We start from the raw sequence: 72,089 nt of genomic DNA, 5'->3' as shown, positions 1-72,089 counted from the left end.
TATGTAAAGCGGAAATGTGGATCGATTTCTTTGGATGAAAGGGTGGAAGTTGAACATTTGGGATATCACTATCGTAAACATTTTTGAAGAATTTTTGTATGCTTTAGTAATATAATAATATTGTTAAACTGACCTGCTGACAAACTGCTTTGGCAGTTTAGCGGGTATTACATTTCAGACTTAAAATGAGATATTGAATGGAGAGGAGGTAATTTTATATAAGGCTTGATAGAAGAGAGGATATTTTTTTAGAGAGGGACAATCTAAAAATATGTGATCTCATGTTCCCACTTCTAGACAGAATATACAATGTTTACTGTAGATCCACTTACACACACGGACATATTCGCTTTTCTCTAAAATTAAAATTAAAACTTGTTTTTACGAGTTGATTTTTTTCTACTATTCCAGCTGACCTTGGAAATACAAAAATTGTAAAGAAAGTATTTGGATTTAACATCACCAACCTTTATAAGGTTCTTAGGTTAGGTTCGGCAGGTGATGTTTGACCTAGGCATCGAAATCATGCTTATTCAGGAGCAATACGCGTGGCAAGGTAAAACCCCTGATATAAATAGCCCAGGTGCGATGCTTGAGGTGGGTTCCTAGCCGGGTGTGGGTGTCCTGGTCAACATTTCCTTGATCGGACCCTTTCTCCTCGGGGGGCTCTCAGACTAGTACCAAACCTAGGTATCGATTGAATTCACGAAAATCATCATGATCTGTGTTTATTTTAAATACTGTAATTCTGTTGAAATGCATATTTTGAGACTAACGCGAGCGTTTCACAAATTAAGTGGTTAAAACATAATTATCATTGGAAACTTTAACAAACGATCGCCTATCTGGTTTGACTATAACGGAATTCGGACGGAAAGATCCTTTGTTGTCGAAAACCTTATTGTGGCGCACAGTCTGTTCATCCTCAATGAACCTGGCACGTTCTATACTTTCTCAGAAGGCGAAATCAATTGATCTCACTCTATAGTCAGGATCTGTTGCATCCAAAATATCTCAGTGAACGGTTTACGAGTAGATACGCCTTATTTTCTGACCATAGACTCATAACCCATTGTGTGGGCATTCCAAAAGACAGAAGCTCCATGGTTTACGTGGAACTTCAGAGCGGTTTGGAATAAATTCAGGGACGCGCTACGACATTAAGGGGTTTTCATGACGTAGCAGTTAGGGAACCGGACAATTTGGGGAGTTTTTATATCTTGTATGTGTATCGAGAACTAAAAAGGTCATCGGACGCCGTGATGGACTAAAGAGCTGACTTTGCTGAAGGGGGGGCTACAAGAGGGCCTATAGGGGCCTGGTGGTGGTTATGCGGAGTGTATGCTCGCCTAAAGAAGTTTGGATCCGAACAGGGCAGCGGGATTTGACAGATTGAACGGCATAATAATGAATAATGTTTGAATCCACTCTAAAGAGGAGTTTTAACAAGTGTTGGAAACGTGCTTGCGTAGAGGGGTTTTCCTTACAAAATGGAAGAAAGGCGTGCTCCGGATTGTACCAAAGGGGAACAACAAGCCGAGAACAGATATTGGGGACTACAGACCCATCACTATACTTCCAATCTTAGGCAAAATACTGGAAAAAATCATCAGACGTAGGCTCCGCATCACCTTGTCTCCGCCTTGCGACTGCAAATCGGCTTCGCCCCCATAAGTACACTGAGCACGTCATTAAGTACGCGCGTGAACGGGTGAGGGCTTGTACCAAGAATTATGTGATTGGTAACTTTTCGGACATCTCGGGTGCCTTCGATCATGCGTGGTGGTCGATGATTTCAACTAATTTGAAAAGTCGTAAATGCTATCCTCTACTGTTCAAAAGTGTTAGTGATTATTTGCTTAATAGAAAGCAAATAATCAAAAAAATAGTATGGTGATGTTTTCATCACACGTGACGTTGACATGGGCTGTCCACAAGTTTCAGTCCTCGTACCTGACCTATGAAACATACTTTTTGATGACTCCTCTAGATTACCCTTGCTTGAAGGATGCATATCGGTCGACTACGCAGAAGTTGTTTTTGGTCTCAAGAGACAGCAGAAAAGAAGTGGAGAGTAAAGCAGAAAAAGGTGTCCGTGAAATTCTTGTATGGGGTGAGAGAAAGGCTAAACTTCGCTCCCCGTGAGATCGTGGAACTCTTGATTAATTCTTAAACCCTACCTGGGGTACTGGAGTACCCCGCTGGTGTTTAAAATATCAAAAATTTTGACAAAATTGCACTGTTGCAAAAATCGCTTTAGCTAATCTACTCTCGATAATTGACGCGTAAGTACGTCAGTAAGCCGTGACCGCCCGGCAAGTGCAGTCGCGTCCACAGGTGTTCTGGGGTACCCCAGTATCCCGTTGTAGGAATAGTGCTAGTTCTTCCTTCCAGTTATACTTGAATTACTGAAATTGTTTTGTCTCTTTTCATCTCTCTGGTAAGTTTACACATTATTTATGATTATTTTATAAGCGATAATTATTAGCCTGAAACACTCATTTATCTTTTATCAGGAGATTTTTCGATGTGGATGAGTGTTTCAGGCTAATAATTATCGCTTATAAAATAATTGTTACCCTTTGTGCTATGCATAAAAAATCTTGTCTTAAACATTAGTTTACCAAAAAATAATAACATTATTTATGATTTACTTTACTTTGTGATAATGGTTAGGGTACAGTGTTGATAGGGAGGGCCTGCGCCCAATAACGATACATTCATGGACTAATAATGTGTTATGAATGTAATGACAGTGTATGCAGTGTAATGAGGTGTCTGTATTGTTTTTAGATATGGCATCCCAGACTCAAAGTCTGGGGGGGGGGGTGAAATTGTAGCTGCTTTGTTGGTTTCTGACGACAAAGAGCTAAACCTAGGAGAAGATTCAGAAGATGAGCCCGACGGTGTTATCGAGGATTTCCAGGACCATTCTGAAGTCGCATCTCATGAAGACGGTGATCAAGATAGTGTGGAAGGAGATGAATAGTATTTGGTGCCTGACAATGATGGGGCTGGTATAGATGAAGAAGGTAGGCGTAGGTTGTTTCGTGTGCTAGATTCTCCATTAGTTATGTATAGAAAAGGTCATAATAATTTCATGGAACTGACTGCTCCTGTACAAAGTCTTAACAGAAACCTGACATGTAACAATTGGTTCACGTCTATAACCACGGCCAAGAAGTTACTGAAAAAAGGGATAACATTAGTTGGAACTGTAAAGAAGAATAAACGAGAAATTCCTCCTGTTTTCTTGGACACTAAAAATCGAGAGAGATGCACATTGCACATCAATGTTTGCCTACGACGGACCTCTCACACTTTTGTCGTATTGTCTTCTGAAGTCAGCTAAGAAGAAACATTTAATCATGTTGTCCACCGTGCATGACAGCCCTGACAAGGATAACGACGTGTACCTTCCAGAAACAATACATTTCTATAATAAAACCAAATGCGGGGTGGATGTGTTCGACCAACATTGTAAGAAGTACTCGAAGTCCAGGAAGACAAAAAGGTGGCCCATGTGTCTCTTCTAAGGGGTTGCTAAATGCCGTTGGTGTCAACTCTTGGGTCTTATTCAAGCTGTCAACTAACATTGATAAAGATAACTCATAAAGCCTCATATGAGAGCAAAATTACAATGGCCAAGTTTACCCCGGGATATCAGAGAAACTATACGTGCAGTCTTGAATATTCATAGTGAAGATCATAGGCCGGTCCGCGCACAAAATACAGAAAATCTCGATCTGTCTGTAACACTTGTCGCCGCCATATTTGTGCTGACCATCAATACAAAATCTGTCCTTCATATGACGACAAAAATTTCTATTAGTTTTTATTAATAAATTTTATTGTCTTTTCTTTACTTTGCCATAGTAAAAATAATATTTTTTTAAATATCAAATACTTTTATTTTATTAATTTTTTTCTGCGCGGGGTACTTCAGTACTAGAGAATGTAATTATTCCTACCACGGGGTACTTCAGTACCCCGTGATAGGAATAATTACATTCCCAGAGTGGTAGAGTTTATGAGTTAAGGGTATGCTCAGTCATGCCAGAAACCCTTCTATCAGAATGGGAGGATCCACAATTCGTTTTGTTGAAAGCATCAGGTATTTAGGCGTCACTTTAGATACATCCTCTTTATTTCTAGCTCACTTCAAGAGCGTTTCTAGCATTTTCCAGGCTCTATTCTTGAAATTGAGAAAGATATCAACGGCTGAATGGAAATTGTAGACTCCGGCAATTTCTCCTCCCATATAGGGGTGTGTATGTGGCGAATGTCTCCTATGCCACCTCTGTGTGAGAGCACAGGCTGGATAATACATTGATCCACTTGGCCCTCGAGCGGGGCCAACGGACTCTCCTGTTGGCGCTTTCTGCTGGTTCTGGCCGGTACACTGCCGATCAACATGGATATTGGAGAAGCTTTGAGAAAAAAGGCGTTGACAAGAGGTGGGGCCTGGTAGTCGAACTGACTCAAAAAGATAAAAACAAACAAAACAACAAAACAAAAACAAAACAAAAAAAAACAAAAAAAACAAAAAAAACTTCGGTAAACCACAATTGGTAGACAACGTTATCTCACTTTACATATAAAACTTGGAATTGAGATGATTCTAAGAAAATTAAATCATCAAGGTTCTCAGATCCTCGAGTAAGAATCAAGAAATTCTACAGTCTCCAAAGGCAAGTTTATTATGAATTTATGAAACAGGTGGACTTTAAACTCGCTTGTTCAGACAGTGACAGAATCAGAAGAGAGATTGATCCCGATAGATTTTTGGTTGTCCCTCTCTAAACAAATACACTCTCTTATTTAAAATTGCCTCCGCTCCATTCAACATCTCATATCTTCTAAGTCTGAATTCGTCTCCAATCTTCCATATAATTTTGAAATTTACCGATTAATTTAAACTAAAATTAGTATATAAATTCACCTTCCCACTCTCCGTGATTTTAAATGATGTCCTAGAACACCACTAAAGTCAGAAACATTTGAAAAAAAGTATTATGCTTAATTTTTTAACAAGCTTTTTTTAGAATCAACATTCATGCACAATTATTTACTTTCATGAATAGCGTCCTTGAGGTGATGTTCTCAGGAAAACGGTGCTATACAAATAATCCAATTATTATTATGATTACATAATCAGAATTTAGAAATATCGTCAATACAGAACATCACCTGGTGGCATGTTATCAATATGTGTTTTATTTTGTCAACGAGATAAGATGAAATCCGTGCAATTAAATTGATAAATCACGATTGATTTGTTGTACAATTAAGGTGGTTATGATCTTTCTTGGTTAATTAAAATATTTTAATCTTTTGATTGGAGTTTGGAAAGATAAATAAATGTGATTATTTTGCTGTTTTTTTGATAAAGCATAGAGTTAGTTGTGACTTCTGGCCTTTGCCTCACTAAAAAAATGTTACGATTTGTGCTACTAGTCTCTTGGTTGGCCCTGGTTTACGGTAGGTTACCTGTAATCATCCTTACTGTTTTAAATTATCTCTTCTCTTGAAACTCAAATGTCCTATTTTTATGCCTTTGTTGACAACCAAACCACTCCCCGAAGGCTTATAATTTTTTTCTTCTAGCGTTACTCTCGATGCTTTACAGATATGTCATTCCATTGATTATACAAGGTGTCATTTTTCCGAATGTTTACCTAATTGTTTGTTTTGCTAATATTATTACACACACCTTAAATGAGCTACCATTATAAAAATTGTTTTATTTTTCCAATATTTCAGGGTCGGCAATTGAACCCAACCGTGGAATTCCTCAGTCTCCCATCGTAGGAGGTGAAGATATTGTGATTACAGATGCTCCATGGCAAGTTGCTCTAGAGTATGACTATAATGGAATAGGATTCTATACCCTTCGGTGCGGAGGCACCATCATCGGCCGCACTTTTATCCTGACAGCAGCACATTGCACCTATGGGTAAGATTACATAATGGATCAAAAAATGGATGATCCGTTTATCAAGAGACAATACTAATTAATATATTACTTCACGATGACCATATTGAACTTCATCCGTCTTGTTGAGCTTCGGTACGTAGTATCGAACAATCTCGCAGTTCTTGCTGTCCAACCCTACAGTAAAGATGTCATAAGGAATAATGACCCAACCTTGCAGTGCATATGTCATAGGGAATGATGGACAGGCTCTTCAAAACTTTGGTTGGAAATGCAGGAAGAAGGACAACATGACTTGTTTATCATAGTCCAGCAAAATAAATCTTGGTGTGTGAACAAATACAGGGTGTCAGAGGGTAAGGAGCTTGTCCAATGCTTGTTTTCTCCTACAAAAATATTTTTCCACAGAATAATATTTATTTTACCATACAAACAATTCATCTTTTTTTACCTAAAAACTACCTTAAAACGTTGAATTTCGAGAAAATTTATATTTCTTTTTAAATTGTACTACCATGTAGATTCACCTTCCGAAGTTAGTGGACATTACCTCTAGACACGCTGTATATGATAGCATTTCGCCGAAGCTATGGCATAATTTATACAATAAAGTTTTTCTATTATTCATATTTTGTACCTCTTATACATGTAATAAGCTAAAATATGGCTGACATATTTATTTTTTTATTTTTGTGCTCTATTGTTTAGAGTGTATTTTTTGATCTTGTTCGAGCATGTGACAACGACTGGACATGTATCTCAGACTCTGCAACTTCAGAGTGCACAATTTTCCATGTGGAGCAAGGCCGTGGGGAGTAGTGGTTTATCGGGGCAATTTAGTTTGGGTAAACAATCATCATCAATGAGGGAACGTATAAAGAAAAAGAATATTTCAATGCGTTTTAATTAACACAAATCACATATTTATTTTTCAGATCAACTGAATCTGAATGGAGGGTCCGTGCTGGTACAAACTCGCACGCTACTGGAGGCACAACTTACATCGTCATAAAGATCGTAAACCACGAACATTACTCGAAGGCAAACTATGACTACGACATCTCTATCATGAAGCTCTATGATGCCATTCAGGTTGATGATGTTTTCACTCAAGTCGTCAATCTTCCACTACAGGACCAAGCTGTGGAACCCCTGTCATTAGCAGCTGTTACTGGATGGGGAAGCGTTTTTGTAAGATAAATCAATATTGGTATTTGTGTTAATGAAGGTGGTGAATTCCATCTAGTGGCATTTTTTTAATTACCCCAAAGGGATAAATAAAACGGAAATTACGCTTGAAAGTATACATTTTATACACACTGTCAGAAGTTTCTGCTTGTCGGACTTTTTTTTCATTGATGGAAAATATGGAAAGAAATGTTTTTACAATAAAAACGTAGTTTTAAAATATATTTCAAACAACTTGCGTTTCTAGGTCACCGAGGCAAAATATAGCTATAGTATTAGCTTAATTTAAAAAGCATATTTGTTATAAGCAATAACTTTGTGGCGAGCCATAATTAAGAATAAAAATATATACATTTGTTTTAGACCACTTTAATTTTAATTACTCTCTACCGGTTTCGAAAGCACCTTTCTTTCGTCAGGAAAATATTAAAACTAACCTATAATACAAAATATTGATAATATAATGTACAATTTTTTTTAGGTATTAGAGTGGGAGGTTAACAGAGTGGGAGGGGTTATTACTTTTAATAAGAACACAGGAGTTAGAAAAATCCCTAAATAATAAGGCTAGTATAATAACCAAATTAATTTATATTTCATAAATTAATGTATAAAACTGTCAATATTTTGTAACATAGGTTAGTTTTAATATTCTCCTGACAAATAAAGGGTGCTTCCGAAGCCGGTAGAGTGTAATTAAAATTAAAGTGGTCTAAAACAAATTTAAACATTTTTATTGTAAATTTAAAAAGGCTTAAGTGTTTGCTAAATTAAAATCTAAGCTGACTTCATCAACTACCGATCCATATAATATTATGTATTTCCTGACTCCCGTAAAATTATTTTCTAAATTATTAACATATATCTACCTAAAAAGATTTATATCATATGCCAGATGAAGGTGAACAGAAACCAGCATCATTCTGTTTCCAAAAATTTCAGTAAAGCATATGACAATGATTAAAAATCATTATAATAAATAAATTACCGACTCCAATAGTTAATAACACTTTGTTTAGTTGGCTGACCGACAACTCAATGCATCTTTCAGTCAAATTAAACTTAAGAAAGTCGTACAAATCTGTACTGACAAGCTGAGTACCACAAGGATCCACTTTAAGCCCTTTTTAAAATTTGTATTGACTAATAAAGTAAATTATCGTATTTAGTGAAGTAAACGTATTGTTATTTGCTATGATTTGAAATTCATCAACGCCATCGATGTTATATGATATTATTGTACACCATTTTGAAAAATTATAAATTTTATATTATTTTAAATAGTGCTCCATCAATAATGAGTCTATTTTTTACTTCATTAAAAGGGGTAAGTGAAAAGTGAGTTCCGAGGTATTTGCTGTTACACATTTAATTTGGCAGATACACATATAAAATCAATTAAATTTACACTTACTATTTCTATATATCAATATTTTTTGTTTTACTAACAAAAAACCATAAAATTTTAAAAATAAAAATTACAGACATATTACCAAATTTTAAAATTCCGAAAGAAAACTTTATAACCATAATAATGACAAATTTTACCATTGGCCTTGTTCTCTCTCTTGTGGTAGAGATTTTAAAAAGATTTTTGCAGAGAACGTAGATGGGATGTACGACGAATAATTTGCGCTTAAGGGCTCGATTTTTAAATATCTTCACGAACGTGGCCTCTGAGATCAGAGCCAAGGACTTCCGTTCTTTGCCATTTAATGTTTCATTCAACACGCGAAAGTGAAATCAATCACGACTGTGGAATGACATATTTCTTCAAATGGTTTATTTCCAATATTCAGAAAATTATTTTATTTGTAGTCTGGAGGAGAGATCTCTACTACTCTGCGCAGAGTAACGATTCCAGTGGTGGACCAGGGAACGTGCGCGGAGCTATACTCGGGGTATAACACCGTCACCCACAGGATGATCTGCGGCGGGTTGTTGGGAGATGGCGGTAAGGGGGCTTGTCAAGGAGACGCGGGGGGTCCTTTCATCATCTTAGGACAACTCATCGGAATTACTTCCTGGGGAAGAAGCTGCGGCCTCGGTGATGCTCCTGGAGTGTATACCAGAGTACCCGTCTTCGTTAACTGGATAAATGAACAAAAATTGATTATGTAAATATGAAATTTTATCTGGTCTTGTAAAAAAATCTTTATTTTTGGTTTGCAAGCTTGTATTAAATTTATATTAAAAAAAATATGATGTATCTCAATTAATTTATTTTATTTATTACAAAAAAAAATCATGAAGACTTTACAAAGGATTCAAAAGCCCCGGTGGGCCCCTTTAAATCTTAAACAATTGATATACAACCATTAATGTATGGAAACGGGTGTTGATGAGTTGTGTAAAATTTTAAAAACCGTTTATTAGTGAGGGAGAAGATGGATAACAACTTATAGCTGCCTACTAGATCCAACGTCATTGTTTAAGATCTCCCTTATATGTCCATATAGAATACGTTGACGATATGTAATGAAAATAAATTAACCGTTGTTTTTACTTCAATTTACGATAGTGCACATGTCATATGACTAAAATAAAATCAATAAATAAAAATAAAATAAATGCGACTAAAGTTTAATATATTAGAACTTACTAACCATAGGCAAACAGTTGTAGAAAGAGAGAATGGAATCTAACACAAATTTAGCTTACTCTCCTTACATCCTTGAAATAGACGTGAGACCAGTAATTTAAATTACACATTACCCAAGTCTTCCCTGGACATTGTTTAATCTCCTTACATCCTTGAAATAGACGTGAGACCAGTAATTTAAATTACACATTACCCAAGTCTTCCCTGGACATTGTTTAATCTCCTTACATCCTTGAAATAGACGTGAGACCAGTAATTTAAATTACACATTACCCAAGTCTTCCCTGGACATTGTTTAATCTCCTTACATCCTTGAAATAGACGTGAGACCAGTAATTTAAATTACACATTACCCAAGTCTTCCCTGGACATTGTTTAATCTCCTTACATCCTTGAAATAGACGTGAGACCAGTAATTTAAATTACACATTACCCAAGTCTTCCCTGGACATTGTTTAATCTCCTTACATCCTTGAAATAGACGTGAGACCAGTAATTTAAATTACACATTACCCAAGTCTTCCCTGGACATTGTTTAATCTCCTTACATCCTTGAAATAGACGTGAGACCAGTAATTTAAATTACACATTACCCAAGTCTTCCCTGGACATTGTTTAATCTCCTTACATCCTTGAAATAGACGTGAGACCAGTAATTTAAATTACACATTACCCAAGTCTTCCCTGGACATTGTTTAATCTCCTTACATCCTTGAAATAGACGTGAGACCAGTAATTTAAATTACACATTACCCAAGTCTTCCCTGGACATTGTTTAATCTCCTTACATCCTTGAAATAGACGTGAGACCAGTAATTTAAATTACACATTACCCAAGTCTTCTCTGGACATTGTTTGCATTTACTTAGCATCCTAGATTCTTCTGATACCGCAACGTTTCAAGGTGTACTTGTGTATTGAAAATGAGAACCTTTGTTAGAGTTTCTATTTAAACGACAATTGAAGAGACCTAGAAGGAACCAAATCCCTATCTTTTTACACCAACTAATATTAACTACTTTTATTGTTATTGAAATTGAAGTACAATTTACAACACTACGCTTAACGTATAATATTATATACATATATAATATAGATTATACTTATAATAGGAGTATATCTCCCATCATTGCAATATTGCGCCTGTCATAAATGTTTTGGTTGAAATGCGATCAAACAACAAGCAAAATAATACACGAAAAATGCTTAAACCGATAGTTTTCCCCTATTTGCTGTTGATTGTGGATGGGACACCGGTGTCATCCATACTAAAATCGATGACAAAGCAATTTTAACCCATTTTTTCAATGGAGCTAAATGAAAAATAAGTTTAGAATCGGTTGCGCTAAATATTGCTTTAGAAAATAGTTTTTTATTTTTTATTTTTTTTCTCACCAAGCACAAGAACTTCTTGAAAGTTTCTTCATTGGTGAGATTGCGAACATAACTATATTTTGTAATGTAAATATATTTTTTATGTACTCATATTATATCCTGTACCCACTTATATATATATATATTAAATAAAAAAATAAAAATTAAATTTGATGTATGCAGCTTCTCGGACAGCTTTCGAATAAATTATCTACGATTTAAGTTCACGGACATTATCACAGTCAACAGCAGTTAATGCAAGAATTCGAAAGTCCAACGAAAGAAAAAATGGAAGCCTTCAAAAAGGTTTTTGCTAATAATACTGAAACAAAACAAATAAAAATTCCTTTTCCACATGGGTATTTAATTTTTTTATTGTTGTAAAAATATCAATATCCAAATGGGATACGGTGAGAAACTAAATTAATGTAATATGATGTAAATTCTAGCGCAGACACGTGAAAAATCATGGGATTTTATTATATGCTTGAATGAATTCGTCGGCCTCATGGGTCACCGGGTCACTGGAGCCAGGATGCGGCTGATGGCCGCAGACTACCAGAATCAAGCGTCACTACTGTCGTAAATAAGCGCGAGCCCAGTGCTTTTAGGACCACGCTCGAAATAATTGTTACTTTATTTCATTCCATTTTTTTTCTTAAACGTTATTATTGTCTATTTCGTATAACTATACGGGACGTGTGGGAATGCACTTACTTCCCTATATCCTGGAAAAAAAAGTTATATTATTATTATACAAAAGTAGGATTTGTGAAGCTAAAATAATTCAAAATCTTAAAGAAAGATAGCCAACTATCCAATGGCATTACAAAAACAGATACATTATGTTCATAAAAATCGAAAAAAAATTGCACCGCTTATGAAAAGGATAGCCATTCAAAGATTTAGTACTTGTAGGGGCAGTACTGCCTAAAAACATACACGAGTGTGTTACGCTAATTCTCTTTCTGAACTCTAAAAAAGAAAAACTCTCCTAAAATACGCGAACGGACCGCTAAACTATGTGTACTGTGGACCTGGATCGGTGAAAGTCTCATTTGTGATAAGATCATTGAGTAATACCAGGTAACGTGTGTAGATGTCAGGATTCAGGCAAGAATTAATGGAGGTTCGAAAAGCGTTGTTAATTAGCTAATTTGGGGCTGCATTTGTTGGCAATTAAGGGTGTGGAAGAGTGCAGTATGAATATGAAAATAGTTTCACAATTGGTTCACAAATGGTTAAAAAAGTGACATGCGAACGAAGCAAGTCGCGTCTCCAAGAGGACTGGACTGAATATTAATAATTAGCAATATACTGAATACCTTACCTTATCAGTATAATTTTTTCGTGAAAATAATAAAATCCATCGATCACAGTGGTTTAAATATAGAAAAAAGATAAGTACAAAAGATGAGGTGTTACCTAATTCAAAGATAATGTATCTACAGATTTAATCCTATAAATTAAGGTAATCGTTATAAAGAAATAGTATAAATACTCTCACCTGGGCAATCAAGTGCATCATTACCAAGATGTTCTCATTCGTGGTACTTGCTACTCTCCTGGCTGTTGCCTCCGGTAAGTTATCTTAGTAAGGTTTCAAATACCTTTAATATTATAATAGTTAATAATTTTCATGAAACTAATTAACACAATTTATCTACAGCTGGCACCGTTATCGGTCCCATCCGTGGAATCGGTTCCTCTCCCATTGTTGGAGGAACTGAGGCTTCCATCCAGGATGCCCCATGGCAAGTGGCTCTCCAGTACAATGGAGGACTTCGTTGCGGAGGATCCATCATCAGAGCCACCGTCATCCTGACTGCTGCTCATTGCACCCAGGGGTAAGCAAATAAATAAAATCTGAAATAAAATTTCGATTCCTTTTTTATTTCTTTTACCGATAGTGGGTTCGGCAGTAGAAACTGAAGTAATAGTGATTGTATCGTTCAATGATGATTTCATTGTTTTTTTAATTTATTTAGAAACAATCATAACATTATTCGTTTCTTCCAGAACATCCGCCGGAGCATGGAACGTCCGTGCCGGATCTAGCCAGCACGCATCTGGTGGCACTTCCTACAAGGTATCCACGGTGGTTACCAGCACCTCGTACAACTCCAACACCCTCGACTACGACATCGCTGTCCTCAAGCTGTCTTCTGCCATCTCCATTGACAACCTGAACACCAGGATCATTCCTCTGCCAGTCAAGGACTTGGCCGTCGCCACTGGAGCCAGCGCTCTCGTCACCGGATGGGGAACTACAACCGTAAGTTACTTTCTTTGTAACACAATGTAAAACCAATATATCAAAGAATTACTATTCGACGGTTTACAAGACTCTTAAATATATATTGTCATTTTTCGGCATAACTTTCTACTTACGCAGCGTGTGAATGAACTATGGTTATTATAATCAACTTTTTTTTCCACAGTCCGGGGGCTCTATTCCAGCCACCCTCCGCAAAGTGACCCTCCCCGTTGTTGCCCAGTCCACCTGCGTATCTGCCTACAGCGGATTCAACACCGTCACCGCCAGGATGATCTGTGGAGGACGCGTGGGAGTCGGTGGCGTTGATGCTTGCCAGGGAGATTCTGGTGGTCCATTCGTTGTCAACGGAGTTATCGTCGGAGTCACTTCCTGGGGAAATGGCTGCGCTCTCGCTGCTTACCCCGGAGTATGGGCTAGAGTACCAGCACTGGTCGATTGGATCAATGCACAGCTGTAAATGCTACCAAATATTTTCAAAAACTCTATCTGACTTCAAACTAAGTAATATTTTATTTCGTTCATCAATAACAATCCTTCTCAACAAATCTTAACTTATGCCAATAAACAAATCTTTCTGTAAAAATACTTTTATTTCTTCTTCATTAAGCCAACATACCAGTACTTTCGTAATAATATTCTTGAGGATGGTAATCATCGACTATCATCAGGTTATTAGTTGATTAAGAAGATTGTCAATAATTATAGCCCATTTCGAAGAAGGCACTATAATTTTTTCTCTACTTCTTCATTGGAAATAATATTCCTCCAAGAGAAGTTTTCCTATTCGAAAAAAATGCTTCTAGGCTTAGTATTAAAAATACATTACTCATTAATTGAATTGTTTTCTCAACAACGTCACAAAAAATAATGCTATTTGACCGGATCACTCAAATCCGAATATATTATGAAAAATGTAAATTTCAACATTCCGGCATAATACAATACATAATTGTATAATTGTCTTAAAGCAAAATAATAAAGAAGAACAAGAAAGAATACAAGTTAAAAATTGGTATTTGTTATCGTTAGGAATACCATAATTAATTGTCAATTTAATACTTTGATAGTTTGCGAAACCTTCACCAATAAAAACATATTCGAATAGATGATATGAAAATAAATACAACGATTTCACCATTTTTGTGATATATTTTTAGTTAGTAGTTTCAAACTCACGCAGAATAATATACTGGCAAATCATTGATTTAAAACAGAGTTTCCAAACCTTAAGGAGGACATTTTTAAATGTATTGGTGCACACCGATAGCATCAAAAGTTTTCAATTTTTTTGGGTCCGTAGTGACTTTTATCAATTCCGTTTAAATTTCGACTTTTTGACAGTGAAATGATTCAATTTGATAATGTTTCAGCCATGCATGTTATACCTCCTTTACATTATAAACGTTTAAATTTTTACAGAAGTGAAAAACAATCTTTCACTTTTTTATACGTACGTGAAGCATACGAGTATACTTCACAACAATCCTCGATTACACATCTGCACTGTTAATGCTAAAGGAGATAACGCAATACGGCATAATACCCCAAAAATAAATTACGAAAACCCTCTACAATAAGTAAATGATTGTTTATCAGTTGTTGTAGAAGATTGATAAAATCTTTGAAATTACAGAAAAAAGCTTTGTAAACTTACAAACACACTTAACATCATTAACAAAATGCAGTCACTTCATTTGAAACCATATTTATATTGTTACAATGTTACCACGTCCTATATTTTCATACACTGTGTGTAATAAATCTTTGTAGGTAATCTACACATTAAAAAAATATACGTTTTATTTTTTATGTCCTCGTGACTTAGACATGTTTTTCTATGCCCAAAACTAAATACGTCTTTTGCACAACATCATTATACTTACCAGGGAAGAACCTTTTTCAATCGTCTACCAGAAGAAATCAGAAGCATTAATGATAAAACCCAAATACTGCTCTCTGTCAAGAGACACTTCAAAAATATTCTGAAAAAAAACTACTCTCACAATTAATCTCACAAATATCCTTAGTTTTCCATAACTTTCTTTCTTTTTTTAAATTTATTATATTAATATATTATCCTTCACTACTATAAAAAAAAATACTACAGCAAACATACATTTATGTACAATGAATTATTTAAGTACTAACAGAATGTACACTCCCCTTCCATACACAAGCAAATGCTTTCAATGGAAGAGTAGTAAAAAGACCCAAGATGTAAAATGAATTATGTACCATGTAAACATATTATTAAAAATAAAAAATAATTATTAAAAAAAAAAAAAAATACATAAATTGTGCAAGAGACAATTCAATTTTGATTTTTTTCAATTATTTTAAACTTTTGAATGTTCGTATATTTCTAAATCACGATTAGATGTCGTAGAACTCTCTTTCATAACCTGACTACTTCATGGTTCGTTTGCTGTAAGTTTTACAAAAAAAAAAGCTTTCATCATAGTGATTAATTTTTGGGGTATTATGCCGTATTGTGCTCCTCCTTCTTTAGCCAACGTTGCTGACAGCATTACAGAGTCCATCATCAAATTTTAATTAAAGTACTATATTAAGAGTGATTAAACGGAGCAACAATTATATTGAACGGAATCTAGTTTCTCGAATGTCCGCGTACAGCAAGATTTGGTAGCTGAAGATGAATTGTTATTTGTAAAAATATTATCAATACTGAAAAATAAAGGTATGCCGTGATTAATGATAACTGCAAATTATCATAAATTATAGTTTATTATAAATATAGTTTATTTTGCGAGATATAGTACAAATGTATAATACAGTAAAGTGGGTGTTAAATAAAATTTTACTAACGTAACGGCAGGTAGTGCAGGGTCGAGGTTCTTGTCACCCCCTGATAGTGGAGGTTATGGCACAAAATAAATCAGCTAAGTAAGATGAAGTACTTAATACAGAATTTGCAGAAGCCTAGAACCTAGAAAAAAACAAAATAAAAAGTCAAAAGGGACCAAAAATGCTTAAGCCGAAAATTTTTTAGCGATGAACCCAATATTTTATTGAAAATTGGTATTTGGATTCCAGAAGATTAGAAGCCAGTCCATTCAACTAAAAAAATATCTTCCGTAAACAAATATCTTTATCATGTAACTACGGAATTTCAGTCTTATTTTACTATGCGAGTATTCAATAAACACCGATTAGTGAAATGGGATAACTCGTGACTTTTCCGACTGTTTGATTTCTTTGGCTTGATTCTAGAATATTATATAGCTGAACTTCATTATGATGGTTGTACTCTACCGGACATGATTAGTAGGTATTCCTATACAAAATTGTGTCTTTCAGAATTTTGTGTCGAGCTCACTAAGGATTTAAACCTCTCTTGGCACAATAAAAGACCTCCATAATTTTATCATAATATTTAAGAGTGTGTAATAGTTAATTGTCATTCCTGTGAGGCCGCTTATCTTCTATATTATTTATGATTATTAAATGGTATAAATAGGTGAATGTCGATGAAATCTTTTTATAGTTTTATCAGTGACAAGATGTTAAGATTTTCGGTTTTATGTTTACTGCTGGTTGTGGCATGTGGTGAGTAAAATTATGATTTAAGGTATCGTATCGAGAATTGTAATCTGCACACTGCCTCGTTATTTTTAACTGTTTTCATTAAAAGCAATACGTATTCCAGTTTCAATTCCAGCATTGAAAATTGGTCCAGTTCCTGGAATTGGGCAATCTCCAATCATCGGAGGTGATCAGGCTTCCATCCAGGATGCTCCATGGCAGGTGGCTCTTCTCTATGGTGGCAGTATTAGATGTGGAGGTTCCATCATCAGCTCAACAGTCATTTTGACTGCCGCACATTGCACCTACGGGTAAATCAATAATCTAATAATCATACGTCTTATAATCATAACTTTAATGTATACAATTCCACATTGAAATGAAATTAAATCCAAATGAAATCGAAATTAAATCTGATAATTAAATAATCATGATTTTAATGTAAAATATACAAGTCCACTGCGAAATTAAATGTAGTGTACTGCTAAAGGTTTCTAATTCTATAAAGACAAAAGATAACATTGACGGGTTTAACTTTCATATTAGATATAGCAATATACCTCTCAACATTGGCGTCGTCACCCTATATGTATTTGAATATGGTTGTTTGAATTTTTTTCAGAACTTTGGTAGTAAGTAACCAATTTAGCATTTTGCTGCTTTTAGCACGAAGGCACAGATACATTTTTCTGCACCTTTATAATAAATCATAAATCTGCCCTTCGGTGGAATCCCATCTGCTAGTTCCTATCTCAAAGAGTCTTAGAATCAACTACAATTTTACATAAGATTATGTTCTATTTTAGACCAATACTTTCAGGACAAGTTCTGGGTTATGGAACGTTCGTGTTGGGTCTAGCAACCACGCTTCTGGAGGTAGAGTTTTGGGAATTGCCAAGGTAGTGACCAACCCTCAATACGACGTAACTAGCTATGACTATGACATTGCAGTCATCACCCTCGCTTCCGCTATCTCCATCGATAACATCAATACCAAAATCATTTCTCTAGCATCCAAAGGTCAACTTGTTCCAGCTGGATCTCTTGCTTTTGTCACCGGATGGGGTAGCACTTTTGTAAGCATGTTTTTAAAATAACTAATACTTGACTTCCAAATTATTTTAAGCCAAAAATTACACATTGTGTTTTAGAATCTTGGCATGGCTAAAGGTTTTCACGAGAGCTCAGCATCTTATGACAGTTGTCCGGTTTACCGCATATCTACACTATGATTAAACATTAATATTTAATCAAGATAAATTTCTAAGGGCCATGTTTTATCAACAGGTTGGAGGTGCTCTGCCTTCCGTCCTTCGGAAGGTGACCATCCCCGTCGTCGATCAACTGAAATGCACGCAAGCCTATGAAGGTTTCAACACCATCACTGACAGGATGCTCTGTGGTGGTCTGCTAGGGGTCGGTGGCGCCGACGCCTGCCAGGGAGACTCTGGCGGTCCGTTCGTTGTCGACGGTGTTCTAGTCGGAGTCACCTCCTGGGGCAGAAGCTGCGCCCTTGCTGACTATCCCGGAGTCTGGGCTAGAGTTCCAGTGCTGCTTGACTGGATCCTTGGTCAAATGTAATAAATTTGATTTGAAATCCAATCAATATTATGGTACCTACCTGCTCGAAGAAAATTTGAACAGGTTGATATTGAGATAGTGAAGTTTCTTTGAACAAATTTTATTATTCCTTATTAGAAATAAAGAAAAAAATATATGAAATATATGGCTTGTAATAAATAAGGTAGGTGACTAGATACCCACCTACAAATTGTATGATTTCAGAGGAAAATTTGATTTATTGAATAAAAAAGAATTAGAAAATAGTTCTACTGTTCACATAACTACTAATGATTTTAATTGTTATTTACATTGACATCCAACGTGATAGATTTACCCTAACATGATATCTGGTTATCATTTCGACGAGCTGGAGGTAAACCACGTGATCATATTGTTGGCACCAGGAAGGTTCGAGAATGCTTTGAATAAACTACGATATCAGTTTGACCGCCGATTACTAACCGCCTAAGAGCAGACATTAAAATAACCTAACCTGAACGCAGAAAAAAAACTTCGCTAAAAGTATGGCAAATATTCGCAGTCCATTTTGAGACTTCTGTGAAGGATCTTAATGCTGTTTTTTAAACGAAACCACGCGGTAAATTCTGATACATTTTTAAATGTATAGTAACTAAATAGTGTAACAAACTAGTCAATTTTAGAAACAAGCTCGAACGTTTGTTCTTTGTCGAAAAGTTTATATAATTTCTAAAATGGACTTGTAAACGTAAGCAGATCATATTTACGAGGATTGAATAGTAATATTACAGTGCGAGTTGTCTGTATACTCTCAGATTAAATTATTGAAAAAAATCACAGAAAGGAGACGGTCACGCCGCCTCCCTAGCTCCGCGCAACTTGTTTTGTTCCCCTTTCCGTGATTGGCCGGCCTATCAATTCTAATGTCTGTGTGGATGTAGCATTCTGAATATAGAATCGTTTGAATCCGCCAAACTTGCATATAATCACCCATACCAGAATAATCATACTTCATAAGACGATAGTGAATTTCCAATCAAGATTCCTTAGATATAAACTAGACAATTGTTTGTTTGTAAGTCCAAAGGTCATACATGTATGATATATTATTTTTTAGAAAAACCCAAGCTTGCGATATTTGTTTTCCTAATTAAGGTGATTGATCATGTCAATCATTTCGATCTTTCGATAAGTGAATTAACCTCGATTATTGATAACGAAAACCTATATAGATCGACTAAATATTGTTGATTATGATTCATTAAAAATGAGTCAGTGTTTTTACCAAAAGAAAATTTAAAATTTCCCAAATTCATGGTGAAAATATTGATACTAATGTTATAAATTTAAATATCCGTTGCCAGTTATTATTTAACATTTTCAGCTTGTGTTTGTATAATAAAGAAACTTTACCTTTATAAATTTATGTTTTTAAGAAAGTGTTTAAACAACAAATGAATGTTTTATATTCTATTAGATTTTTTTCTGGTAAAAATTAAGACCGACATTTTAACAAATATCTGACTGCAAAAAAATTAAGTACTCAAATTTAATAATAAAATATTTTTTACCTTAATGTACCTTTAAATATATAATAAAACTCCACATAAATGGTTGCAAAACAATTATGCAGTGTAAACAAATTAATATAATAACTAAATTTTATGACTAAAATTTACGATAATTCTGTAAAAAACAAAACATTAACTGATAACTTTTCAAAAATTTTGTAAAATGATTTTGAAGTTCTTTCGGTGCTATCGAAAATATCTGTCACTTTTGCATATTGGTTACCTAAGCAGTATATGCGTGGTATAAGGAAGTTTATAAACGAATTGGTATTGACATTATTGTTGCAGTGAAAGATTGTTTTATTTCGTGTGACTATATTAGACACAAAATGAAATAAATTGCATTAATAAAGTAATTACTGAGTTTTAAAAGTAAAATGACATGAGATATAAGTATCTGTTTGATTTTATTGAAGTTATTTTTTTACAAAATCTAATAGTTTCTCCATGTTTATATAATAAAGTATATTATTAATACAGCTGTTTTGGTGTTCAGTGCCATTTTTAAGATTGATTACGTAAAATCCTCTTTTAAATATTAACGTAAACTTACAAGATTAACTGGATAATGGGCATTTAACAGGGCATCAAAAAAGTGACAAATTAATCGTGGAATCCTGAGGAAAGGCTGATGAATGGTAACAAGTTTGGAATCAACTTGTCGGCTAGATAAAGAGATTAAATCAACCTGTCGGCTAAATAAAGATATTAAAATACCTATTTGTTATCATTATTCAGTAGATAAACTTCGCAAGGTTTGTATATAACCAAAGCAAATCTAAATATTTATTATTATCAATCAGAATGTTGAGATTTGTTGTTGCTGTCTCTCTTCTAGCTCTCGCCTGCGGTAAGAGAAACAATACGTATAACTACATATTGAATAACGGGTAAAGCTAAGATTTTAAAAGTTTAAATCGAGAAAAAATCGAAATAATTTTACAGTTCAAAACATTTACACTAGGACGTATCATAAAACCGTTAGTATGAACATCTCAAGAAATGTGAAATAGACGCGCCGTAAACAAGTGATTGAGTTAGAGCAGTGTAGTTTAATTTCGGTACTTGTTTTAATATAGGCATCTTTGCCTCTAGACCTACACATTCTGCCATATAAACAAATTCGTCTCTAGACCCACTTTTTGCCATATAAACAAATTCGCCTCTAGACCCACATTCTGCCATATAAACATCTTCCCCTCTAGACCCACAATCTGCCATTTTTCAAACATAATTTTATCCTTCTGCTTCTTTTTTATAAATCTTCTGTAATCGTTATTATAAATATTTATTTATGACAAGCAAGCAATTCACTTTCCGAATTGGCGCACAAACCTTTTGAATACTTTCAGATGTCAACTTACAGTGTTTTTTTGCTCAAGAGCTCAAGGGTATTAACGTCAAGCATTCCAGCCTATTATTAAAATTTCCATCCTTTGTCCATTTCTTTATGTACAAACCACAAAACAAAATATCGACTTGAGGCAAAAATTTAAAAAACAATTTTGGAATTTCAGGGCTTGAATTGGGTCCGCTCCGTGGCATCGGCCAGGCCCCAATCGTTGGGGGTGAGCAGGCTTCCATCCAGGATGCCCCATGGCAGGTGGCACTCCAGTATGACTCCACCGGCTTGGGATTTTACAGCCTCCGTTGCGGTGGCTCCATCATCAGCCCCACTGTCATCCTGACAGCTGGACATTGCACCACCGGGTAAGACAATACCAGGATGTGTATTCATTATAATGCTTCGCGGCCTTTGAATCGTTATAATGCATATATCAATTATTATTTTTCGTAGAAATCTTCTACTAAGCATTAAAATTACAATTTTTGGGGGTATTATACCGTGGTGTGCTGCCTCCTTCTTTAGCCAAAGTTTTGGACAGCATTACAGTGTCCATCGTCAAGGATGGGCGCTGTAACCCTGTCCGAAACGTTGGCGATAGGAGGAGGTAGCGCACACGGCATAATACCCCAGAAAATAATTCTAAAAAATCTCAAATCATATCAACTAAGCATCAACTAAATTATTTTATCAAGAATTAGTGGTTTATTGTGAAAAGTGGCACCAAAGAAACACCTATCGGTCCATAGTCTTGTTTTACCAATAGTATCCAAAATTTCTAAAGTATGAAAATTTATCAACCCTACAAAATTAGGTAAGTTTTTTAGATTTTCACGGCCTAAAGCATTTTTGTTGTTTGTTTTTGGGGTGTTATGCCGTGTTGCGCTATAAAATTACCTACAAAATTACTTTACATCAGTCATGAATATTGACATGCCGATGTTTAGTAAAAAGGTCCTGATAGTATTAATAAGAATCCATCTCCAAAGCTTTTACCAAAGCCACAAATTATAAAATGAATCTCGCGTTCTATCTTCTAAAACCAGACCAATCCTAAAAAGCAGCGAAATCAGCGAAGTCAAATTCGTGTTTTTTTGTATTTTTTTTTATTAAAAAAAAAATTACATTTTTATTTATTTTTTATTTAATTATGCAAAAAATAGTTTTTAACATAAAAAACATAATCTGCCACTATGGCATGCGTGTGTCAAGATTAGCAGCTTAACAATTACATCATTTAAAAAAATATACATATAAGTAAACATAAAATAATAATTAAATTTAATTTAAACCCACAAAATAAAAGTTAATGACACGGTTGTGTCGAGACCGGTAGCAACAAATAAACAAAATTTTAGTAACAAATGTACGAAAAATAAAACAAAAATGTCATCAAAAGACACATTGGGCAGTACTTTTATAGTAAGTTGGCAACAATAATATTCATCTGTAAACTCAAGTACAAGGTACCTGTTCTAGCTTATCAGACACATGCATACCTAGGGTAACCATACTAACAATTACAAGATGGACAGTGTAAATAATAAATTATAAGAAAGAAATAAAGTAACTAATTAAAAATAGGTAAATAATAACAAGTAGGTAATAAATAAGTAAATAATAATATATTTTCTTATATTTATTTTGAGGGATCAGGAGAATTTATAGGTCCAGTTAAGAGTTCTACCGAGCCGAACCCTCTGATATGAAAATATCTGGAGTCGGTGAATTATTTTGCCTATTTGTAGTAAGCATTTACTTTGTAGCTCGTCATAATTTACAATAAAAGATATAAATTTGTTTTAGACCACTTTAATTTTAATTGTACTCTACCGGTTTCGGAAGCACCCTTCCTTTGTCAGGAGAATATTAAAACTAGAGAATATTAAAGTTTTAATATTCTCCTGACGATGGAAGGGTGCTTCCGAAACCGGTAGAGTACAATTAAAATTGGGTGGTCTAAAACAAATTTATATCTTTTATTGTAAATTATTTTACCGTTTGATCTCTGGTGAATTGACGTGTTGTTCTTGTATTGTTTTGTATTTAATATGCTTATATAATGCATTTGCATAATGTGGATTGACTAGATGATCATTTGTGGAAATTGTGTCGAAGGGTTTAGTTTTTCCTGTGTGGAAGATTTAACCCGGACATATAGTCGAAAAAAAAACGTAGTAAGTAAGTTAGATGATAATTAAAGTAAATAATAATATGAGAATGAAGTAGATAATAATAAGTAAAATAAAATAACAATAAGTAAATAATGATAACAATAAGCAAATAATAATAACAATAAGAAAATGATAATAACAACAAAAAATTTAAGAAGTATATAAGAACATATGCAGTAAGTAAATATGGATTGTATCGAAACAGGGCTTCCACACGGATTTATGATATAAGCGACAACTTCAAAAAAATCATCATTCTCAGCTAGTACAGAGATTTTGACCATTTTCTTTAATGAATTTAACGAACCTATAGTTTTATTATAGTATAAACCTTTACTAACTACTAACAACACATTTATATGATATTTAGGCACACTTTACACTTCATCTAAAACATAATATTTATAGCATTTAGGCATAACCCACGAAAACAGCAAGGCTTTTAGCTTCTTTAACTTCTGTAGGTAGTTCATTGAAAATCTTAAGTCCTTTAAAATATAGATTATTTTGGGTTCCCGACAAATTTGTTTTCGGAACTCTAAAATCTCCACAGTTTTTCAAAGGGTAACCGTGTATTTCGAAATTAAAATTTACATTCTTATACATGTCTTTCGGGATCATCTTATTTTTGAGCTTACATATAATTTAAATACTTACTTAAATTTTAAATGCTTGCATGTAAATTTTACTTAGATTTTCCCATCTTTTAAATTTTCAGAACTCGTGCCAACCGCTGGAGGGTCCGCGCTGGATCCTCGACCCATGCGTCCGGAGGTCAAGCCGTTGCCGGCGCTAGCGTCGTCACCCACGAGAGTTACAATGATTCGACCCTCGACTTCGACGTTGGAATAATCATACTCGAAAGTGCTTTGAACATCGATGGTGTTAACACCAAGTTGGCAGCTCTCCCAGCCCAGGGACTGGACGTGGCAGCAGGGGAACTCGCTCTCGTTACTGGATGGGGCACAACAAGCGTAAGTTATGAGTTTTTGAATTGAACCATTTAAACGAAATGTTTTTTATTGTTATCGGTTACAATATTTCAAAAACACGTTTTCACTTCATAAAAATTATCCATAGTTATTTTTTGTATTATATTTTAATCCATTGAATTCTCAGATGTAAAATTAAATATATGCAGCAATAATCGAATCCATTAAAAAATATATTTTTAGTCCTTTTGAAAACTTTTATAAAGGTACCTAACTAAAGTTCAACTCAACCCAACCATCAAAAGTGTAAAACATAGTTAATAAATATTCCAAACTAAAATCAATAAAATTTTGCGTATCCATTGTGAAAAGTTTTATAAATTTGAATTAAGTGTTCCTGCTAATAAGACCAATTCAATTAAGTACATGTAAAGCGTAGATATTTCTTAAATTTTTCGTTACATCAGTTTAATTGTGAAATCAGGATCACCTTCTTCAAGGTTTGGTGCGATCAACTATTAATAAACCTGTAGCGATGCTACGAGATTCATCTAGAACGTCTCGCCCATAAAAAAAGCATCGTAACCCGAACACTCCAGACATAATGCGAAGCGTTCCTATCTTGCTACCTACTTGTCTACGAGCACCTATTTGCGAGCGGACTACCTACGACATCAATGAATATGCAGTTAATTTAAACAATAATTGTACATTTTTTTCAGTCCGGAGGATCAATCCCGGCTAATCTACGCAAAGTGACCATCCCCGTTGTCGACCAGACCGTTTGCGCCAATGCTTACCAGGGATTTAACACTGTCACCGCCAACATGATCTGCGGAGGACTATTTGGAGTCGGCGGTGCTGATGCCTGCCAGGGAGATTCTGGTGGTCCATTCATCGTCAATGACCTCCTCGTTGGAATCACCTCATGGGGAAATGGCTGTGCTCTTGCAAGTTACCCTGGAGTATGGACTAGAGTTCCATCGTTCGCCGACTGGATCCAGAACCATTTGTAAATTATGAAACAATGCTTTTGTCGGTGTCAACCATCATTTGGTGACACCAAAAATCACCACTGAAAAACTTCCATTGCTATTTTATTTACTGCACTTATTACCTTTCCATGACTAACTACTAAAATTAAAAATCTTTCCACAATTTTTTTTTTCATAAAATTTGTTGTAATAAATAATAGTGAATCATTAGGTTCTAATCGCTGCTTTTAACGATACAAAATAAAATGTTTAGAAATATTGAAGAATTTGTAAAAAAAGTTTTCAAACATTAACAATTTTTTATCAAATTATATTTCTGTGTAATTTAAAATAAAATTCTGGCATCAAAAAATAGACGATTTTTGTTAGTTTATTATGGAAACAAAAAGTTATACTTATTAAAAAATGACAAAATGTTGTATCTTTGCACAAACCAGTGAAGTTTCCGCATAAAATTCATATCATATATGTGAATAACTTAAAGTACTTTTACTGGTTGACTTTTGAGATGCTGTGCCGTGTTGCGCTCCCTATTAGCCCAAATTAGGATAGTTTTGCAGCGTTTATCATCATAGAATCTTTTACAATGGAAAAATATAGTCGTAATTATAAAATAATCGTAAGAAGTAATAGACATATTGTTAAGTTCAGTTTGGGCAGTGGGAGAAATGACCCATGAAACCATGTATTAATAAAAATGTTTAAACTCCAAAATTCTCCACTAAATTTAAAGTCGCTTATATCCCGTGAACGCAGTATGCACCTATCACGACACAAACTTCGTGTTGTTAATCTGTATGTTGAGAAACATCTAACTTGACAGTATATTACTTTTTGAACCAAACACTTGACTTCGTTTCAACAACTATGTCATTGTCAAATCGCATCGATTTTCATCAAAAATTTTGAGGTGCTTTTGATATTCTTGGCCCATTTAAAGAAGTGATAAAAAATTCTTAGTCTTAATAAACTTGATTTTTTATAAAATCTGTCATCGATCAATAGGCAATAATGATTTTTGGTAAAACACCTGTGATTTATACGTCATTTAAAATTATGAATTTCATTACGCCAACAGCACTGCAAATATCCAATAAAAATGTTCGTTATTCTTTTCGTATGTATTTTTATTAGTTAATTTTTAGCTTAGAGAAGTGCATCTTTCAGCGTATGGTTCTGTAATAATCTTCCGTCGATAATCTAGAGTTTCGAGATATCTGAAAAAATTTTAACCTTTTTAAAAACGGACCATCCATTGAATTGGTTCCCTTACTCAGCGAACGGATTACAATCCTAAGTAACGTCAGTTGGGAATGCTGAGTTTGCAGTATCATAATTTTATTGAAAGTTATCCAAAAAACCGTTCCTTCTGTTCAAAAATCCTTCCATCAGCAGTATCTTCTCCCGAGTCTCTTCATGACCCGGGTTCACTCCTCTCTCTTCCTTAAAAGTTCAAAATAAAACATCGAGTCTTAGGAAAACTTCGGAGCAGTCCCAAATTAATATTCTGAAGATTTCTTTGTCCACTTCAAATTTTAAATTCATTGAAAATATTGTGTGACATTGTTTTAATATTTGAAAAAATTGTGGAATTCAATTGTTGAACGGAATCCTCGGAGTGCATTCTTTGCCACCATTCCCCAATGACTACATACTCGTAGATAACGATTCAGCGTTCATTTTATAATGAGTACAGTGGTTTTTGAGGACCACTTGTTGAGCAAGATTGGCTGAATCAGGGCAAACATTGTTAACACGTATGTGAAAAAAAGATATCCCAGATAATTCTGAAGTACCTTTTGACAATTTAGGACAACGATCGTAATATAAAAGGAGTACCAGAAACAATCTCAGTCATCCACCAATCGACTTCCTCAACATGAAGTTCCTCGTCCTGATCGCTTTGGTACTATCGTGCGCCAATGGTAAGAAAACAAAAAAACTAATGTTGATTTTACTATAAAATAGTCATAATTTGTTTTATGCATACAATTTACTCCAATGCCTAATACCTGATCAACTCTGAGGGTGAATTGAAACTAATATTTAAACAATGTACGCATCTTTTCTATGTATACCTGAGTATTCAGATCTGGTCACAAAATACGAACAACGCGCAGCATTTTTATTTTAAATTATGGTCTTTCACCAGGGTATTAGAGTAAAATGCTGTATAAATGTACTTACATAAGAGTATGTTTATCTAATATAATTTATGCACTCAACTTTTAAAGTTCATTTATTCAGTCGAGAGCCAAGAAAACACCAAAAGTCTCACAACATAATTTCGTTTATTTCAAAATACTAATAAATTTCACCGGCCTTAAGAAAACACTATTGGATGTTAATCCATTATTAATTTATCATTTTTATTTATTTATGTTAATTTGCTGATATTCTTTTTAGGCGCGGTGTTCCCTCGTCTGAAAGTTCCCAAGTTGGATGGTAGAATAGTTGGAGGTGATCCAATTAGCATCAGCGAGGCTCCCTACCAGGTGGCTCTGCTGCTGGACTACTGGAACAGTGGATACTACTCCCAGTCTTGCGGAGGTTCCATCATCAGCAAAACTGTCGTCCTCACAGCCGCTCACTGCACGGATGGGTAACAGAAATGGCACAACTTGAAGCACTATTTTGATGTATCATATTCCTGGAGACTACACTCACAATCAGCAATATAATAAATAGGTTTTCTTGAAACTCTTGCCTCCCCAGTTTTGATTAACTATTGATTATAATAATTTTTCTTTGTAAAAATCCTTTGTGCTCTGTGCGAGTTCATAATTCTTCTAAAATTTCAATTGCTTTTCGGTGTGATTCGAATAGTCCATAATCATAAACAGTTCTTTAGCAATCTGACTGAAAATGTGACGTCTAGAAATGGTGTTCCGCTAAGATATTCCGGTCTATAAATATTAGGTTGAAGACAATCATTGAATAGCCAACTTCCGATTCGAGAGAGGATACCAAAAGTAGAAAAAAATTTCTCTTTCTGCTCCTCCGACATCCAAATCTACAGCACTTTCAAGTAATATGCCCTTTATTTTAGTACGAATACCTAAATTTGACACAAATATTATTAATCTATTACAGAACCAGGCCTCAACAATGGAAAATCCGCGCTGGATCAACATATCACGGCTCTGGTGGCCAAGTTATTGCCGTCGCTAGCTTCTTCCAGCACCCTAAATTCAGCACGTGGATGGACAATGATGTTTCTATTCTTTTTCTGAGCACCCCTCTCGAGCTGGGGCCAAATGTGGCCATAATTGCACTTGCGAATCAAGACCAACAAGTTGCAGATGGTTCGAGCGCTGTTGTTACAGGCTGGGGAACATTGACGGTGAGTTATTCTTCCTTCAAACATAAAACATTTCTTGAAATCAGTTATATATAATGAACAGTAGATTAGATAGGTGAAGCCATTTTTATAATCGATCACATAATAATTTATTCTAAATTAGCCAAAAAGTGAACAGACTCCTCCGAAGAATGCGGGTTTAAGTAGGTTATTAGTAACAAGTAATCTTACGTAAGCTGAGAAAATCTCCACAACCGATAAAGGCCATCGCGTATTCCAGCAGGTGTGAGTTTTATCCTTTATTTTTCAATAATTGCCTCATTGTGATTGTGATTGTAACTCCACATCAATTCAAGATAGAGGATTGAGTATTTATACTCTAAGTAGTAAGCGACATGATTTACTTTTCTTCACACATTCATTAGTCCGCGTCTGAAGATTCTCCAAGAAATGTCTCCAAATATGCCTACGAGACGCGGATTAGTTGCTATACGATACCAAAATCTAGGAAATAAATTATTCTCTTTGAAATTCTTCTTCAACTTGGTAAGAAAAATCAAACCACTAAGAAGTCTTATAAAAAGCACATACAAATTTTCACACCTCCTTCACACATATTTTTGAATGATGCACGTTGGTTGGATGGTATTATATAAAAATATTTTGTTTTCTAGGAAGGAGGTATTTTGGCGCCAGTCCTTTATAAGGTAGTCCTCCCGATCGTAAGCCAGAGCCAGTGCGCCTGGGCCTACGCATTCTTCAACCCTGTGACCTCCAACATGATCTGCGCCGGAAAGCTGAACATTGGCGGTCAGGACGCCTGTCAAGGAGACTCTGGAGGTCCAATGGTGGTCAATAGCACTCTTGTGGGCGTCACTTCCTGGGGGAATGGGTGCGCCAAATCTCAGTACCCAGGAGTGTGGGCTAGGGTGGCTTCTTACACCAACTGGATTAAGACCAACGCTTTATTAAATTAAACACAAACTTTATATACTTATTATTTTGTCAATATAATTTTAATTTTATTCTATAAAGTGTCTTAAAAAATCATTGTACCTGAATGTTCAAATAAAGTTTAAGAAGAAAAAAGTACTTTCATTAAAAAAATATAATGATTTAGAGAATTTCTCTCTATTCTAAAACCTTACATTGAATGTTGGCAAACACGGATAGTGGAAGTTTTCATATAATTCAAGTCTTGATTGCACCAATAATAATCTATTCTTGTTAATCTTAGCTAAGACGTGTTATTGATTACTATGAATATTGTTAAGTAAAAATAAATAACTTGAGTGCAAAACTGAGTCTGGACAACTTAGTCCAGTCAGTGGGGAGTTTTACCTTGCAAAAGGTTAGGTAGTAGCGATTTTGATATATGTTGTTAAGATTGGGACTCTAAGGAAAAAAAAAAGTTTTCGACCTTGGGAGGGTCGAGCTCGACCCGCCATCTTGGATTGAAGGTGCCAAAATTTGGTTTTTTCAAAATAATTATGAAGTGGTTGATTTTATAACCAAATTGTTGAAGGCAAACTTAAAGACAACTAAATTACCTACATTTTTTGTAGGAAGTTTTTTTTTGTAAGTCTAATAGATAACGAGTTACACTGGCGGAAATGTGAATATTTTTCTAAAAAATGATGAAATTCCCAACTTTGTAATTTTTTCGGGTTATTCATTACTTAATTATAATAATTTTGTTAACTCATTTCCACACCACCATGAGGTAGAGAACATTTATTGTGGTATCCCCAGTAGGTCTACTCCACAGATATACCAGCGATGGAAGATTTCGAAATTATGTTACATTACTATGAATTATGTTACTATAAATTATGTTACTTAATAACAGTCTTCGTCATCAATGTCATCATCTAACTCATTGCCTGTGATACTGAGATTCTGGGCTTCCATTGACAAAATCTCTTCTTCTTCGTCCTCGACATCGATGTGAACCTCTGGCGAATTTCGGCATGTTTGACCATTACAGCACCCACATACAATAGAACACTTCAATCCAGCTTTCCTGCAGCTACATGCAACGCCGCATCCTTTTTTACAATTGCATGAAATAAATTTTAATAAAGTCTCGGGTGCTGGTTTCTTTTTCATTCTTACTGGAACAAGCCCGTTGGTGTCACGTTTCCAGCCCCAGTTTTCTGGATTTTTTTTGGATTCCATACCTTTTTGATCTTGATGGTACGTTCTAAATGCATGGTACCGTGCAGCGTCGTTCGTTGGTGGCAAAGAGGCAAGATTGAATTTGCTTTTTGTTGTCGACTTTGCGAAACGTTTGTAGCGGACTTCTTCCAAGGTTTCCTTATCCATGTCACCCCCGTACAAAGCAACAAGAAAGCGTGTTCTTGCAACTGCTATGTCTTCTGGTGTTGCATCATGTTGTTTGAAGATTCCTATCATGGCATTGAGTCTTGTGTCGTTTTGCACAAGCGAACAAAATTTTGTTTTTCCTTGGTTGAAGAAGGACGATGTTGTATCGCAGCCGCTAAAGGCATGAAGAAACAGAATATTCTCAGCCGCCTCTTTGTATTTCACACTATTCGCGAAACACAGTCTTTCAAAAGTTTAGCCTCTTCCGGGTTTGCGAAGATATATACTACTTTTGGGTGGTGCTAATGCTGTCAGCAGAACTAGGAGATCAAGGTCTTCGCCAATAATGAAAACAGCGTCATATGATGAACACAAGGAAATCTCAGTATTGACAATCAACTCATCAGCATCTTCTTCAGCCTGCTTAAGGCGATGCACTACGTCGTGTAATATTTTAAATTGAGCCGCTATCAATAACAACCCTTACGTAGATGGCGATAAGGTTTAAATTCGCGCTTAACACCATCCGCCTGTTTTGATTTATGCAAGAAAAAAACATGGCCAAAAAGTGCCTTTTATTTTATTTTGTGGATGTTCAGGCATAAATATTTAATTTTTTTTCGATCATTTTATAAATAATTTATTTTTCCACATTATACAATAAAATCATAACCTAAAATGGGTTCGTAAGTAGGAGATTTTGAACTTTAAAGCAATTTTCATAGTATACATTATTTTTTCTTTAAGCTTATAAAAAGACTTATATAAAAAATACTCGATTATTTCAAAGGCCAAGATGTATTCTATTCGCAGTATTTAATTCAAGCATCTGAAACATTTCTAGGCGACCAAATTTTCAAACCAAAAAAACATGATTTTGCATTACTACGTATGGCATCGCCTTAACTGTAAAATCATCCTGTATAAATTGCTTTGTAAGCATCGAAATCAGACGGATTTTGTTATTTTCATTGGCTAAAAATCGTTCTTGTGAAACTTGAACTGGCATTGTTTCATCGAAAAGAACATCTGCAGACATGAGCATCCAGGCAACGTCCTGTAACCAGGACTCAATCAGTGTTGCCAAGTCAGCTGTAGACTAGGATCCCACTACAACAAATCAACGTCATCGAGCACACGGATGATGCTATATAAGTATATTGTAACGTAGAAATACGTTAAAATGATATTGTGTAATATGTTCATACAAAATTTATCAAGAAAACTGGAGTTTTACAATTTTTTGTCAAAATTTTCTTCTTTCAACCGCTGTAACTCGTTACCTATAAGACTTACAAAAAAAAAACTTTGTACAAAAAATGTAGGTAATTTAGTTGTCTTTAAGTTTGCCTTCAACAATTTGGTTATAAAATCAACCACTTCATAATTATTTTGAAAAAACCAAATTTTGGCACCTTCAATCCAAGATGGCGGATCGAGCTCGACCCCCCCAAGGTCGAAAACTTTTTTTTTTCTTTAGAGTCCCAATCTTAACAACATATGTGAAAATCGCTACTACCTAACCTTTTGCAAGGTGGAGCCCTTTTTTATCCCCCACTGACTGGACTAACTCGCAAGTGCGCACTTCTGTTGTATTTGGTCTCTGGTCTGGATCAACCAAATATCTGAAAATACTTTATTTTTGAGAAAAAATATCATGCAACACTCAGTTTACATACTTTAAGGCTACATAGGCACCAAAGGATATCTCATGGCTTATGGTGTACCTAGTAGCGATGGGTCGTTCATTAGCGAGCCGCTCAATTGAACGGTTAATCTTTTTTATCACTAGATATTTTAGAAAAAAAGCGCCATAAAATTATCATATTTTTAATTGTTATCTCAACCACAGAGACGTGAAAGGCGTCTGACTTTTCGACATCTGGACTTGGACGTATTTACCTGCACCTACTAACTAGCATCTTATCTATCTCGTGTTAATAATTATAATAATTCATACGCTGGGAGTTGGGAGTTGAGCTAGGAGCTGGTAGCCGTTTTGGGGGAGTAGTATCGTGCGAGAACAGTATTTTTTTTTGTTGTAATTATTTTTATTTTTAATAATATGCTTACATGGTACATAATTCATTTTACATCTTGGGTCTTTTTACTACTCTTCCATTGAAAGCATTTGCTTGTGTATGGAAGGGGAGTGTACATAAATGTTGTTGTTAGTTAGTATTTAAATAATTCATTGTACATAAATGTATGTTTGCTGTAGTATTTTTTTGACAGTAGTGAAGGATAATATATTAATATAATAAATTTTTTAAAAAGAAAGGAAGTTATGGAAAACTAAGGATATTTGTGAGATTAATTAAGTAACAGTAATTTTTTTTTTCAGAATATTTTTAAAGTGTCTCTTGACAGAGAGCAGTATTCGGGTTTTATCATTAATGCTTCTGATTTCTTCTGGTAGACGATTGAAAAAAGTTCTTCCTTGGTAAGTATAATGATGTTGTGCAAAAGACGTATTTAGTTTTGGGCATAGAAAAACATGTCTAAGTCGCGTTCTTAGACATATTCTTATTGCTTGTACGCTCTGAGCACCTAGCTCCCGTTTAATTGAGCCGTCGTTCAATTAAGTCACCTCTTGGAGCCGTACGAAAATATTGGTACGGTGGTTCCTCTCTTAATAAAATAAGTGATGATCATTCATGATCAGTCATCATTCATACCAATTACCTAGGGCTAATTATTGGTAATAATAAAACTTAATAAACTTTGCTGTAATAATCCTCCGATACCATTTTGACCTTTTAGCAAGCCGTATCAATATACTGTAACTTCAACTCGGCGAGCTGCGTCGAATGGTACTTTTGCCGATGAGTTTTCATTTGACAGGTATAATTTAAAAAAAAAATGATGACAAAAACTTCAAGGATAAATACATGGCCTGGACAAGCCATTGCATATGACATCAAGGTCTGGTGGGTCTGCGATTCGGATACCAACAACCCGCTCAGAGGTCAAATTTACAGCGGAAAACTTCCAGATGCAGATCGTGAAGTGAATCAAGGTGCACGAGTGTTATTGGATTTAGTTGACAAGTATTTAACTAACTAATACATTTTTACGTGACAAGACTTGGCCAGAATTCTGATGGAAAAAGAACTTGCCATCGTTAGTACTGTACGCATGAACAGGGTTTTTGTCTCGTTATAAACACATATACCACATATTGACACATTAATATATACTATTTGCACACCTTCCTTTATCTAAAACTAGTTTGATAGCCCACACCTCCTATATGGCCTGGTCAGGGTTCATTGCCCATCCCAAGTGTACAAGTACATCGCCCATCGGAGGGTTAATTAATCTACTCTCAGCCTTTGCTACGCATGATTAGTTATATTTTAAGAATTAATTATTATTATGTAATATTTATTATACGTTGTAATTTTCAAAGTGAATTAATCGTAAAATAAAAATAAATGTGTTTTTATCGGATTACAAAACGATGAACGCATCTACAAATATTGAAATAAGATAAAGTGCATTTGTAACACTTTTTAATTATTTATTGTGTAAAAGCATAAAAGAGAGATGGAAAAAACTATAAATGGAATATCACAGGCAATATTGTTTAGTTTTAATATAAAAATAGGTACAGAATGATCAAGGAAGTGATAATGACGTTAGCATTCCTTGTCTGCTCGAAAGGTAAATACTTCGTTCAGTGTAGTGTGGATAAATATATTTTTTCTTAAATGACTTCCATAGATCTCACAAACTAAAATTTCATAACTCGTCACCTCAGTTGGACTCAGTTTGAATACAAAACCATTTCTTTTGCTCATTTCTACAACCATAATAACTTTTAGAGCCATCTATGTTGTATTTTCGTAGATACCTGCATGGCGAAGTTCTAACATCGAGTTTTTAAGGCTTCTATTTATTTAATAAGGTTCTAAAATCACTTTGAACCTTTTGCAATTGCCATCTTGTTCGTATCTGAGAGTTATCAATTTTTACTAGACGCAGTAATTTGTCACTTTTGTTGGATAGGGTTTTTAACTTTTCCTTGCTATGTTCTCTCCTTGCCAAGTTTGAAAGGATGATTTCTAATAATCCATGTAATATTTTCTCATTTTGAGATTCAAGTTTTCTCATTTTGAGATTCATTCTTGTGTGAAGTATTTTTGTTCGACATATTTTAAAAGGAGAATATTTAATTAGATCGTGGCCCTATCTTGGAATGGCATTAAGGAAATATAATTAGAACCAGAACTTGCACGTTTAGGTATGTTCTAAAATGGTAAGAGTATTTCCTATTAGTAAATAGTTTCCTTTGAAAACTGTTAAACTATAATACCTAACACAAGATCTCAAAATCAGAAATCGATAAACAGATTATGGAAATGGTCTTTGCAAACTTTGACACCTCGTATCTCAGAAAAAGGCAAAGTGAAATTAGAATCCTGTCCAATTGAAGTGATGAACTAATTGTTTGGCAGTGATACATGCCATAATATACGTCACCGCAAATAAGATTTTTTTAATAGATGTCTAATAGCACTCTTCATACTTCTTACAGGATATACCTTAAGACAGTCCCCCAGTTTAGCTGGACGAATTGTCGGCGAATTTCCGATTAATATATCGGAGGCACCATACATAGTCTCTATAGAGGTGAATAAGGGGGGTATATTCGCAAAATACTGCGGAGGGTCCATCATCAGTGAAAGTATTATCGTTACTGCTGCACACTGTACCAAAGGGTAAAAATACGACCAACCAAATAATTTCATTCAGATATAGTTTCAAAACATACCTAGATCCTATAATAATTGTGTAACATCGATAATGTCTCCGTGGCTTACCCATCTACCCATTTCGATTTTTTAACGTGTGTTAACCTTTTTTAAATTTGTGAAAATCATGTGTGAAAATTTTAATGTCACTTATTTAATATTAAATTGTCCTTTCTTTTTGATCTTTCACTTTAGAAATCTAGATAAATCAAACAGAAATGTGGTGTGTTCTGTCGTCGCATTATCACTTACCCTTCCAACAATTTGCAGAAATAAAACTTACCTGTGAGTTCGGTGCCAAATTTTTTCAGAGTTGCAGTATCAAATATTCGAATTCGAGCTGGATCAGCAAACAGTGCCTCGGGAGGTCAATTGACTTCAGTATCTCAAGTGATACAGCATGAAAATTACACCGACGGAAAGTACGACAATGACGTGGCCTTGCTGGTTTTAGCCACTCCATTGACTTTGGGCATAAATGTAGATACCATCAACCTTCCGATCCAAGATCTCACAGTTCTTGACGGAACTAACGCCGAAGTTTCTGGGTGGGGACTTTTAGCAGTAAGTACACAAAGAGTAGTTTTTTTTCGATATCAACTTTATTAATTATAAAATAATTTGTACTATTGTACTGCTCATTACACCATCCTTCAAATAACAATAATTTTAGATTGTCTTTCCCGTTTGATAAGCCGGAAATCCATCAAGAGCTGTCTGTTCAAAGAAACTTGGATTATAAAGCAAATACTGTTATTTTCATATTTCATTATTGTTGATTAAGGTAGGTTACTAATAATGCTTATTAATTTACTAGAATAGAAGTCCCTGGAACCCCAATTCTAGATTTGCTTTGGGTTTTGAGTTCTGCTTTGTTTCCTCCCCCGTTTTGAGCAGTATTGCAGTACCCATGATTATTTTAAGTGCAGGTTTTGGGAACTGATTTTTTTATGAATAAAAAGTATCATTTTCCTACCTATAGCTACAAAATATTTAATGTTCGCAAAAGGGTTCATCGGTTGACTTTTTCCAGTGACAATTTCGTCAAAATGAAAGCGATTTTGCAATTTACCGAGTAGGATGAGTGTTTTGGAAGCATTAGAATGATTATGAGTAGTTGGTCACTTACGCCGAGAAGGAGTCCATGATTTCTAGACACATCACTAAACAGTTTTTTATGTTGTTTCCAGAATTACAGCAGCACAAAGGAACTTCATAGAGTGATTATCCCCATAGTTAACCAAGATTTCTGCAGTCTAGCTTACGAAACAGTGAGAATGGAAATAACTGTCAATATGATTTGTGCAGGAAGACTCGGGATAGGAGGGCGAGATGCTTGCTCGGGGGACTCCGGTGGTCCACTGGTTATCAACAACACCCTCATAGGGATCACATCTTGGGGAAAGGGCTGCGGACAGCCCAAATTTCCAGGAGTTTGGACCCGAGTGCCAAGAATAAGGGATTGGATTGAAGAGAATTCACTTCTTAACAAACAAAAAACTGGTCTTGGTGAAAGGCAATTTGCCAATTATTGCAGTGATGCCATCAATAGACAAAATGATTAAATTTATGTAATGTAGTACAAAAAAAAAATCATTTTTTTAACAACCTCTTAGAAGTTTTCTTATTTTTTATAGAGCCTTAATCCCACCCCTCAAGTCAATTTGATCGCTTTTGGAAACAGCTCATATGGCTTCAAAGAAATCGTTCTACCTTCCTTACTCTCACGGTGAGAAATATGATTTAAACGGTGTTGAAAAAAAACACCACGCTTTGTATACAAATGTAAAAGTGTACGACTACAATAATGAAAATGTACACCTCTATGAAACCAAAGGTTCCGACCGCAATTTAAGAAAGATTTATGAAATTTTGTAAACTTTTTATATGAAACGAAAAAAGTGAGATGACAGTAATTTTTATAATAAATTTTTCAAATTAAATGTGTTGTTTTGTTATCAGTAATTTTAGTTCCGTGCTAAGACGAAAATAATGCAGGGGAAAATAAAACTCTTGGTCATCCAAATTATTTATTTGGAAACACCTTAAGGACTTTCAGTCAAATTTAAAAAAATAAAATGATTGGGAAAACATAAAACGCTAATAAATGTCTACTAATAGTTTCCGATATTCTACTCAGAATTTAATATAATGGCGTAGATATTAAAAATTTATCAATTTTTTTTTAAATTATGAGTACATGGAAATAATATAAATATATCGCTTCACCACAGCTTCATAATGCCTTAAGTCGGCAAGACAGCTGTCATAGTAATTGCAAAGCTAAACTTATCAATTAACTTTATAAATAAACTGTTGTTTTTTAAATTGAATAATAATGTTATTGAATATATAAAAGAAATACTTATAATTATAACTTCCGTGTCCAGAATGCTATCCATCTAAAAAATGGTTATAATATTCATAATTTGTGTTAATAATGAAATAAACCCTTAACAACGAAAATAACATATCTCAATTTCATGAAATTACCTTGCATTACTTAGGTACATGAAAATATTTTAGCTGTTTAACACATCACAAAAATATATATTATATTTTAATCACATCAAATATTATTCAATCATTAAAAAATACTATGTTTTTTATTGTTTTTGTGTTTAATTCGTAGAACTCATTTAATTTAAAAAAAATAATAATAATTTATATTTTTTAAATTAAAGAGGAAGATAATACTATAAACGAAACATGAAACAAAACAAAAAAGAGAAAAAAATAAGTTTCAAAAGTTATTCCAATAATAAAAGAAAAAATATTTATTTGATAGTTATTAAAATATATTTCAAAATAACACTATACAAAAAACAAGTATATTATTTGAGCGAGTTTTATAAAACAAGGCTTGGTAGCTATAGCAACAATAGATTAAAAAAAAGAAATCATAGATAACAATAATACATTAAAACCTAATATCACGACAGATTTAATCCGACGGCTTATCGGCCGATTAGTTATGTTGGCAAATACCCTAGATGTTAGTATTTTTCTTCTAGTAATCTTAAAAAAAATATTACGTGAGAAGTGTATTTGAATAGGAAAATTTATAAAAATATATATATTTTTATGTGAATACCGCAAAAGATACCGAACTGCTCCCAAACGTCTGGAGCCAGTGAGACTATGGTTTTACCAATTGGCTTATGTTGTAAGGTTAAAGATAGTGAGGAGGGGAAGGAGATGGGAAAGAGTAAGGTGCTGTTCAGTTCCATTCTACCGGGCTAATCAAATCCGGTCACTAAACATGGCTAAAGCTATTTCAAGCAAAATAATTGAATGGTGGTCTTACAATTTATAATATAATAATCTTATAATCTTTGCGATTCTTTCAAGGATAAAGAAACCATCCTTTCACTTCAAATGCAATCAACAATGTTCTCAAAAATTGTTTTGACAGCATCGCCATTCCATTGAAAGAATATTATGTACTAAATACACAATTTGGCTGACAAAGGTTCATTTTGTTTTTTATTGTTTGTAATTAAATAAATAAAAATTAAACATCAGGGCGATACTGAGAGTATCTTCCACTCTGGCATATGCCGCATGTAGGTATACTATTCATATCGCTAGTCGAGAGTATTTCCCCTCGATTACGGAGGCTGTCAATATTAAATATTTTCATCTCGCTTGGGCAAATTCCTTCCTACATCCCCTTCCTTAACCAGCATCACAAGTCGCCCAACTGGTTTACAATATAGTTAACAAGGGTATGAATACCTTCAGCTATAATATTTCTTGTAAGGTCACATATTCTCAAACGAAAATTTGAAACAGAAAAATTAGAAATACATTCGGTCGCATCTAAAAATTGAACCTAGGATGAGGTCCAGGGTTCAATTACAAGGTTCAAGGCCTCGCCGGGGATTTGCTCTACCACTGAGATAATTCGACACTATCCCTTTCGGTAATATATAACTGTATCATACTTCGACTAGGAACTACCATTCACTTCATTTTCTTAAACCATATTATATTGGCAACTAGGTACATTTATATATGATTGCAAGATTCTTCCCGAACTAAATTCAATCTAGAGAGTGTCTTGGATAAATATACCCATTTTATTTTAATGTGCGACATTTTTTGACTTTTCTACAAGTTTAGAATAAATATTTTATTTTTGGAATAACTTTACGGGTAAGACATCAAATTGTAATATTTAATCATAAAAGACAGTATTAAAACGAAAATTTTGAACATAAAAATAAGAAAAGCTTATTCGCATCTAGAAAATATAATACAGAAACTTTACAACAATATTTGAAGATCTCCGTTGCTGGGTTGCAAGATCTTTGGCTCTTAACCTAGAGCTTTGCTGGCATAAAACCTTTACGGGCGGTCCGTTTGATTGATTCCCCAATCTTAACAAACGGACTGCAATCTTTAGAGCACAGGCGTCAGGTAGGTATGCTTTCCTTGTTCTATCGGTATTACAATGGAAGATGCTCTGAGGAACTAGCGTCATTGATCCCTTCGGCACCGGTGCGTAGTCGGGATACACGCCAAACGCGCGCCCAACATTTGTACACAGTTGACATTTGTCACATGAGAACGGGTCGCTTCTACGATTCGTTCTTAAGTTCAACAGCTCGGCTGTGGAACGAACTGCCAGCCTCTGTGTTTCCTCCCTCCTACAACATGGGACTCTTCAAGACCCATCTTCACTCCTTCCTCTCCACAAAAAGACCCTCCACACAGCATCCCCAAAGATGACATAGGCCCTGAGGGAAATTATTTTCTTCAGGGCCTCCTGTGTGGAGTTAATATAAAAAAGGGCTCTTTTTTATATATCACATAAATTATCGCTGATTAGGCACTATTTAAATTGACGTTGTTTTTAGGTAGGTATAAACATCATGTAATTACTTTTGTCGGGTTTGAATACCGCGACCCCTTGAACTATTTATTGGATAACCAACACCTCTCCCATAGGTCACCCCACGTCGCCACATTTAGTGATTTAGTGGGGGTGCCCGGGATCATCGGGTGAGGTGTGTTCAGGATGCGCCTGCCCACCATCTGCGTAGCGTGCCAGATCGGGAGAGGCTGGTTTAGGGGACCCTTCGACCTCTCCAACTGGTCTCATTGCACCACAGTGGGTTGGATAAACTCAAATATGTCCGTCACTCCTAGATATACCGATCCCAAGATTTCTACCCAACTCTTATACCTTTTGCCTTCCAAAAACTTATTTTCCTTCCTTTCCTTAAAAAAGACCCTCCACACAACATCACAATAGGTGACATAGTCCCTGATGGAAATTATTTACCTTAGGGTCTTCTGTGTGGGGTTAATTTAAAAAATAATAATCTCCAATTAATCTCCGCCATGAAAATATATTTCAAATATCTCCGATAGTAACACTAATCTAACGGCTAATCGGTATTTTTCGATGTGTTTGTTTCCCTATCTAAAACATTCAATGATTTTATTAGAACACTGTGTTAATACTTTTCACTGAAATCCACTTATTGTTCAACCTACTGAAATAGTTATTTACCCACTTAATAGACAGATTGCAAAGGAATTTAAATATACTATTCGCTTAATTCAATGCAGCGCCAATTAAACGGACTCTTCATGCAGTCAGTAATATTTCTTTAAACTCCAACACCATTTTTTTTGGATTCGCTGGTCAAATTTAAAAGGAGCATAATATCAATGATATAAACAATTCAATGCGCATACATATACACACTCATACATACAGACACACACACAGAGACGCACACACACGTATTCACTACGCACGTCATCCGGTAATTACTAAATACCACATTCTATAAGACTTTATTGACATTGAAATATTTCAGCTATGTAAATTATTTCATCACTTTAACCAATGTACTATTTGTTGCTGTAATGTAAAATAATATTTTTTTATAGTAAAATAATAGACTCGATGTACGATTTGTCCATCAAAAGAGTGTTCACCTAACAACCCTTCTATAAACGAGCATTTCATTAGTAAATTCACGGCTAATCTGATAATTGATAATCCTAAAAATTAAAATGATTACCTACTCATAAAATTGCAGTGAGTAAGGTATGATATATTAAATGGTAGAAGATGTCGGGGGCACCCGAAGAAAACACATCACAATTTTAAAGGTAAGTGCAAATAGTTTTTAGATGATTGATCAGGCCAAAAATGTTGGCAATTAGTTTTATACATAAAAAAGAACGATGAAAAAAGTCCAGGTATAGGAATTTTTCGTAGTGGGAATATGTTGTGATTGTGCGAGTGATTGATAAGTTATTTATTGTATTAGTGTTGTTGTTAAGTTAACATAGTATTTGAAGTTTTTTTGAATTTCTTGAGTACATTTTTCGAAAATTTATTCTGTTTGCTTTCTGTTAAATCTATGTTTACCTTATATTGACGATTCCATATTGTAGAAGCATACTCCAGTGGACTTCTAACCAATGAACAGAAAAATATTTCTAGAGTCTTAGCACTTTTGAAAACTTTACTTAGTCTTAATAGGAAACCAAGCATCTTGTAAGATTTTCATATAATTTTTTCGATCTGACTATCGAAAAATAATTTGCTGTCTAAGCAAACACCTAGATCTTTACATGTAGACATCCAGTGAAGAAGTTTACTGTTCAAGTTGTAAGGATAGATAATTTCATTTTTATCGAGTAACACCTTATATGTTATAATGTATGTATGCGCATAATATCAAGATCGCTTTATAATTCCGAACAATCAAATAAAGATTGTATAAGTTTAAAAAATACGTAAATATTAAATAAGAGTGGTCCCATATGCGACCCCTGGGGCACAGCTGAGATGATTTCCACTATGCAAGTTGTGTAATAGAAACGTAATGGTTAGTCAGGTCATGTTGAGAGTTTATTAAAATTCAAATGGCACAACATGTGCTATTAACATAAATATAAAGTTAAAAAGTGTAAGTGTATGTTAAGGTGTAAAGTACAAAGTATAAAGCAAAAAGTATTAAGTATAAAGTGTAAACTATAAAGTATAAATAATAAAAAATACTAGTACAAAAGGTAAGATTTTTTATTAATAATGACGTATTAATGAATTGAAAGAATTATTTGCCACCGATGACGATCTGTGTGTTAGAGTTATGAAAGTGTTAGAGCATGTATTAGAATGAGAAATAAAATCATATAAACTATGTACCTTTGTCAGGTCGAATCGAGTGCTAGAATTATAATAGTTTTAGAGTATGCATAAGGTTGAAAGAAGCCACATGCCTGTTCTAAGATAGAGTTGAACCCTCCGAGAAACTGCGTGATAGTTGGATACTTGAGTTTGTAAAAAAATATTGTCGATGGGTAAAATGGTTGTCGGGCGTGAGAACATTAACATATATTTTCGATAAAATAATAATTAAATAATTATTTTTTTTACTATTATCGTAATCTCTATATCAACCAATGAATTCAAGTATATTTAATAAATACTCCCGGTTTTACCAATTTTAAAACGAAAATCTTATCTACAACAGATGTTAACATAATCACATTAGATAAGTATCTACCTATACGGTTAACGGACAAACAACATCAAATAATCAATAATGACTAATATCCGTTATGTATAATGAATATATGCCACTTGTTTTTGTGAATCAAATACACCATGATTCATTTTATAGCACTAATATTTAAAATGAACATCAAAAAATCAACACCTTATAAACAAAGTATTTTACTAAGATACATGTGTAATGAGTCTTGAAAAAAATCATAAAATTAAGAAAATAATAATAATATTTGGTTTCGCTAAGGATTGAACCTTCCTTTCCAGCGACTGGAGTCAAACGCCTGTAATTTATTAATTAACTAAAGATATGCTGTAATTTCGTCCGATTTCAAAGGAATACTTTATGCGTATGCGTGATTGACACCAAAAGTTGACAACTATGACAGAATATAGTTTCATTAACGATGAGTATATCTGAAAAGTTTTAGCTCAATCACATGTCGGAAAGTCGGTTAATTCCCGCATTCAAGATTTGCATTCGTTCACAACAAATGAGAAATTCAAATATATGTATTAAAAAAGAAGAATATGTGACATGAATGTGAATGGCAAAAGTCTGAGACGTGCAAGGAAGGCATGTTACGACCAAGTGAATCAAAGACGTACTTAAGTTGAGTCACATGTCAAGAGTGGGAATGAGACGATGTAGGAAAATGAATAAACCCCGGAGCGTGTTCTAAGACAGTTGTGTGGTGGCCCTTATCTTCCTACACCTTCGGGGAAACGGCGTGATGGTTAGTTAGTAATTTTATTTTCGTTATGTGTAATATGAAGCCAAAAGTAGAGTGAATTAAATATTTACGAAATTATATAATTTCGTCCGCTTTCAATTCGGGTTGATATATTTTCAGTCAGTTCAATTTTTCTTCGTTTTAGAGCAAACATGTTGTACAGGGTCCATGATCAAATTTGAACAAAATTAAATCCTCTTGAGGTTTGGAAAATAGACGGGAAAAATATAAGGAGATTTGCTAATGTCCAAGTTGATGAAGGGAATGCCAGGGAGGCTACAGAAAGACAATACACGAACAAGTGTATAACATACTATATTCAGGTCGTGTCAAAACTTATTTTTAGTCGATGGTATCGAGACAAGAAATGATGTGATGAGTTTGTAGTGAAATACCCGGTATTAGCTGGCGAGACAAGTAGAAATCATTGATAATACTTTAATACTCTTGTAGCACAGCTAGTTTTCCTGAAGATTCTATCTTTTCCTAATCACGGTTGTGATGTTATCATCTTGCTTTTGATTGTTCTTATCGTGTTGCCTCTTGCACACTATATAAGATGTGACCAAAAAACTTCCTCAGTAAACACTTCAAGATGTTTCTGCTAACAGCGTTCGCCGCTTGCTTGGTGGCTACCAATGGTGAGTACATTTAAAGTATATATTATTGTTGACATCTGATTCTGTAACACACCCTTAACTAAATATTTAAAAAAATTGCATTGATTAAAAAAATTTACTTGTTGAGATTGTACTAAATCTGAGCGAACAAATAAGTCCACTTAAAGTATTCCCTTCGCTTTTTTAATAAATGTATGTTTAATTAAAATCCTGCCAAAAAGTAATGATTTACAGTCTTCCAACTAACATCTTAATAACTTCATTCTAATTTTTCATTCAGCCGTATATAAATACTTTTGGCCAATTTTTCCGTCATAACCTCCTCTTTGTAACATATTGCGATGTTGAAATGAAGCTCTCAGCGGCTGTGCTATAGATATTTCAAGAGTAAATACACTGTATAAACAACTAATTTTTTTTTCCTTTATCAGCCTTCGTTCTTCCCTCCGTCCCTATGTTGGATGGGAAGATCGTAGGAGGCAGTGTGGCTGCCATCACCGAGGCACCCTACCAGGTAGCCCTGCTGCTGGACTATAACGGATCTGGTTCCTACAACCAGGCCTGCGGAGGATCCATCATCACCCGCAACGTCATCGTGACCGCTGCTCATTGCACTGATGGGTAAATATACATTTTCCAACATCCTTTTCTTCTCCTTCTTCTCCTTCTTCTCCTTCTCCTCCTTATTCTCCTTCATCTCTTTCCTTTCCTTCTTCTCCTTCTTCTTATTATTCTCCTTCTTCTCACTTTTCCCTTCTTCTCCTTCTCCTTCTTGTATATCTTTTTCTATTTATTTCAGTCCACTGACATATTGACCGTTGTATTTCTAATAGATTCTGTCAGAAAGTCAGAGTATTTGTGTGTATTTCCATTTCACAATAAAAAAATCTGAACGTTTTAAAAAATTAAACACTGTTTTTGAAAGGTGATGAAATAGTCTTAGAATTTTTTTAATTAAAAATAAAGAATTTTTTTTAATTAAAAATAAATAAACATTTTTTAAATATTTAAATTTTTAAATCAAACTGAAAATGTTTTATAAATGGCTCATCTTACGTTTTTCGACTAAACTTTAAACTAAAATTACCGATATTTATATTTCATTTACAAATATTCATTCGGAAAATTCGGTTTATTTCCTTGATTTGAATGATAAGCGTGTTGTTTTATTTTTAACACTATTTAGATCATATTTCTAACTATGATAGTAAGGGAGACACAATGATTTCTATGCGACCCTACGAGAAGATCGAGAATAGCTATTTGTTCGAAAAACCGAACAAATAAGTCTGAGGTGTTAGGAAAGTTAGATATTTAGGTTTTTCTTATAACTCACCCGTAAACTAAATTAATTTAGCCGATTCCGATGAAAGGCAATAATGCTATACCCGAAAGGGTGTACCTAATTTAGTGGATAACTAATCTTGCTTCAACGCAACAGCAGCGTTACACATCTTGGTTACCGATAAATCATTTCATCTATCTAGATACATTTAAGTAGGTGAATAATTCGTAGACGCATTAAATACTCCTGATGAAAACTTTGATTTGATTACAGAATTTACACAGCAAGATGTCTTATCATATCTTCACGATAACCATTATAATTTAATCGGATTAAAATATAAAAATATATTTAAGCTTGCCTGCGTAATTTCTTGTTAAAATGAATGTTATTTCGTTCCACAGAACAATCGCCAGCAGATGGAGGGTACGCGCCGGATCTGCTCTGCACAACAGCGGAGGACAGGTCATCCAGGTTTCTCGCATCGTCCAACACTCCAGCTTCAACAGCGCTCTGAACAACGACATTTCCCTGCTGTTCCTCGCCAACTCCCTGGTTCTGTCTTCATCTGTCGCTACCGTCACCCTGCCTTCCCAGGGACAGACAGTCGCTGATGGAGCCAACGCTTTCGTCACAGGATGGGGAACCCTTTCCGTGAGTTTCCTTTGTCTTTCTTCTTCTTTAGTCGTTTTCCTCATTACTGAGGATGGTAACCCCACTCTATTTTCCCTAGTATATAAGAATCCTCGATTCCTGGAAGCCCTGTGCTGCGAGGACTTTTAGCAAGTTAAAAAATATACATATATATTTTCATTGTTCGATTTGTAATCCCTTTGGTACCAGCTGTATGACATAGGCTTCCTTTGAATGTTTCCAATTTTTACGAATGTTAACGGCTTTCACCACTACCTGGGAAGAAAATAGAAGATACACCTTATATTGACAAGACAGCGATTATTAGAAGTAAGGAACCCTAGAAAGTTGGCTCTACAGCCAAGGTAAATTGGTAATTACCTTCGACTCAATGCTGGGAATAGGCTAACTACCTTTTTTTTCAGCCTTCCGAGATTTTTTTCAATTTTTCAAGATAACGTTACATTTCTGGTATGATCTTTCTCGAGGTATTTTATCAAAAGTATGTGTAGCACAAAAACGACTGTTCGCTTATTTATGTTTGCTTATTCTCAACAATATTATACAATCATTATGATCGTGTCAGTAATTTGTTTTTTCTTAAATGTAATGAATAATAAATGATTGGTTTACCTTTTCTAGGAGGGCGGTTCTTCTCCCGTCCAGCTGTACAAGGTGACTATCCCCATCGTCAACCAGCAGCAGTGCGTGAACGCCTACAGTGGCTTCAACACTGTCACCACCAACATGATCTGCGCCGGAAGGCTCGCTACTGGAGGAGCTGACGCTTGCCAGGGAGATTCTGGTGGCCCACTGACCGTCGGAGGATACCTCATTGGCATCACCTCCTGGGGCAGGGGCTGCGCTCAGGCCGGATACCCTGGTGTCTGGACCCGTGTGCCCAACTTCGTCACATGGATCAACACCAACACGTAAATTCATCACGTGTGCTAACCTACCTATTTGAAATTCTGATGACACCATTGACATTCTATATATACATGGATAGATATATATAATAAACCTTTTACACTGTTCAACATATTTTATTTTTTGACTATCCTATTTTTCCGGTGAAATTTTATTTAATGCCTTCACTCGTATTCTGAAAGAACGTGTGCAGTCACATAACGAGTGTGTATGTAAAGGGTTACATATTCAACCTCAGGTCTTCAGTTTTAAAATTACAGAATTTGCGCAGACCGATCGATTTGAATATTGTAACGAAATAGATAATTAATTCATATCTATATATTATTTATTGAATTATATCAGCCATCGTTTCATCGAGAGCTAAATCTGGAGATTCGCAAAGAACGAACGGCTGATGTAAAGAAAAAAGAAGTGAACGAAGAAAGGAGTGTCAGCAGAATATACGACGCGAATAGTATAAAAAATCGGGGATGCCTGAAAAAGACACGGAACGATCAAGTGAACCAAATAATTGAGTTTGGTAATATCAAGAGTCAGTCTATGAGATAAATATGAATAAAACCAGTAGTGTGTTCCAAGACGTGTTCGGCGGTTCATTCTCTCTGCCTACCCTTGACATCATACATGATATTATTTTACTGTATCTTATTTCTTGAGGATGGTTGCACTTGACGTTAACCAAAGTTTTTTTTAATCGATTACGAGATCAGCCGTGTGTAGAGTAGTAACTATTGCATACGTACCAGGAAATTGTTCGTATCAAGTCCTTACTAGACTTAGTTATTAGTAATTTCATATTAATTGTTCTCGCAAAATTATTTGTATTTTATCAATAGTTTGGATTTTAAAACAATATTCTATCTACGTGACTGTACCACAGAACATTAAATGTGGTTTCAAGATAGTGTCTGTTTGTGATTGATCGGAATGAACTCATTGTTTTCCCATTACATCATTTTAATACGATTATTTCGTAATCTTGGTGATTGCAACTGTATACTTGAAGTTGATAACGAAGTCGTTTGGTGTTTATTAACTTATTTTAATCCAAGGTTAACCAAAATTTAAAACGATCTTTAAAAGTGTCTGACATTGTGCGTGATGGGCTTAATAAAACCATCTCAAGGATGAACCTAAATCAATCAAAAGGGCACACGATATTTTGTTTCAGAACTAAACTTTAATTAATGTTTTTAGTGACCTTCTTAAAAACTAGGTAGGTACTAGGTACTCAATTTTGTGATAATTTATTTTAAAACCAACTTAAAAAAATGAATATATTCATGTTTTATTTGACGACATTCAACACAAAGCATAAGATTTTAAAATTTAATGAAGGTACATATTTAACAAGAAAATTATTTATGTATCCTGTTTAATGTTCTTTTACAAAAACTTTCAGAAAGAGGGAAAAATTAAGAAAAATAACATGGTAAACCATTATAAAATATTAATATTATAGTTCAAGTAGACGGAAAGAAATATGCATAGTAAAAATAATAATTTAAGGAGGATCTTGGCTTATGAAATTCAAAACGATACGATAAATAGTTGGAATAAGACCCCTTTGACTTCGGCAGACTTTTGATTTTCAAAAGAATTCAGTTACGTCTATTCCGTCTGATCGAACAAGCTACACGAAAAGCACAAATTTCAAATCATAATATATATAAAAATGAATTTCTCTTTGTTTGTTCTCTATAGACTCAAAAACTACAGGACCGATATCGATCAAAATGTAAAAGTTTGTTCTTATTAGTGTCAGGAGTGTTTAGAAAGTGGTCTGAATGGTAGAATAAGTCGGTGATGCCTGAGAAAGACTTTAAAAAATGAATTATCTCTGCACTAGAATGAGATACGCGGTCGAATTAAAATCGATATAATGTAGTTTTTATACAGCAGTTAGGCAAATTGTAGAAGCGTTGGTAATGTAGTTTTTAGTGATTTGTCTTGTTCTAGTTTCTACTTTATTTTATGTAACTGTTATATTGTTTCATATTCAGTTTATCAGTGTACAGTTATATGATTATTATTTTTTTAATTTTGTAATTTTCGATAGCTCACTATGCATATTCTATTCTTAAAATCCATGTAATACGCGGCTGGGCGTAAAAGCAAGTAAAATTAAATGAAATAAAATGGTCGAAAAAGTCAGGGACCTCCGAGGAAGGCACGAACATAAAAATATTTGTGGTAAAATGATGCGTACGTGATGAACGAAGAAAAGGGTGTAAAAAGAAATGGTAGAATAAGTTGGGGACCTCCGAGGGAAGCATGTCAAGTGATACAAATAATTATGTTTGGTCAAAACTTTACTTCAATTTCATACCTCCGTGTAACGCCGGGTACACGTCGGCTAGTAAATAATAATAAAAATAGTCGAAATGGTAAACATCAAAATGCAATAAAATATAACAAAAAAACAATATATACTTTGACTTGGCAAGTCAAAGTATATTTACACATAATTATATAAGTGATCTGAATTTTTTTTAAGAAAGTCCATTTTTAATCGGACTCTCTTGTTCGCATTTTTTCAATATTGTGGTAACTGCCTGAAAGAAGAATGTTTATAATTTACTAGCTGTACCGCGCCATTGCTGTGGCTTAGTCTGCTGTGAAGATAGAGAAACAATCGCGCTAGTAGCTAATAGAAAAAAATGTTTATCCAACAGATTGCAATCTTTTCAAATCTGCATACTACCTACATACTGTTCAGAGAATTTTTAGTAAATTAAAAATTTCCAAAAAGGTCAACCATTACGACCAAAGATTATCACTATGAATTTTCAGCTTCATTAACGAGACGATCTTCATTAAACCTCTTTAAAAAATAATGAGATTCTGAATTTTGTAATAATAATTAGTTTAAAAAGTATTCAGAACTCATAAATAATTGCTACGATCGTTCACGTATAACTGAAAACAACTGTAGGTTCGTAGCGCCTTCGCATCGTAGCTGGTAGCTCGTAGACTGGTGGCTGTCTAGTCGGCGTAGAGGGCGCAGAGGTGATCCTCGGTAAATCTGCTATGGTTCAAAGATAGAAGTTAGAGAATTTTCAGGGTGACCCGTTCAATGATAAGTTTAAGCGAGCGCTCCGCCTTTTATACAATATTTTTAGTATACATTTAACGTGAGATGAAAGCTTACTCTAAAATTTTTAAATAAATATGGGTTGACCGCTATATTTGTGTAAGTGTTTCCATATTTTTAAGTGCACGGCACGGCCAGGGAAAATAATCAAATCATTTATATTTTACTACTTGAACATTTATTATTTATTTTAATTTCAATATGTTTACATAGATGGCAGTATAAATCAAACGAGCAGATAAATCAATAAAATGAGTTTAAGTGCTACTTTGATTTATTATCTATGGTCTCGACAGTCGAAGAGTAAGCCTCTTTATTACGAATCCACGGGTTGTAGGTTCGAATCCCAGCATGCGCAAAATAATTTTATTTGATTTATTTGTGGTATTCCACAGTAAAATAATTTAAAAATAATATGGCATGTGGCAGCCCTACTTGATCCAGTTTGTTGTGAGCAGTTGATATTCTTATTCATAATTTGAAATCACTTTGGATAGACTTTAAAGTGTACTTGCTCAGCTGCTAAATTTAATTCTACGTTTTTTAACATAATATGAATCGTTGAAAAGTTTGAACAATTTGAATAACCTACGCAAATGAATCACCCAATTCAATCTTTTCACCATCTCCTCAGCGGGCGTCGCGGCGTCCGAGGTGTCCGACGGGTTAATTGGTGCGGACAGATTGCGTCGGCGTCTAATCGCCCGTCACGTCGCGAGTCGACTCGAGCCCTCCCGACCAGGGGCGGAAACTGCCGAAGTCCGCCGTAACAACTAGTAATGGGCGTCGACGATATTCGGAAAAACGCCAGCGGAAGCTTCCGTTGATGACTATTGTCAACCGTTGGATTTAACAGATGGAAATAACGCCGAAAAATAACAAAATAAATAACATTCCTACTAAGGGACTTTCAACGTTTGCGAATCAATCGTAATCCATAAATATAAAATGTCTAACCACAAAAAATTGCTTCATACGAAAAAAAATTAAAACATTTTATTTAACGTTAATTTTTAAAAAAGTGGGTGTGTCAAGCCTACGCAAGACAGAAGTGAAACTTCTTTTGTTAAACCGTATGAACCACAATCAATTACGTATTTCACTCGTATTACACTCACGACGCAGTATACTAACCAAGCAGCTGATGCTTGGCGTGGCGCAGTTCGCTGGTGTCTGAGAGAGAGGAAAGAAGAGAAGAGAGAGAACGTTCGTGAGCGGCTCCCCCACCTCAACAAGCGCATATGGTGAGAGAGGGACAGTGAACGGTGAGCGGTGGTGGGGGTACCCGCATTTTCGTGTCGATCCTGACTCGGTTTTACTCCGTCCCCGAATTACGCGCCTAAAGAAGTTTCACTTCAATATAATATATTTTTAAAAATAATGTACAATGTACAGAAATAGAATCCCACACAAGATCGCGTAGTGCGCTCTAGCGAACGGATATTTTATCAGAGGGAGATAGTTTTAATTTTTTTTTCTGTAAATTATTACATATTATCAAAATAAATAAATTAAATAAAAAAATGTAATACAATTATCATAATATACGGATTAGATAATAATTTTAATCCAACACAATAACGCAAAGCGCGCTCTAGCGGAGTAATGTTTTATCACAGTGAGATAAGTGTTTTTATTATTTTGCAATATTATTTTCTTTTAAAAAATGTTCTGACCTACTAAAAAATAAGATATTGAATGAAAAAGGCGTTAAAAACAAAAAAAATAATGTGCGATGGCCGAGAATCGAACTCGGATCAACTGCTTGGAAGGCAACTATGCTGACCATTACACCACCAACGCCAGTTGTCGGGATGAGCTAAGAAGCATTTATATGTTACTTCAAAACTTTGACTAGATCAAATGAACTTTAATCGGTGGTGGGGGTACCCGCATTTTCGTTTCGATCGTGACTCGGTTTTACTCCGTCCCCGAAAATTCATTACGCGCCTAAAGAAGTTTCACTTCAAAAAAATTATAAGGAATAATGCAATTTGTCCGAAGAAATTCCACAATCTCAAAGATAAATCAACTTTCTTCAGGCTGATAGGTACCGTATTCAGATACGTTCCGGTTCCGATTCAAGATGATGGCCATGTTGAATACTACCTTTTTTCCGCCAAAGTTCGCATGATCGTAGTAGGAACCATGATCATGCGAACTTTGGCGGAATAAAAAGGTAGTATTCAACATGGCCATCATCTTGAATCGGAACCGGAACGTAACAAACAAATTTACAGGCAAATGAAATAGTAGCGTTTAACAGAGCTTCGTACAAGTTCAGTCAATTGGCCATAACAACCGTTATAATCCTCATTATTAACATTACTTATTTTATTATGTACTAGTATGGTAACCGGACAACTCAACACAATTGAACAAAGTCATGAAAAGAGATAAAATTAAAGCTCAGTTAAATAGGCTACGTAGGTTAGGTTTATAATTTTTTTTCATCGATAACAAATTATTATAAGCATTAATTACTCGCCTGAAATATCCATACAAATTGAAAATACCTCCAGAGTAAAAATAAATGCCGCTGATGTTAATTGAACCCGCACCTTCTGATGTCCAGTCAGGTGCTCTGGACCACTGAGCTACGTCGGCTTATTCCTAATCCGCCAAAAAATTCAATTTGTACAAGTACTTCAATCGACAATTACTGCTTATCATACATATTGTTTTCATCGATTTTAATGACTGTACATCACTTTTCAAAGGTGTCTTGAATTTTCGTTTTGTTGAGCTATCCTGAACTTTATAATATTTGTATTTTTTTTATAATATAAATGTATGTAAAATCCCGAATGGCATATAAATGAAAGAAAAAATAGATAAGTTAGATATTTTATTTATTCTTATTTTTGTTTTAAGGTTCCGTTTTATCACGGTTATTTTTGTCCCGAGTGATTTAATTAATAATTGATTCCAACTTTCTACTCAAATGTATGTCAATAGCTTTGAGCGTTGACGGAATATAGACGTTATTTCCAACGAGCGTTATATTTTGACACAGTACTAGTAATAACCCGACGATATGAATCACGGCGCTAAGAGGTGAACGGAGTAAAAATCTCTTGGTAGATGTCCAATTTCAGAATGGAAATATAACAAGTCGATCTACACGTAGGAAGGTAGTTATTAATAATTTGAACAATTCGGGTTTAAACTGAATGCGGCAGGTATAAATACAGGACGTTGTAATTTGTAGTGCGGTTAGGCAGATACGTGTTTTTTCTGCATAAAATGTCGTTCTCTCTGAAATTTAACATCAAATTCCACCATTAACGCTGTAATTGATGAGAGTTGTTAGTATTTATCTTCACATTATCAACAAATCAAATTTGTTTTCACTAGGGATAACCCCAATATCTTTGAAACCTCACGAGAAGCATTATATTTACTGAATACATTTGATTCAAAATTTTAAGTTAATAGTTTAATAGTGTAGACTATTAATCTATACAAGTATGGATAACAATAGGTCCATATCTCGAGTATAATCTGCAATACAGGGGTGAATACATTATAGCGCAGTTAGCATTAGCTTCTTCTTAGAAACTGGCTATTCTAAGAAAATAATCATGTACACGATAGCCGTTTATTACGTATATATTGTTATAATTTTTATTGTTCTGTCTATAATATCAAATTATAAACATTTTGTTAATTATTACCGAGAGGTAATTCAATAAATTAGAATAGGAAAAATGAAAAAGCGAAAAAAAATATCAGAAAAAATAATTTTAAGCGAAGAGAAAACTAGGTAAGCACTTGCAAAAATTATCAGATTAAGTGGCTTCGAAACATAAGTGACTCATGTGAGTGCTGTTATTGTTAGATAATATTTAGGGCTGCTTTCAGCATATTGAAGATTGTCCTGATAATAGTCAACCTCCGATAAGATAAGGTACCATAGGAACAAAATAATTTTTTTACAAAACCAAATAGTACCAATTGCTCACAACCGTCTGAAGCCAGTGAAACTATGGCATCTCCAAATAGGGTATGTTATGAGGCTGAAGGTAGTTGGAAAGAGAAGGAGATGGGGGAAGGAAGATGGGGTATTACCAGGTTATTCAGATCTGGTAACCAAAATGGCTAAAGCAATTTCAAGCAACGTTTCAGTTCTGAATTATGGTCTCTATCTGGAACGTGCCGCAAATAATATATTTTAAACTAATAATTTGCCAACTGACTGATTTTTAAAATTATCTCAAATTTAATTGCCACGCCGGGATATGAACCCGCTACTTCCGGATTCGAAGTCAAGAGCCTTACCCCTCGACCACGGAGACCGTCAATACACCTTACGACAACCATAAGAGCATTTTTGTAAGATGATCAAAATAATAAAAAAAAAAACAAGACTTATTCTGACGGAGTAATTTAAAAATATATGAACCCCCAACCTTCCGACTTAAACTCAAATACCTTTACCACTAAGCTATGCAGTATTTTTCTTGATAACATTTTATTCTTCTCTGTAAAACTGCCCAAACTTACTTTAATTATAATAATAACGTTTGGAAACACATTTTCGACGCAGTGGTGTCCAAGCCTAATCATATGGCCTACTCAAGGCGGCCTCAGCGTCCCAATAGTCCGCTATTTCCATACCGATCCATCCGCCTCCGGAAATAGTCCCCGACCCACACCCGTGAGTGTTCCCGCCCGTCTGTTCGGCTAATAATACCCACGGTACCAATACCAACAACCCTCGGTTGCAGTCGCGAGCTTTCGGCTATGTTCGGGTGCATCCGGAAACGCTCGGCAACGCGTCGGAGTGCGCCTAAAGACGCGACGCTTGTGAACGGCATCGCGACGCTCATGGAATTGGATATGTACAGGATGATGTAAATTTTGTGATTTAAATAAAATGGTTTACCGATGTAAAAACAAATGTCAGAGTTCTTGCTACTGTAAAATTTTGAGAATAACGAAAATAAACAAAACGTACTGATTCTAGGGAAAAAAACTTACAGTGCGTTTCACTAACTCAAGTTATAAAAATGAATTAAGGCAACACTTGAATTAATATTTTTCATGTATTAAATGTTCTGGCGTACAAACATAATTGAGTCGTTGACTTACTAAGCCCACTCTGGAAATTTCTGCTGGTTCTAATACATTCACAAAAAGAACTTAAAGTAAATTGAAAATAAATAATTTTTAAATATTTTTCGTTAAATATTAAATAAAATATGCTAAATGTTGATATTTAGCTTAAGAGTTATGATATTTTTATATTCAAAGTGTTCCAAACATTTTTACGCGACTTCCACAGATTTCAGGGCGGGTTTTGCAAGTTGACGACTCAATTATTTATTTAGATATCCTTGAAATTTCTTTACGCACCTAGATCTGAAGGACAAATTTGATGAACCTTAATCTTCCTTCTCTTTTCTCTTTATCGCTTTATTTTACCGTGCATTCAGATTTTTCCCATGATTTTGAGGGCTATGCTCCCCTAAGTTTGGGCAGTTGAAACTAAACTTGTAGGTGAAATTTGTGTGAAACTTAAATGTGAAATTTGTGTGAAACTTAAAGGTGAAATTTGTGTGAAACTTAAAGGTGAAATTTGTGTGAAACTTAAATGTGAAAATAAAAAATAAAAATGAAGCACCTTGTACACATGTATTTTTTTCTAAAGCACCATTCCCTCTCCTCACACGGAATATAAATAGAGTGACGTTATGTATTGCTCGTCTGATCGAAGCTCAGCAGAGGGGATATAGAAAGGTAACGAGACGAATCTTGAATTTTTAAAATGCCAATACTGCTCCAACTCTCCCCACGCAGCTTCTAAACACCGCCGCATTTTTAACCTGGTGGCGTCAAGCAATTTCTTCAGTACATTCATTCTAGTTGTTACCTTTTAGCATTTTCCCGCCCTTGCAGTTGAGACAGGGTTATGATATCATCAATTTACGATTTTACGTACGGGTTAATAGTACATCTATTTTAAAACGTCTTTTAAAAATTAAAATAAAATGGTTTGACTGGGGATTGAACCTTCTTACCCAGGAACTGGAGTCGACAACACTACCAACTTTGCCAAATGCCGATCGGGTGGAACAGATATTTGTTTCGTACTAACTGCTGTAAGGTCATCCAACTTCATAGAAATGTACATCCGCGAATGTGTGTCGTCGATAAAGAGTCTATCTGTCGAGTTCTATAACAATCCAGTTATAAAAACTCAGTTAATTCGCAAATAGGTACAACAATTACAAAAATGTACTCAGACATACATTAATTTTTATATTCCTTTATTTCAGATTAAAATATAAAACAAATACTATACAAAATACATATGAAAGACAAATAGCACACAAAAATAAAAGACAAAAGAGCCACACATATAAAAGCAATTAATACATAAGATAATCAGTGTGACATATTTTTAAGCAATAGCAGAACATTATTTCTGATCCATATAAATTATCGACAAAAATGTATACTTCAGCACACTCTATCTTATTATATAGTCGACAAATTTAGGTCAGAGAGCTAAAATAGGCGATATTATTTTTTAATGTATTCGGGCGAAATATGCTATGGCGTCTTAAACAATGGGAATTGGGAACATCTATTTCAATATTGGTAAGACATAATGCAGTGTCAAGATGGCCGGTACGTTATTGAAAAATAAAGACGTCAACATGATTTTGTCAATCTGAAGCTACATTTTAGAGTAAGGGTTATTTGCGTCATGCTAAATAGTTACGTAAATTAGTACTGTATTTGAATCATCTTATTCCATGGATGTGAAGCCTGGTACAGAAAAATGTGGAAATGGAAGATCTTATTAAAAAATTTCAAGAATTCAGATATAATTTGATGATTTACTAAATTATTTATCAAGAAAAATATTCATGAAAAGGTTGTTAAAAGAGTTGCAATCATTCTGCAGCAATTTTGCTTGTTTTGACGTGTTCTATACATATACTTTCAACTTCACGAATCGTATTATGATTATAATAGCCCGCTTTTCACCGCTCTACGCTAGTACTTATTAATAATATTTAGAGATGAATTTCAAATGTATGTTGATCTTAGAACATAGAACTTTTATAATCTGAGATTTTGACATTAATTAAAATAAATGCCTGCGCCCAATTGAACTTAATAAATTGAATTTATTATGTGGTTTCAGAGATATTCCATCTTGCTAACCAGAGTAGGCAAAGATTCCTACATTTTCAGACTGATTCCATCTCGCTTACGAGAGCTGGTAAAATATACCTACATTTTCAGACTGATTCCATCTCGCTTACGAGAGCTGGTAAAATATACCTACATTTTCAGACTGATTCCATCTCGCTTACCAGAGTGAGAAAAGATACCTACACTTTTTGGTGTCAACTTTAATTATTTGTGGAACTCCATTTTATTTCAAAGTGATATATTCGATAATATTAAAGATCAATTTATTTTATAAGGCTCTCGACTAGCAAACAGCAGTGCGCTAGTAAATTTTATTTAATTAATTTATATTAATTCACATTTTTTAATTTAAAATAGTATTGTTTGACAAGCCCCCAAAGGGCACACAAACTCCAACGGCTCGGAGGGCTTTGAAGCAGAGAATGGACGGTTATCTCGAGAGTATTTCCTCCTGGGGTAAAAATAATCTCGTCGAATTTAATGTTTCAAAGACCCAATCCTGTCTGATTACGTCTAAAAGGGATCCAAATGATAATCTAGTCTCCTTCAACGGAAGCAATCTTCCGAACAGGCCTTCCATTGATATGCTTGGTGTAACTATAAGTGACCAGCTCAGGTATGGGGGCTCCATCGAAGCCAGAGTAAAGCTGGCCTCTCAGAAGCTGGGCGTACTGTACAGGGCCCGCAGATACTTTAATAGTACACAACTGCTGACCCTGTACAAATCGCAAGTGCGCCCTACTGTCGAATTTGGCAGCCATCTCTGGTCCGGAGCCCCTAAATACCTGAAAAAAACCCTTGACTCTGTGCAGAAACGGGCGGTCCGTTTGATAGATTCCCCAATCTTAACAAACGGACTGCAATCTTTAGAGCACAGGCGTCAGGTAGGTATGCTGTCCTTGTTCTATCGGTATTACAATGGAAGATGCTCTGAGGAACTAGCGTCATTGATCCCTTCGGCACCGGTGCGTAGTCGGGATACACGCCAAACGCGCGCCCAACATTTGTACACAGTTGACATTTGAGAACGGGTCGCTTCTACAATTCGTTCATAAGTTCAACAGCTCGGCTGTGGAACGAACTGCCGGCCTCTGTGTTTCCTCCCTCCTACAACATGGGACTCTTCAAGACCCATGTTCACTCCTTCCTCTCCACAAAAAGACCCTCCACACAGCATCCCCAAAGATGACATAGGCCCTGAGGGAAATTATTTTCTTCAGGGCCTCCTGTGTGGAGTTAATATAAAAAATAAAAAAAATGTGTGCAGAACCTTCCAGAGTGGAAGATACTCTCAGCATAGCCCTGGTGTAAGACCACCATTCAGAATTGAAACGTTGCTTGAAATGGCTTTGGCCATGATTGTCGACCAGATCTGAATAGCTAGATACTCTCCCACCTTCCTCTTCCCCAGCTCCTTCCCCTCCTTCCCCTCCTCGATATCCTCAGCCTCACAACATACCCCAATAAAGGATGCCATAGTCTCACTGTCTCCACACGGTTGGGACCAGTTGGGACTCTTGTGCGTTATCACATAAAAAAATAAAAACAGACATTATCAAACTTACATTTTTATAATGCTTTCTGCTTGACTTTTTTATAATTGAATAACGAAATTATTTTTTAAAAACTTTAAAATGTCTATTTGACAAATCCTTGAACGATAAATTGTGTTCCTCGATTGGTTATTTTTCTTCATCTATTTCATTTTTCACTCTCACGTTAAAACACTTTAATACGGGTCAATTACAATCAATTGTTCTCAATTCCTCGCTCAATGACTGAATCACCTCGCCGATAAATAATTTCCTGAAAAACAATGTTTCAGAAATAGAAAGCGAGTTTTAGCGCGCAGTTGAGAAGAAGGGAAAGTGTACCATAGCTTATAGCTTGCTGCAAGTACCGATACCCACACATCCCCGCATGTCTTATACCAAAATACCGCCGCAAAGTCACTAACAAATCGTCTGGCTTATTAATAGTCCTGAATTCATGCGTCCAATGATTCCAAAGTGATATTTTTCTGTTCACGGGAGCTGATTCATGCCGGCTTCACAATAACTGTTCCGTCAGACCATCGCGTCTGAAAATATTCAGGAAAATGGACGGATTCTTTTGATTTCCGGAAATATGTAGCTTAGAAAATAATAGTACCTTTTTATTGGATTCAAACTAGTTTAGAGCATAACCGTGAATTCTTCATAGTGGGAAAATAACTGAAGAAACAATATCGATACCTAAAAAGAAAAACAAACGGTTTTCAAAATATTGCAATGTTGTAAATAATTTATTATTAGTTAAGTAGGTACCAGCTACCTTACAACCCAAAGTGACAATCATCATTTTGATGAAAGACGGACTCTGTGCTTGAGAGGTAAGGCTTTCGACTTGCGAGGTGGAGGTCGCGGGTTCAATTCCTGGCGTACGCAAGTATATTTTATTTAATTAATTTATGTTACTCTACAACTCATTAAAAATGAATACATTTGCGGCACGTTCCAGAGTGGAAGATACTCTCAGTATCGCCCTGGTGTAAAACTACAATTCAGAATTGAAAGGTTGCTTGAAATGGCTTTGGCCGTGTGTGGTGACTAGATCTGAAAAGCCAGGTACTTCCCCACCTTTCTCCTCCGCATTTCCTTGTCGTCCCCACTATTTTCAGCCTCACAACATACCCCGATTGGGGATTCCATAGTCTCACTGGCTCTAGACGATTAGGAGCAGTCGGGACTCTTGTGCGGTTTCACTTGAAACAATAAGTACTTCAAAATGTGTATTTTCTATTTATAAAATAAAATAAAATCGTTCTCCTTTTTTTATGGCTTTTATATAATTTTGTTAACTGTCAGTAATTTTCTTTAAGGTATAAAAAATTATAGGGTTGTGAAATAGAATTAAAAATTAACATACGACACATTGAAAGTAGATATTTTTCTTCAATGCTTTCAGTAACTCCAGCATCAGTGACGACGAAAAGCTTGGTAGGCCTTTCTCGATACCGTTTTAGCCACGCAATAATAAATCTGATGAACGGTCGTGTTCTGGTTAATTTTATGCGGAAACTCAGTAATGGTAAGGTATTGGGGACAGGAGCACAGAAGAGACGAGAAGGTGCGGTTCGATGTATTGGAAAACTATTAATATTCCTACGTGGCTTCATGGAAGATTCTGTTATTTTATCAACTAAATTGACTAGACTATCAAGAAATGAGAAAATACAAACACTTTGTATCATGCTAGTTTACTTTGAGTTGAGATTTTGCTGGTTCGATTCCCAACTCGTATTTTAATAGCCCCGAAATACCTGCCTGGAAAAAGATTTTACTGAAAAAAGTGAGTTATCCGATTGCACTAGCTTAAACAGAGACTACAATCATGAGCAATCTGTTGATTCTACCTGTATTCCATTGAGGAGTAATTCAAGAAGTGCTGATGTCTTAGTTACCAGTGTACGTATATTCGAGACACATCCATGTGTCCAACATTCTTCGACATGGTCGACACTTTCAGCAAGAAAATATTTTAAATGATTTAAACAACGCAACATTATTTGAACATCCATTCCATTCTTAAGAACGGTTGTTCCGAAATATGCTATACATATTTTGGATATTTTCACAATGTGCTTCAAACTAAGCAACATTGTTTCATTGTTTTATAATGAATAACCACACAGTTATAGCTACTTTCAAACTTTAAAAAAACAATTTGTTCATTTTTTTGACTCGCTCAACCGTTCAGCTTTTGTATTTTCTAATGCTCATAAGGGTGCATATACATTTGCAAGCCAAAACGCGAACAGTACCACGAATTACGGGAAAGGAACGAATCGAATCAACGCAACATTTGCGGTTGCTTCGTTTCTTTCCTATAAGTTGAGGTTCAGTTCGGCAGTTCAGCTCGCGGATGTATACTCGTACATTGTATACTTCTAATACGACTTCTTCAAAACCAAGTTTCACTTATTGCTCTTCTCATAAAATGCTCCACACAATCCCCAAAGAAAAGGAAGGCCCCAGGCGCTCACCCTGAGGTTATGGGGTTAATTTTAATTTTAATTTCAAAAACCTTTGGAAGTCCTCATAAAAGGAGTAAGTACTAACAGTTACTTTTAACGGACTGCATGCAATCTTCGGTTATTTCTAGTAAACTAAACTTTTTGTTAAAAAAATTATCGACTAATTTTGGTTGTTAAATATAACGCAATTGAGTCCTTCCAGGCACGCAACTGGAATAGTATCCCATCTGTAACATGTTGGGTATTATTATTATGTTTATCTTACAGAGATGTACGATCACCCAAAGATCAAATGAAACTATCGGAGCTTTGCAGGGGCGTAGTGGAAAATAAAAATGACACGAAACAAACAATTTTCTCAGTTCTGAGCGCTAAAACGTTTTCACAATTTTTCACGAGTTTTGAGAACGCTCGTTGTTACGATAAATATTACATAAGCACAACACATACTAAATAAGAGAAGAGAAAAATTGATATATTTATTGTTTATCAAGTTTAATTTGTAGAACTCCGTTTGATTTTAAGATTTTTTTATATGTAATTATTTATTTTATAAGCAATAATTATTAGCCTGAAAAACTCATCCACATTCAAAAATCTCCTGATAAAAGATACATGACGCGAACGGGACTTGACCCGTGTCCTTTCGATTTCCGGTCGACAGCTCTGACCACTGAGCTATGGCGGCTTATCTCTTATCCGCGAAATAATTCAATATATACTAGTGTTTCATTCAACAATTACTGCTTGTTACATTTTTTCACCTGAAACAACCAACTTTATTTTATACGAGAAAGGCAATCCTCCTTTGGCACTTTGACAATTGATTTATATATTTACGGTACCTTTAAATACAGAATAAAACTTTCAAAAAAAGAATTACAAAACAATTATGCAACGTAAATATACTATTAAGATAAATAAATATTACAACAAAAATTTACAATCAGACCATGAAAACAAAATTTTAAATAATATTTCTGAAAATATGTGTAATGCTTTTTGGGTTCTTTCGGTGCTATTAAAAATAACTCCTACTTCTGCATATTGGTCACCTAAGCTGTATAGTGTATATGCGTTGTATAAGGGATTTTATAAACGAATTGATATTAACATTATTGTTGTAGTGAAAGACGTTTTTAGTTTGTGTGATTCTAGTAGGAACATGAATAGATAATGTTTTCCATGATTTTATGCTACCAAAATATGCACAACCGTAATTTTTTTTATATTCCATTAGGTTAGTCCGCCTCTGGGACCGGCCGCCTGCGTGTTATATACGAGTATTTTGCGAGCGCGTTGCCAACTATTTAAGCAGTTGATAACTGTTACTGAATCATGAAGCTATTCACCTACCAGCTAATGGTTGACAGACCCGCCAGACTCAAAGGTGATAGAATCCAATTAAATGAAATATTATTAATGGGAACGCATAAATTGAAGGATTGGAATGTTTGATCGACAGACTTTTAGTAATAGTTTTGCTGTAGATATTCCTACATTCTATTACATATTTACAAGACAAATATGTTGTTGCGTGTTCTGATGGCTCTCATAAAATGAATTCCTCAACACATTACTATAGCGTGCTATACACAACCTCCAATTCCTTCTCAAGTCTGTGCGATCAAGGCAATTACAGTAGGGATCATGGATCCTCAGCAATGAGGCAATGACTAAGCATATATCCCTTTGGTTGAAGAATATATTTTACCGGCTGCGCCAATGTCATTCCAATGGTTTTGTTGGAATATTAATATTGTTTACTACCGTTTAAATAAATAAAAATATTCAAGTGTTTACAATTAACTGTTTGAAGCGAGAATATAAAGAATCAGACACTAAACTACGTCTGAAATAACGGTGTTCTACGTGAAGAGGCCGTGAATAAGACCGCTCTACAATGCATATAGATTCACCTATAATCGACCAATAAGTTACACTTCATGGTGCGTTCACTTCTTAGTCAAAGATGTGACTATTTCTTACCTTATATCTAGCTTTAAAAAACCAGAAGTAATCCTAATTATGTTTCAAGGTAACTAAATATCTAGGTTGAATTTTCCTTTTTTTGCCTCCTGTTTTTTTTAGATCCTATAGAAAGTTGCCATGCATATTTATTCTAAGGATTTGATGACTGTTTTGTTGTCTATTAATTCTCATTGTGATTGGCTGTGATTCGAATCCTTTAGTAGGATTGCTTTCCTATGGGGGTTGGTTGGATTCGAACCCTTTAGTAGGATCGATTTCTTATCGGGTTTGGCTATAATTCGAGCGCTTTAGTAGGTTTACTTTTGTATCGGGGTTGGCTGAGATTCGAGTGATTTAGTAAGTTTGCTATCGTATCGGGTTTGGTTTTGATTCGAGCGCTTTAGTAGAATCGCTTTTGTATCGGGGTTGGCTGTCATTCGAACCCTTTATTATGATCGCTTTCGTATCGGGGTTGGCTTTGATTCCAACCCTTTAGTACGATCACTTTCCAGTGTTAGATGTGTTATTTTTGTTTTCCCCTAGTTGTATTTATTGCTCCTTTCGATGCATTGGAGTTTGTTAATATCTTTGGTGATCTGGTGAGGAGGCACAGAATGAAAGATGTTATGAAGGTCAGAGTGTTTATTTTGTGAGTCAGGGCCGTGATGAGAGTGGGCGTAGGACTGATGTTGTATTCTCCGGATGCTGGCTGTGATGGCTGGTCAAGCGCGGGTCTGTGAGTCGACGCCGGGCTCTGGTGACCGGACTCGTTGTCTGTCAGGCACTGGCGATCTTGGCAATCAGTACTCCAGTGCTGACGAGAATGCCGAAGGTGCGGTGGACCTTGTGTAGGCGGTTGAGCGGGAGTTGAACAGACCAGTGAGGATGCTGCGTGTCCTCGTGGTGGTCATGGTGAGTGGATGAAGCGCTGGTCAGAGACGCTGGAACCAGGGCGCTGTAATCCATGTAGCGTTGGCCAGGAACGGCGATCTGGGCCAAAGCGCTATGATGATGTCCCGATGGAGTCCATGAGCAGAGCCGGGAAGAATGTCCTTCGCACAAGTGAGGTGCGCGGATTATCACTCGTTGAGCACCTTGTTAACTGATGGCAGATTGATGACTGACTGACTTCTTCATGCTGTCGCTTTTAAAAGGTGAAGAAGCTTCTGGAACAATTTGGTTGCTATGTAGAATTTTCCAAACAAATAAATAAAAGAACATCCAAGAAGCTTGTTTGGAAAAATCGAGACTTCTAGAATTTCGTTCGAATGAAGTAGTTGCGTACCACTACAGTACTCCCCTTCCAGCGGCATGGTTGAGGGCCGCGATAGAAAGAAAAGTTGAGTCAGATCTTGCTTGTTGATGGGAGTAGGAAGGGTTGGTGCTGGTATCGTTGCATTTATCTTGGGTTCAGGGCCACTGTACAGTTGTTGTATATTATCTCACGTAAAAAAAAATTAAAATGGTTAGAAATACAAAATTATTATAAATTACAAACACTGTTCACAACACAATCTGAGGATACACTCAAGGTAACCATGGTGGGCACTATTATCCGCGCTGGTGCGGAGATGGTCTGGTGCACGCAGCTCCATGGTGCCTAAACCGATCACCCATTTTGAGACGGGGTTACCGGTGAGTCGGGGTAACACAATCACGTCGGGGTCACCACTTTGGGGATCTGGTGAGGAGGCACGGAATGAAAGATGTTGTGAAGGTCAGAGTGTTTATTTTGTGAGTCAGGGCCGTGATGAGAGTGGGCGTAGGACTGATGTTGTATTCTCCGGATGTTGGCTGTGATGGCTGGTCAAGCGCGGGTCTGTGAGTCGACGCCGGGCGCTGGTGACCGGACTCGTTGACTGTCAGGCACTGGCGATCTTGGCAATCAGTACTCCAGTGCTGACGAGAATGCCGAAGGTGCGGTGGACCTTGTATGCGGTTGAGCGGGAGCTGGTAGACCAGTGAGGATGCTGCGTGTCCTCGTGGTGGTCATGGTGAGTGGATGAAGCGCTGGTCAGAGACGCTGGAACCAGGGCGCTGTAATCCACGTAGCGTTGGCCAGGAACGGCGATCTGGGCCAAAACGCTATGATGATATCCCTATGGAGTCCATGATGAGAGCCGGGAAGAATTTCCTTCGCGCAAGTGAGGTGCGCGGATTATCACTTGTTGAGCACCTTGTTAACTGATGGCTGGATGATGACTGATTAGATTCTTCATACTGTCGCTTTTTAAAAGGTGAAGAAGCTTCTGGAACAATTTGGTTGCTATGTAGAATTTTCCAAACAAATAAATAAAAGAACATCCAAGAAGCTTGTTTGGAAAAATCGAGACTTCTAGAATTTCGTTCGAATGAAGTAGTTGCGTACCACTACATATCTAACAATTTATGACAATTTATTTATTGTTTTTGTGTTTAATTCGTAGAACTCCATTATTTTTTTTTTGTAAATTTTATTATGTGGGGAAAAAAGACTTCAAAATACTCCCACAGAATATGAAATCTATTGTCACAATTATTTTAACAGTAAATCGGTTTAACCGGCAATAAATCATTTTAAATTGGGAGGGGATAAAATAGAATCTTATTAATAAGTCGTCTAAACGTGGCTAAAACCACAGTTTGAAAATGGTTTTGAAAGCCGTAACAATAAAAAAAATCAAAAAATACTTGCAGAACTTAATAATCATGTTATCAAATTTGATTTTAATCAAATTTTAAAAAAAAATCGTAATTTTATGACAATTCGACGAAGCCAAATATTTTGTTAGGACAGGTTGTTTCGGAGAATATGAGCAATTTTTATTTTATTTATTTATTTATTTACTATTCATTAACACCCTATCAGGCTTTTACAGAGGAAACTGACAATTTATGTATGTAGGTGTAATGAAAATGAAAAATAATAAATAATTAATGGAAAATAGCATAAAATACAAAAAAATTACAATCTAATGACGATACTAAGATCAAATCCAAATAATAACACATTAAAGTTAATTTTCAAGTTCTGTGAATGATTTTTTCAAGTTGTTATTATTTCAGATCTCTCAAGCATCTAGCCTATAATGATATAACAGAACTTGAATAGGAATGTCACAGAATCTGTGAATGAACGTTGAAATTTGATTAATTGTTTAAATTCTCTTAAGCTACCCATCCTCAGGGTGGGTTGTTTTGTGAAGCAACTGGTCAGTAATGATATAATAATAGAGCAAGCATTTAAATTTCATTGAAACATTCAATAATTAAATACTTTCATTGGTATTTGTAATTTTACTTTCATTGCTGGTTAAAGTTATTATTTCCTTTATTACCGACCAAGAAGAATAATGTTTATGATTCAGATCGTCGGGAATAGATGAATGACGTAGAAAGACGTGTTAAATGTATAATTATTTCAAATGTGAGTCGTATTTCGTGTCTGTGATGTAAAATATTCAACATTTTTAACACGGGCTTTAATAATTGGAAAATGGTTTTGGTATTTTCATGTTGGAAACAAGAATCATTAATATTTTTTTCCTCATCGGTATTGCGATTCAAACTGCTTTTTGTTTTCAAGAATAAATATATTTTTTTAAATTACCGCTGAAATTAACGTTTCTTTCGTTATTTTGATAAATCGGAACAGTGACAAAACAGACTAAAAATAATAATAATAGATTAGGTTGGTAGGATTAAAAACATTACAAAATTACCAAACAACTCTATTCTAAAACAATACTACTTTATTTTCATAAATACTAAAGAAATAAAAACAAATACCTATATTTAATAGAAACAATAGATTATGATCAAAAATGCATCAAACAAGCAACTACTAATGCAACATTTGGTCAAAAAAGCTTGCTATTCTATGGAACTAAATTTTACAGCAAAATTCCACTCTCATTCGAAACTCACATCAATTTTATAACATCATCTTTAGTAAAAAGCTGAATACCTAACGTAGGGAGATCAGAAACAAAAATATACTGTCACCAAATACAGACTGAAACAGAAAACACCAAACTTTACTAAAAACACCATGTAATAAAAAATTAAAAAATAAGAAAATACACATATTTAGGAAATGAGATTAAAGATTTGTTATTTCGTCTACTGGCATTATACCTAGCTCTCTCTTTTAAAATTTAGGCGTTTTAGATTTGTTAAAGAATTTATAAATAAAAATGCGAAAATCAGTCATTTTAAATACATGTGGGATTACGAATTTTTAAAAAAAAATTTATATAGAGGGATCAGTAGGATTTATAGGTCGAAGTTCTACCGAGCCGAACCCTCTGATATGTAAATCTCTGGAGTCGGTGAATTATTTTCCCATTTTATATCTGGTGATTTGACGTGTTGTTCTTGTATTATTTTGTATTTATTATGCTTATATAATGCACTTGCATAATGTGGATTGACTAGATGATCATTTGTGGATAAGTGTGTGGAAGGGTTTTTCCTGTGGGGAAGATTTAACCCGAAAAATATAATTATTTAAGAAAAATAGAACATAATAAATTTATAATTGCCAGGAAAAAGCCCCGAGGAATTCTCACCTCTGCTACCTATGCGGAAGCCGCTGGAAATAAAATTTGGGTGGCTGTTGTCCATAGAAACAGAGAGGAAGAATTTACAAAAGAGCAGGAGGCCCTCGTGAGTGAGGCGGCCGCGGATCTGATTTTGAGCATCCCAAAGGGGCAGTTCAAACCCAGATTCGACGAATGCTTCACTCAGAGGGGCGTCCTGAAAATGATCTGCTCCGACAAGAAGTCAGAGACATGGCTGAGGGAGATGGTGCCGACCATACGGAAATGGCAGGGCTGCGACCTGGAGGTGGTGGGGTTGCAGGAACTGCCAAAGTACGTAAAGGTTATGGCAGTAATCCCCGAAAATGGAGCAATAAGCACCGAGAGGTTGCTACAACTGCTGGAGAACCAGACTCCCCGGCTACACACAAAAAAAATGGATCGTCCACGACTCGATCAGGGATAAGAACATGTATCGCCTGATCATGAGTGTTGACGAGGAAAGTGTGAAGGTGCTGAGGGAGATGGAGATGACGGCGCATGTCGGGATAAGGAAGGCCACTTTCACGGTGCGCTCTCCTAACACCGAAGAGCGTAAATATGAGGAATGACTTAAGGATTAGGCAGTAATGGCTAAAAACTTACAGTTCATTCAAATAAACTTGCACCGCAGTCCGGCAGCGACTGCAGTGCTTGGCAGTAGAGTCACTCGGGACAGTGTGGACGTCGCGCTGATCCAAGAACCATAGGGGGAAGGTCAGAGGATTAAACATGAACCAAGGTCTAATCTACTATAACGAGTCGGGGGACAGACCCAGGGCCTGTATTTTCATCAGAGGGATACCTGGCACACTGCTACCCGAACACTGCAGTACTTAGTGGCTATGAAGGTACAGGTCACGCTGGACCAAAGAAGCAGGGAAGTAGTTGTGGCATCAGCATACATGCCCTATGACTCTGTGGAACCACCACCCTCAAGGGAAATAACGAGACTCGTCCAGGACTGCAGGGAGAAGGGTAGGGAACTGATACTCGGAGCAGATGCTAACTCGCACCACACTGTGTGGGGGAGTACGGACATCAACAAACGAGGACAGGACCTCCTGGAATACCTGATGACAGTGAACCTTGAGATTCTTAAGAGAGGTAGGGAACCCACCTTCGTTATAAGTAACAGACAGGAGGTGATAGACCTGACCCTAGGAACATTAAGAGTCTCAGGATGGAGAGTATCGGATGAACCATCCCTGTCGGACCACCGACACATAGAATTTAAACTAGAGGGAGAAACAAGCAAAGCGGGGACCGATACATACAGGAATCCAAAAGCAACTGACTGGACTAGAAACTCGGAGGAACTAAATATAGGAATTACAAGATTCCCAGCTAAATACGGCTGCCCCGAAGAAATTGAGGACGCAGTAGAAATACTGAGGGACTCAATGATAAGGGCATACCAAAATAGCTGCCCTCTGAAGACAAGTACCAGGGACAAAACACCGTGGTGGAGCAGAAGATTGCAGGAGCTACGGAAAATAGTAAGGCAAGCTTTCAACAAGGCCAAAAAGTCAGGAAACTGGGATGCCCACAAGCAATACTAGAAAGAGTACAAGGTGGCAATCCAGAAAGCCAAAACATGCTCCTGGGAGAAATACTGTGGGGAGGTGGAAACCATCCCACAGACTGCAAGAATCCAAAAAATTCTTGCAAAAGACCCAGGGGCAGCAAAAGGCCCATTCAAAAAAGCTGATGGAGGATATACCAACAGTTGGGAGGAGGAGTTGGAGGTACTGCTGGGGAAACATTTTCCTACAAAAAGTTAGAAGCAGATGATACCGGTCCACCACCAGCCCGAGTTACACGGGAAGGTAAGGACTGGGACACTGCGGCTAAAATATTTACTCCCTCCAGAGTTAAATGGGCAATCAGAAGGTTTGACCCTTTTAAAAGCGCAGGAGAGGATGAATCCTTTCCGGCACTTCTACAGAGGGGCCTAGATACGATCCTACTTCCGGTGACGAAGATCCTGAGGGCATGCTGTGCCCTCGGATACATCCCCATACCATGGCGGAAGACAAGGGTAGTGTTCATACCCAAACCGGGGAGAGCTGACTACGACCAACCAGGTGCATTCCGCCCAATTAGCCTCACCTCATTTTTTTTTAAGACAATGGAGAGGCTAATGGACAGGCACATAAGGGACGGGGCACTGAAAGAGAAGCCCCTCCACGAGTTACAGTTTGCTTACCAAGCAGGTTAGTCAGTCGACGCGGCACTGCACAGGTTGTTGTACAAACTGGAGCAGGCACAAGCGACTGGGGAACTGGCGTTAGGGCTATTCCTGGATATAGAGGGAGCATTTAACTGCACCACTATTAAATCCATTGATGAAGCGGCAGAAAGACATGGACTCAACAAAACCACCAGAAGGTGGCTGAGGAACATGCTCTCAGGCCGGATACTTACGGTGACAAGGGGTGAGGTAAGCATCAAAGTGCTGGTGACACGAGGATGTCCACAGGGAGGGGTCTTATCACCCTTGCTGTGGAGCCTGGTGGTGGACAACCTCATCCGGAAACTCAACAACAGGGGCCTATATACTCAAGGGTATGCGAATGACATTACAACCATAATAAGGTGTTGGGATGCAGACACAACCCGAGGCCTTATACAGTCAACACTGGCAACAGTGGAAGAATGGTGTGAAGAAACAGGACTGTCAGTCAACCCAGACAAGACAGAACTAGTAATCTTTACGCGTAAAAGGAAACTAGAAGGATGGAGCAATCCAACCTTCTATGGAAAGGAATTAGAACCCTCTGACACGGTTAAGTACCTCGGAGTCATCATAGATGTCAAACTGAGCTGGAAAAATCAGGTGGAAACTGTAGGCAGAAAGGCCTGTGCTCTGATGTGGGCAACTAGGCTAATCTGCGGCAGAACGTGGGGTCTCAAACCTAAAATGATGCAATGGCTTTACACAGCCGTTGTAAAACCAAGGATCATGCACGCAGCCCTGGTCTGGTGGAGGAGAACAACACTGAAAACAGTGATGGTCACACTCAATCACATACAGGGACTTGCATGCAGAAGCATCACAGGAGCCATGAGAACCACTCCAATACTAGCCATGGGAGTGCTGCTGAACCTACCCCCACTAAACATAGAAATAGAGGGGGCGGCGATGGCGGCAGCCTACAGGTTACATTGCAATGGCCAATGGAGAGGAGAGTTGCCCAGAAACAGTCACACGGAGATAGGAATAAGACTGAGGGCAATTAGTCCGACGGCTGGGATGAAGCAGGACGGCAAGCAAGCCGAATACTTCTTCGGACAGCTGTTTAAAGTGACGTACCCCACAAGGGAGGAATGGGACTCGGTCCCAGGTCCAAACTCCAAACAGGAACTAATCTGGTTCACAGACGGGTCCAAGATGGAGGAAGGAACAGGGGCCGGGGTCTGTCTACAGGGATCTAAGAGGGAACTCAGTATACCTCTAGGAATTCACTGCACTGTGTTTCAAGCTGAGATGAAAGCCATCTTAGCCTGCGCACAGGAGAATATGAGTATCGGGTACAGAAATAAGAACATAAGCATATGTTCGGATAGCCAGGCGGCCTTAATGGCACTTAAAAGTAAACGATGCGACTCCAGATGGTGATGGAATGCAGGACTATCCTAATAGAACTGGCGACCATCAATAAAGTAACCC

The 72,089-nt window shown here is 35.8% G+C and overlaps 4 protein-coding genes and 1 pseudogene across 5 annotated transcripts; all 5 read left to right on the top strand.

Moving 5' to 3' along the window:
* Positions 1-5,394: 5,394 nt before the first annotated feature.
* On the top strand, positions 5,395-9,327 carry LOC149423335 (trypsin-7-like). The gene is made up of 4 exons (XM_089632674.1): positions 5,395-5,481; positions 5,764-5,956; positions 6,871-7,126; positions 8,942-9,327. Exons 1-4 carry the CDS (start codon positions 5,436-5,438, stop codon positions 9,242-9,244), a joined length of 798 nt encoding a protein of 265 aa, XP_089488800.1. The 5' UTR covers positions 5,395-5,435; the 3' UTR covers positions 9,245-9,327.
* A 3,223-nt stretch (positions 9,328-12,550) lies between these two features.
* Positions 12,551-18,501, top strand: LOC149423334 (transmembrane protease serine 9-like; annotated as a pseudogene). The gene is made up of 8 exons (XR_016302290.1): positions 12,551-12,680; positions 12,769-12,946; positions 13,119-13,374; positions 13,541-13,836; positions 16,883-16,944; positions 17,045-17,231; positions 17,741-17,996; positions 18,208-18,501. The product of XR_016302290.1 is annotated as a transmembrane protease serine 9-like (transcript).
* A 2,336-nt stretch (positions 18,502-20,837) lies between these two features.
* LOC149423333 (transmembrane protease serine 9-like) lies at positions 20,838-29,782 on the top strand. The gene is made up of 8 exons (XM_089632725.1): positions 20,838-20,883; positions 21,551-21,743; positions 24,271-24,526; positions 25,207-25,496; positions 27,313-27,404; positions 27,886-28,081; positions 28,573-28,822; positions 29,455-29,782. The coding sequence occupies exons 1-8, from the start codon at positions 20,838-20,840 to the stop codon at positions 29,755-29,757; spliced, it is 1,626 nt and encodes a 541-aa protein (XP_089488851.1). The 3' UTR covers positions 29,758-29,782.
* A 4,958-nt stretch (positions 29,783-34,740) lies between these two features.
* LOC149423332 (trypsin-1-like) lies at positions 34,741-37,427 on the top strand. The gene is made up of 4 exons (XM_089632724.1): positions 34,741-34,771; positions 35,646-35,829; positions 36,174-36,426; positions 37,053-37,427. Exons 1-4 carry the CDS (start codon positions 34,741-34,743, stop codon positions 37,425-37,427), a joined length of 843 nt encoding a protein of 280 aa, XP_089488850.1.
* Positions 37,428-44,727: 7,300 nt separating this feature from the next.
* On the top strand, positions 44,728-47,714 carry LOC149423331 (trypsin-1-like). The gene is made up of 4 exons (XM_089632675.1): positions 44,728-44,777; positions 45,188-45,377; positions 46,446-46,695; positions 47,317-47,714. Exons 1-4 carry the CDS (start codon positions 44,732-44,734, stop codon positions 47,608-47,610), a joined length of 780 nt encoding a protein of 259 aa, XP_089488801.1. The 5' UTR covers positions 44,728-44,731; the 3' UTR covers positions 47,611-47,714.
* The last annotated feature ends 24,375 nt before the right edge of the window (positions 47,715-72,089 follow it).

Source organism: Hesperophylax consimilis, chromosome 6, assembly GCF_061612785.1.
Source record: "Hesperophylax consimilis isolate HC1 chromosome 6, BYU_Hcon_1.0, whole genome shotgun sequence".
NCBI lineage: Eukaryota > Metazoa > Arthropoda > Insecta > Trichoptera > Limnephilidae > Hesperophylax > Hesperophylax consimilis.
This window is presented reverse-complemented; position numbering and strand designations above follow the sequence as displayed.

Excerpts from the sequence above, each read along its gene's own strand:
- LOC149423335 (XM_089632674.1), top strand. The coding sequence starts at position 5,436 with ATGTTACGATTTGTGCTACTAGTCTCTTGGTTGGCCCTGGTTTACG. Across the intron at positions 5,482-5,763 it reads TTGGTTGGCCCTGGTTTACG|GGTCGGCAATTGAACCCAAC; the intron begins GTAGGTTACCTG and ends CCAATATTTCAG. Across the intron at positions 5,957-6,870 it reads GCAGCACATTGCACCTATGG|ATCAACTGAATCTGAATGGA; the intron begins GTAAGATTACAT and ends TTTATTTTTCAG.
- LOC149423333 (XM_089632725.1), top strand. The coding sequence starts at position 20,838 with ATGTTGAGATTTGTTGTTGCTGTCTCTCTTCTAGCTCTCGCCTGCG. Across the intron at positions 24,527-25,206 it reads CTGGATGGGGCACAACAAGC|TCCGGAGGATCAATCCCGGC; the intron begins GTAAGTTATGAG and ends CATTTTTTTCAG. Across the intron at positions 27,405-27,885 it reads GGTACTATCGTGCGCCAATG|GCGCGGTGTTCCCTCGTCTG; the intron begins GTAAGAAAACAA and ends TATTCTTTTTAG.
- LOC149423332 (XM_089632724.1), top strand. The coding sequence starts at position 34,741 with ATGACGTTAGCATTCCTTGTCTGCTCGAAAG. Across the intron at positions 34,772-35,645 it reads ATTCCTTGTCTGCTCGAAAG|GATATACCTTAAGACAGTCC; the intron begins GTAAATACTTCG and ends TACTTCTTACAG. Across the intron at positions 35,830-36,173 it reads GCTGCACACTGTACCAAAGG|AGTTGCAGTATCAAATATTC; the intron begins GTAAAAATACGA and ends AAATTTTTTCAG.
- LOC149423331 (XM_089632675.1), top strand. The coding sequence starts at position 44,732 with ATGTTTCTGCTAACAGCGTTCGCCGCTTGCTTGGTGGCTACCAATG. Across the intron at positions 44,778-45,187 it reads TTGCTTGGTGGCTACCAATG|CCTTCGTTCTTCCCTCCGTC; the intron begins GTGAGTACATTT and ends TTCCTTTATCAG. Across the intron at positions 45,378-46,445 it reads GCTGCTCATTGCACTGATGG|AACAATCGCCAGCAGATGGA; the intron begins GTAAATATACAT and ends TTCGTTCCACAG.